Source organism: Culex pipiens, chromosome 2, assembly GCF_016801865.2.
Source record: "Culex pipiens pallens isolate TS chromosome 2, TS_CPP_V2, whole genome shotgun sequence".
In the NCBI taxonomy this organism is placed as follows: Eukaryota; Metazoa; Arthropoda; class Insecta; order Diptera; family Culicidae; genus Culex; species Culex pipiens.
The window spans coordinates 223,997,518-224,068,624 of NC_068938.1; the positions used below are offsets into that span (position 1 = coordinate 223,997,518).

Here is a 71,107-nt window from a genome sequence, read left to right on the forward strand (position 1 = left end):
AAAAACATGCGACCCGACGGACAGGCATCGCAAAACGGACTGGCTCAACTGTCATTTTTCAACCAGAGCCAGCCGCACCTTCACACACACACGCGCGCACTCACCCGACAAACTCACCGACGACGAACGACGCGAAAAAACATGCGACCCGACGGACAGGCATCGTAAAACGGACTGGCTCAACTGTCATTTTCAACCAGAGCCAGCCGCATCTTCACACACACACGCGCGCACTCACCCGACAAACTCACCGACGACGAACGACGCGAAAAAACATGCGACCCGACGGACAGGCATCGCAAAACGGACTGGCTCAACTGTCATTTTCAACCAGAGCCAGCCGCATCTTCACACACACACGCGCGCACTCACCCGACAAACTCACCGACGACGAACGACGCGAAAAAACATGCGACCCGACGGACAGGCATCGCAAAACGGACTGGCTCAACTGTCATTTTCAACCAGAGCCAGCCGCACCTTCACACACACACGCGCGCACTCACCCGACAAACTCACCGACGACGAACGACGCGAAAAAACATGCGACCCGACGGACAGGCATCGCAAAACGGACTGGCTCAACTGTCATTTTCAACCAGAGCCAGCCGCATCTTCACACACACACGCGCGCACTCACCCGACAAACTCACCGACGACGAACGACGCGAAAAAACATGCGACCCGACGGACAGGCATCGCAAAACGGACTGGCTCAACTGTCATTTTCAACCAGAGCCAGCCGCATCTTCACACACACACGCGCGCACTCACCCGACAAACTCACCGACGACGAACGACGCGAAAAAACATGCGACCCGACGGACAGGCATCGCAAAACGGACTGGCTCAACTGTCATTTTCAACCAGAGCCAGCCGCATCTTCACACACACACGCGCGCACTCACCCGACAAACTCACCGACGACGAACGACGCGAAAAAACATGCGACCCGACGGACAGGCATCGCAAAACGGACTCTGTGTTTTTTCCAAGATTTCTATTAACAAAATAGTGCGGGACCCAAAAATGGCCATTTTTGACCCTGTTTGACCCAGTGACCCACCGGAATTTCTCCGGCCACCGGAACATTTCCGGGTTCTGCGGGTCATTTTCGGAAAATAGACATTCTAACGAGTCCAACGAATAAAGAAGTATGCAAATTGGTTGAGTTTTCGCTGAGTTATGGCCATTTTAGTGATTCCAATTTCACTCAGGCCTATACGGGTTAAGTCATCAACCGATGTATTCGCAAGTGCGCAGGAACGGAATCTTTTTTTGCATTACTGTACAACGTGCACATGGGTGTGACAGGATACTCTGTTTCAACTAAGTTGTATTTATTTCCAAAATCGACTAACGTCACCTTTATTATTTTTCCTGTATTAAGAAAAATTTTGTATCGTAGAAAATGTTTCTCAATTTAAATAAAATAACAAAGCGTAGTCTAACACACGAAAGGGGAAATTGTATACCAGAAAAGTAGTTTTCCCACCTGGATTTTGGCTGTTTTTGCAAAAAAATTGCTAAATTCTGTTCACATTACTCACATTTACAAAGTAATAATGAAAATAAGTTTATGAAAAAAAATATATACCTGATACAGACTTTTCCAGAAAAAATGCAGACTCTCATTTGAAGCAATGTGGCAACCGGGCGTTTCGCATCTGGCGCGACTCTCGCACGTAAACAAAAAGCCCGGCCTTTTGAGGTTATGCAAAAAATCACCCTTTTTTGTAGATACAAAAATCTTTTTCTTAGCACAACTTTTTAAATACTTTACTAAACAAAATAAATTTTAATAGGGTTTTATGGGACCCCAAAACAATTCGAATAAGGCTGACCGGGCCAAATTTGGATCAGCAAGTTCTGAGAAAATCGTGTGGAAAAAAAATCATGTCTACACACATCCCCACAGACATTTGCTCAGAATATTCCGAGTCGATATGTATACGTAAAGGTATATCTAGAAGGTATATTTAAGAAGTTCAATTTTCGAGTGATTTTATAGCCTTGCCTCAGTGAGGTGAGGAAGGATCTTTTTTTTTTACCGGACGAAGATTATAGGATAATTAAAAAAAAAAAAGATTTTTGGGTCAATATGACCCATCAGGCCTATATACATGTTCCATATGCAAGAACAGTAAAGTAGAATGGGACAAAAGTACGCACGGAGCAAAGGTACGCACCAGCCATTGTGTTACTCAATTTTAAATTAAATAGCTCATATTCGGATTTTCGACTAGGGCGTTTTAGGCGTTTACAAAAATTAAATGAAAAAAAATGAAGTTTGTTTAAGTTACGACTAAACTCATTTTTGGCCGTTTTGATCCAATATTTGAAGATAAAAATAAGATAAAAAAAATGATCCTGAACGAAATGTTTGAAACCTTTTTACTAGTTTTTAATGAATTTTTAGTACGCATTGAAGAATTTTAGAAATTCCTCTTCTTGTTATTTTTTACCATCTGTTTTCACAAAAAGAAGGTACGCACTAAAATTTCCAAACGTTTTTGTATGAAAATAATTCAAACACATTGGATAACTTTTATTTCTGATAGCATTGATTCAAAATCACTGAAAAAATGTATTTCTTTCAAAATCGGACCAAGAAATATAACTTATGGAAAAATGGGATCGTTTTTAGCCCTAAAATAAAACTTTAGTCATATAAGTACTACTTTCAGTTAGTTTTCTTCAGTTAGTTTTAAATTAGTATAACTCGCCTTCACACAAAGTCGTCGTTCCTGGTTTGCAGCGGAAGCAGAGCAAGATCGCGCCCCAGCAGCTGGACACAGAGTTGCGGTTGAGGACAAAAGCAAAGGCCAACCAAGACATCTACACAATCCCCTTTCCCTTCCCACGTCATGTCTTTTAACATCAATCCCTCCCCTACTAATCCCGAGTAGGGCGCGGGTAACCGGCTCCCCCTCCCTCTAACATTTACACACTAGATCATCTGCCGACTTGGTCCTAACCAGGTCCCGGTACCTAATAAAAAAAATAATTTTATGAAAAAAATAATAGATTAGGATGCCAAGAACAATGTTTCCATACAACAACAAAATCCCAAAAATGGTTTACAACTCCCCGAGCAGGGGTAAATAACACGGGAATACCAAATTTTGGTATTACTTGGGCAAATAACAGGGACCAAAATGTGCCCTTGGTTGCCCAGTAATAGATGGTAAAATACCATGAAATCATACCAAAATCTTGTATGTGGAAGGGCACAACAATACCAAACCATGTTATTCCAAGGGTAAAATAATACCACAAAATAAAACCATTTCAATACCAAGTTGAGGTCTTCTGGGTTTTTGAAATTGCTTGAATACCAAAACTTGGTATTGCCATGGATTTATTTTTAGGTATTCCTGCGCCTTTGGAAAATTAGAATTTGGGTTTCCTGTGGTCTTCCACATACATGATTTTGGTATGATTTCATGGTATTTTACCATCTATTACTGGGCAACCAAGAGCACATTTTGGTCGCTGGTATTTGCACAAGTAATACCAAAATTTGGTATTTGGTAGTGCAGCAGTTGCAGTTAGTGAAAAAAACGGAAATAATCCATATGCAACAGCCAAATCTACTCAACTGATGATTCCATGTTATTCTTAGTGATATTTTTCACCACATCGAATGCATTTGTCATTGAATTTTGTGCTTGAAGTTCTTGAAGCTTCTAAAAAATAACTAGAGTGAAAAATAAGTGTTATTAAAATGAAACTGAATTGAAATTCACCAAAATTTAATAATCTGTCGATTGGCTCGTTATTCATCCCGACATAGAGAAATTTCAACGATTTAAAAAAAATCTTAGGTATATCAAAAAAATGAAAATAAGCTTTAACATTTTTGGGTTTCAAGTCATTTTAGCGCAAAATTATTTATCGCGTCAAAATTTATAAAAAATTTCCCATAGTTTCAGAGGAATTTGATGAAACACTTCAATAACAAAATAATACCAAAATGTGCCATCCTGACTTAGACATTTTTTCACAATTTCAAGTCATTTCTTTAGGGGGTATATAAAAAATGTTTGAAATTTAGTTTGAAATTTCCGGTTTTCAATGAAAGCATTCGCTTTGAGAGATCATTTTAGCGCAAAATTATTTTTTTTGTCAAAATTGGTCAAAATTTTCCCATAGTTTCAGAGGAATTTCATAAAATACTGTTATACCAAAAGAATACCAAAATGTGGTGTTCGACCATTGACAAATTCAGCAATTTTGCAATATCAAAACAATACCTTAAATTGGTATGATACCACATTTTGCTCTTGCATAATCCTTAAGACAAATTTTAAAAGGTCCAGGAATACCAAAATTTGGTATTGATACCAGAGAAAGGTATTATTACGCATTTCCCTTGTTATTTACCCATGCTCGGGTCGCGTGCTGAGCTTGAATGAAAAAAGTGGCTTTTTCGAGTATTTTCAGAAATGCGCGTAGCAAACATTCGAAAGTCATTCTAATTTGGTCGCCTTGGGCTTCAAGTTATAGTTTAATGTCCCCTGAACAAATTCCTGTAAATACATCGCCCATAAAAGCTTGTGTTGTGTGTAAATATCTTTTTTTTAATGTAACAAAGTTCAAATATAAAACACAATAAATAGCTTATAGGACCTTAAAAAAAACTCCTAGACTCCTAGATAATATCTGCGTATCGATTTTGAAAAAATATGCCTTAAATCAAGATTATGTTTAAAGAAGTATCTTTTCAAATATAAACACGTGTGCAGTTTGAAAACCGCGTGGAAAATACTGTCGACCCGGCGTGTCTGCTGAATTTTCCGGAAAATGCTATCCTGAACCAGAAGCGCTTGTATTTTCAGTAACCCAAAAAATAGCCAAGGCGTCGTCCTTTATGTGTCTGCAAAGCATCATCATCGGACGACAAGTCCTCATTGGCATGGGAGATAAGGATATATGGGAGGGTGAGTTGCAAATACGTCGTCAACCGTTTCCACATAACAGGGGGACGTGGAACAGAATTTTGAGCAGAACACATCACTTATGTGCAACATGGGAGCCTTCCAATGAACTCCAGGAAAGAGGAAACCAGGCGCTTTTCAGTCTATGCTACACACAGACACACGCACACGATGCCCCTGGATTGCAGCAGACTTCAGCCTATTTAATAATCACACTCTGCAGAGCAGACAGGCTTTTCCGACAACACACAGCACAATGTTTTCTCTACTTGGCCTGAACCACTAAGTGTTGAGGGGGGACGAGAAAATCGATAAATTAAAACAAAAACGTCGCACAAATACGGACAAAGTGCGCCATGGAAAACACGCCGCCGGTTGCCACGAATAATGAGAGCAGGAGAAAAGTCTATTGACCTTGGAAGGGCCAAGTTGGACTGTTGCGAGTGTGTGGGTTTTATGCTGTATACAAATACAACATAAGCACGTTCTGGGCAGAGAATTCGCAACCATAGAGGTGTAGATGTGTGAGTGAGTGAACCTGTTTTCCATGCGATTTCTCTGGAATTACGATGGGTTGCTCCATTCTGTAGAGTTATGATGGAGCCATCACTCTCTCTCTCCTCTCAAAATACTCTCTGTTATGTTGGTAGCACCTGAATTGCATGTTCAAATTATTTGTTCAATGAAATTACAATGAAAAGTATCAATTGAACAGAACTTTAAATTTATGTTGAATTCAGTCTCATTTTTATGATGCTTTCAAATAATTGAAAACCTGTGTCAAGAATCTTTCTGACGATAATGTTTTTTATTTTTTTTCCAGAACACACCACAGAAGATGCAGCATCTTCTGGTTACGTTGCTTTTCGAGGGCAGCAACTTCCCTATGTGCACGTCGCATGGATGTACAAAAACCAATAACATAAGATCTAAGGTTAACAAAACAGACAAAGTTGATTGGTATGTGCTGAGAGGTCAATGGATAGTTGAAAGTTTGCAACTCGGAACTAGATTTAGCTTTAGCTAGAAATTATTTGTTGTTGTAAAATTACCAAACACAGACATCACTATAATAGAAAAAATATTGATTTTTATGTTTAGTTGTTAGGACTGGTAAATCATATTGGTGGATACTGTAAAGTATTGGCATTAAAAAAATGTATATATTTTTTTGAATATGTAGTTGTTACTTTGTTCAATAAACTATTCCAATCAAAATACGAAAACTAGCGATTTTGCATTAAATATTACATGTTTAGTACCAAGTTCCAATATTAACAGTTGTGTCAATTCTTAATTATATGAGACTTTCCCAATAAGGTGCACGCAAAAAAATGAGTTCGCGTAAACGTAAACATGGTTCATGGTTCAAAATTGCACCATGAAAGTTGAACAGTTTCTCTCTGGTTCTCGCTGGCATGAACTCAAAACGAATCGAGTTTTCAGGACCTACGCTATATAATTCACGAACTATTTAATTAAACAATTTAGTATTAAGTAATCACTCGTCAATGGTAGCTTTTAAGTAATAAATTTTAATTTCGTGGAACCCTTAAAAGGAAGACTCTTCCACTGGGATACCATCCTTGTAGTTTAACTCACCGCACATCTAATTAGTCCTTGGCAAAATTAAATAACTCACAAAATATAGTTGAAACATCGAATGACATTTAGAAAGTAGTTAAGGACACAAGGCAAGTGCAAGCAAAAGTATACGTTTAACGAAAATCGACCCTTTCGCAAACAAAAAATCTCAGTCCATCAGCCGATTCTGGCTTTGACTTTTCTAGAGAATTGTGTACTGCCGTTGAAGGTAAAACCCTCTTATTCGATGGTTTGAAGCAGCGAAATGCGCCCGGTAGGATGGGTGCAGCAGACAGACCCCCACACTCCAAGGCTCTCCCTTTTATTTACACAATTTTCGCTGGTTTCTCCCTGAACAAAAAAAAAATCCTCCAACCACTTGCAGCAACGGCTTCCCTAACGATGGCAGTGGCAGTGAGAGTGCACCGCACCAAGTTCAGTCTACAAGGCAGCGAACGAGGGTGGTTTGTGTACATATTGTGTTGTTGGTTGGTTTAGGGTGGGTGGCAGAAGATAGGTCGATCGGGCACGGGAGTCCTTTCGCCGACAAGTATATTTCCGCAACATTTATGTTATATACTTGCGTTCGCCGACCTTGCAATTGGAAATATACAAACTGACGCCTGCGTAAACGAGACTGTCTGCAAAATTCCTAGCCCAGATTCGAAATAAAAGGAATTGTAGGGTTAGGGAAATGGTACGATTTTCGAGTCTATTTGGGGTGGTAGGGGAATTGCACTACTTTCTCATATTTTTAGGCGCTTCACACATGTGCGTTTGATGAGTGTTACGATAATATACATTTTTAAATTATTGATATAAATAACAATTTGTCACTTTGTACAACAAATTTCAAAAAGCATAAAGCAAATTAGTCAAAAAATATTTTCGTTTTTATATGTTTTATATCATTAGAAAACTTATTGAGTCGTTGAGTCATAGAACGTTTAAAATATTTATAGCAAGCATATATTGTATCAACATTGTTCGAACCTTCTGAAGGTAATGTGAAAATTGAGTGCCGATTTTTCTAGAGAATACTCATAATTATATAGGAAGTTGCAGACAGCATGGAATGGGTATGTGTCAAAAAAAAAAATTTCTTCCATCTATTGCAGTGACGATTAAGGTACAACTACAGTAAAATATGTCAAGCTATTTACCTTGTCGTTCTGGCTTGAGTTCAGTGACGGCACGGTTGGTTTGTACATGGAAGCTGAACCAGTAGCATAAAAACATTCTGTGGAACCGGGAAATCCTAGGGGAAGTGATGAACTTTTGCTTCACCATTTATATCCCCAGACCAACCAACCCGGGGAATATAGTTCATCAAACATACAGGTGCCCAGTCAGAACACTTGCGTTGAACCCTAGGTTCCAGACAGTTCGGAAGTTGATGTGGAGGGGGTTCTAGACATTGCAACGACAGGAAACGTTGTCGACCCACCCTTACTCACTAAATATAATCATTCTGAATTGTTTTTAAGCACATCAACGAAAAAAAATATAGCTGAAATTCAATGTTTAAAATGACTGCCGCATGCAGGCGTCATCCAGATTTATGGAGCAATTGATTTTAATTATTTTTTTGTCTGTTTACAAACTTTTTCTATTAATTTTCAACATTGATATTTTATTACTTTTTCAAGACAAAGTTATTATTAGTTTACTTTTTTTTTTTTCAAATGTTCCAAAACTATGGCAACAACTATGCAGAAGACTCTGAAAAAAAAAATCATTCACGCTGCGTGTCTTCTTCTAAAATTTGAATGGGGACCATCCATAAACCACGTGGACACTTTAGGGGGGGGGGGAGGGGTATGGCGATTGTCCACGCACCATACAAAAAAAGGGGGGGGGGGGGGTTCGAGATTCCCAAAAAAATGTCCACGTGGTTTATGGATGGTCCCATGGATTAAGTCAGATGATTTTTTTCATCTCATGTTTGACGTGAAAAATTAGCCAAAGGTATGTCGTTTTAAAATCGTTTCTCTTAATTGCTATCACTTCTGAAAATTTCATGAAGATACTTCATGACTCAATGCGCTTGATTTCCAACTAAAACTTGGAAAAAGTTTTTTAACGATGCAGAGATATTGTTTATCATATAAAACAATAGCCACAAATCAAATCATATTTATCAACACATGTGTTCTTATTAAAGAGCGAGACGTAATATTCATTATTTAAAAAAATGCTAATTATTCAATTGCTTTAAACTCGTTTCAGCACATATCACTAAAAGTTTTTTTTCTCATTCCCATTGGCGATTATGATGTCCTTAACAGTAAGTACTGAAATATTTTTTTCATGAAAACAGGAAAATACAGTTGTTAAAATATAACAACTTTCGTTTTCCCCATCTCCATTTTTAATTTTCGGCCAACTAATTTGTTCGATCGTTTTTTGATTATTTTTCATAATAAAAAACGTTGTCATTGTCATAATCAGCAAAAATTCTCTGCTCACCCCCTTTTTTGTGACGCTTCTCCTATAGCTTTTAACATGGCTGTCACACTCGCTCAAACCCCCACCCCCTGGAGCATAACGTATTTGAGAGCTGAGATTAAATTTCCTATTATGCATTGGTGAAAATACAAATGTTGTTAACATTGGAACATTTCCCCTATCTGAAGAAATGTAGTATATTCGATATGCCATAAAAAAAACTTTGACACGTTCAGGTAAGCTTTTTATCTCAGCTTTCTCACCATCTGCCATAATACACCACTTTGGAAACATTTCAAAGAAATATTTCGCACTTGCCCAGAAAAGCTTTTAAGCTAAGCTTTCTCAATATCTGCCATAATATAACAGTTTGGATACATTTCAGCTTGCTCTGCCAGAATCTTGCAAAAATGATCCGAAAATTCATGCTAGAATTTCCTATTGGAACTGGTGCAGTGACTGGGTGGTGATTGTCCATGGCCATTAAATGTTTGACTCTCCCGGCAAATGTTGAACCATTTGTACCTGCTCTGGGCAAACCATCCGAAGAAGGCCGTTCAGAAGAAATTTTCCGGGAATTCTTGTGAAAAATTCTATAATTCAGTGTTTGAATTGGTCGAAGATCGGCCATTCTCAAAGCGGCCATTTTTTTTTCTCACTTTTGCCAAGCCGAGGCCTTTTGCAAAAAGAGAAGTGTTTGTGTTGGTGCTGTTCCGTTATTACTCTCGATGATCGTCGGCGAGAGTGAAGTGATAAAAAGTGTGTCTGTATGTGTTTTTTTGGTTTGCCGATGACACCGCATACGCGCAAACTTACGGAGGCTCCCCGCGATCGAAACTGAGAAGTGAGTTTGGGACGGGGGAAAACCCATGATTTCAGTGGGTGGGAAAAGTAAGAAGCTAAAAAATATGGTGGGCTTCGATCAAAAAATTGTTGATCTTTAAAAAGCATTGGAAAGAAGAACTCTTAAAATTTGAGAAAATTTTAGGGTTAGAGGTTTGACTTGTTTTATGTGACTTTGACAATGTTTTTAAAAATGTAATTTTTTAAGGGGTCAACTTTGGCTGTTTTTTTATACTAAAATTTCCTATATTTGAGGTAAAAAGAAGTATGCAGTAATTTTTGTAGTGTCCCTGACTATGCCTCTACGCCTTCTTTACAATTTAAATATAATGATGCCATTTTATAGCAGAAAATGTGAAAAACTAGCAAAAAATTGAAAAAGTGACTGTAAAAACATGAAAAAATAGATAGGCAAAATGTAATGATATGAGGTGGTAGAATGGGTCAAATACTACAAAAAAAACAGACATAAAGTAAGCAAGATAAATGCAAATTAAAACACTAAAAATAAAACAAGAGAAACATGACACAAGAGAAGTAAAGTTTTTCGTAGAACAAAAATTGCCAAAAATGACCTCCTGAACACGGGAAAAATAAAAAAAAATCAACAAAAAAATTGGCCTGTAGAGGGTTAAGTATGTTTTATCTCATTTTAAAATACGACGAAATTGCCTATAATTTTTTATGTTTTAATAACAAATTAACATCAACAATAGCAAAAAAATCTCTTAGTAGCGCATTGGCTCATCGTCCGCCTGTGACAATAAAATAAAATATGGAAACGTCCCACATAACAAAGTCAGGACAATGGGCATATCACATGCTTATATTCAACCAAAACTGAATACCTATTTCATGGAAACTTGTTCAGAACATCAGTTTTATTTACAATGTGAATGATTCCTCCAATGTTATTAAAAAGTAAATGGGTTATTGGCAAGTGGATAGAAAAACATTAATTTTCGAGACCATTAGGTAATACACAGCTTATTACATAAATAAATTCATATTAATTACTAATGTTTTGCCACTTTTAAAATGCTCAAATTTGTATCCGGGCAATGTGTTGCTATTATTTCATGACAAATTGTACAAAGAAAAGATAAACTTTCGGTCGTATCGGAGTTTCCAGCTTTGATTTTGGGGTAATTTCAATGAAAGCTTGAAATCTGGTACATTTTGGTTCGATTTTTTTTTTATTTGGAGGTCCATAAAATTGGTCAAATAAAGTTGGTTAGGAGTCCCGAAGGAATATTCATAAGAAGTTTTAGTGATATCAACATGACTGCACCAAAACAAAACAACACCAAATGCAAATGCAACCGAATTTTATCTTGACTTTTTTGAACAAATAATCCCATAAAAACGAAAAAAAAATCTTCAAAAACAAAAGTTGCACTAGACCCCCCGACGAAATATTTCGGTATACCCCGCAAAATGTCGGGAAAGTGCCCTTCTTTCACTGTGCCAAATATCAGACATACCGAATTTTTTATCATTTGGTTGTTCTAAAAAATACACCGTGGATACCTTTCAATAGCAGTGCTGAAAAGTTTAACCTTGAACTTTCAGCACTGGTATCGAAAAGTCACAAATTGCAATGTTTGACATAAAATTCCATTCAAAAAGCATTTTTTCTGGAATTGCAAAAAATGTTGTAAGCTACTTTTTTGCAATTCCGTCGAGACTACTTACTTTTCCTGTCATTCTTGAACGACGAAATAGCCTACTTTTCTGTACCAAAAATAACAGAATCGAATAGCAACACTTTTCAAAATAAATGCTGAAAAGTTCTACTGAAATGTTTCGAAAAGTAACACTTTTAAACTTTTTTTGATTTAAACGATTTATTGACAAAATACATGAAAATTTGACTTAAAATTTCACTCAATGGGTGTTTTTCGGAATTCCAAAAAATGTTGTATGGAACTCGTTGCGAAACTTGATTTTTGCAGCACTCTTCGTATTTATCCAACGCGGTGAACCTCGTTGGATATATGTACGACTCGTGCTGAAAAAATCCTCTTTTTGCAACTTGTTGCATAAACTACTATTTGCAAAATCTTCTATTTGCAACTTGTTACATAAACTGCGTGATTACCTCTCACCCAGTCGGCCTAGGTTCGATCCCAGACGGTCCCGGTGGCATTTTTCGAGACGAGATTTGTCTGATCACGCCTTCCGTCGGACGGGAAGTAAATGTTGGCCCCGGACTAACCTAAAAGGTTAGGTCGTTAGCTCACTCCAGGTGTAGGAGTCGTCTCCCTGGGTCCTGCCTCGGTGGAGTCGCTGGTAGGCAGTTGGACTAACAATCCAAAGGTCGTCAGTTCGAATCCCGGGGTGGATGGAAGCTAAGGTGTAAAAAGAGGTTTGCAATTGCCTCAACAATCAAGCCTTCGGACACTTAGCTTCGAGTAGGAATCTCGCAATCGAGAACGCCAAGGCAATGCTGTAGAGCGAATAATTTTTTTGAATTTGATTTGATTTAAATAAACTACTAAATCACTTGCGAACAAAAGTCTAGAACATCCCAAGACTAGCAAACAGTTGCATCACCGTCAAAAATGCTGTTTTCCATCTCAGACCCCAGATTTCTCACTCGGTTTTCGAGACTATTTTGACTTTTCCCCCTCCAGGTAGGTCGTACTAAGGTCGAAAATTATCTCCTGAATCCGAATACGGACTCAGATCGGTCGTGCAACGCAACCCAAAAAAGTTCGTGGAACAAAACCTAACCTAAAAAAATCTATTTCCGGTGCAAAAAAATTTCGAGTTCCTCCATATATTCCCCCATTACTCAAACCAAATTCAAATCCAATTTGAATGTGGATGACAAGACAAAATTAATCACGATCACAGTGAGACTCTTCCCATTATGCCTGTGGATGGCCATTACTAATTATGATTATGGTATACTACAATCAGGACACCCATGGTGCAATAATTGCAGCTTAGTATATTTAGCTAATTCTCATTTGGTATATCATATGTGATTTGTGTTATGGAGATGGTTTTGTAGTTGAAATATGCAATGTATAATATGTTAAACAACAAAAAAGTAACTTTCACACCTTTAAAGACTGATAAATGGAAAGTACGAACGTGTCAACTGCTCAACTATGGAGATTGGCTGAAGAAATGAATGTTTGAGCTTTTGTGTCTTTTTCTTCTGGACACGCAAACACGTGCGAATCAAAGATGTACAATCGAAATAGTTTGATAAAAAAATACGTGTTTTACATACTTGTTTTCTTCATTTTTTGATTTTAAAAATTTTCCATTATCAGCACTCCAACTTACGAACTTATACATTTTGATTCAAGTAGGTTTTGTTTAATGTTTGCCAAATTTTCAAAATTATCTAAAATGTGGTGTTTTTAATGGACTTCAAATTGCCTTTAATCATCTTAACTGTTTCAGGACCAAGTATATTCACATTGTCTCTTATTTTAACAAACGAAATGGTATTCAAATTCTCAGAAAATTCAATATTTTTTCGCACCCCCTGAAGTGAAAAGCAAACACAAAGATGAGGTGATGATAAAAATGCCGTTTTAAAACTCAAGTGGATTGATGGAGCAAGTGCTACGCCGTATAACTACTTAATACAAAAGGGCTATCGCCGAAAAAAAAAAACAACACATGCTTTCAGGTCTTTATGACAATGGACGAATGTTAACAGTATGTTACCATATCATCACATTATAACGATCCCCCCTAATTGATATATTAATGACGCGGCCACTCCTAATGGCTATAATAGCTAAAATGTTTGATTTGATCCAGCCTACGCTGCAGTCTAATGAACACGGTGCAAAATAATTCAAATTATAAGAGGGGAGTTGTCTCGTTTGAGAAATAACTGATACTAATTATTAAAGAGAATAAAAGTCAAGCGGATAGCCGTTAGTGATTTTTTTTTCCTGATCTCAATTTTTTGATTTCTTTACTATATTTAGCACAATTGCATCACAGGAAAAACTTCTCATAAAGATTACGCAGGCAATCACACATTCAAATGAAACTTGTTTTGATCACTTTGATTTCAAGTCAAAGTCAAATCTTAGGAGTTCATATTAAATGTGTTGAAAAATGTTTGATCAAGTTTGCAGCAATTTTCTACAATTATATTATTGCTACTAAATCAGTGATAACAGCTATCGCTCAAATTAAATTATTATTCATGTACCTACTCATCACAGCAATTTCTCATTGATAAAAAAGCACACTGATGAGCTGCATTTTCTAGTTTTTTTTTATTATCCTTTCGGGTCAGGAGAAAGTGTTTTTGTTCTTATTTTCATTCCTGCTCAAAACTGCTTTGCTGATTTGCGCGTGCTTAGCAGTGGTGCCAGCTACTCAGCAATTAGGTTGGTAGGAAGAAACGGTGCTAACCACCTTCCACAATCATACGGCAACAGGCGGCTAGCATCTACCAGAGAGCAGTGTTATCTGGTGGCCTTTCGAGAGAGAACGTATAAAAAGGATCCTGCCAGGCTGATAGGCCAACAATCAAGATACATTCGTTGGCCGATAAACATCGGTATTCCTGTGTTAGGCAAGAGTGATTTTAAGCTTACAAAGAAAAAAAAAGCAATCCTACAAAGTGACATCATGTCTAAAATCTTCGTTGTCTGTGCTGTGGTTTTCTTGGCCAGCCTGAACTGGACCAGTGCACTTCCAGTTAAGGACCAGGATGTTGAGGATTTGATGTACAAACTGCAACAACTGAAACAGCTGAACGATGGTAAATTAAATATTTTTCATAATATGCAACGGTCGCACATCGCATATCACAAGTGTACGTCTTTGTGAAAGTTGTGAATGTCTCCTAAACATACTTTGTTCTAGTAAGAATTAGGTTTTGTGAAAAGGAAACGTGCAAAAAAAAAGTAACGACTTGAGTTTACGTAAGCAATCTTCCTGTGACCTACCAACTGTCAAGTGAACTCACGTGTAATCACGACTGCAAAATGACCACAGGCAACAGTGAAGAGCATAATCACCCACTTTCCCGAGACAACCGTCCGTATGTTTTCACAAAGGAATCTCAGAGACCGACAAAAAATGTGCCTTTTTTAATTTCCGCCCCATTGGCTGACACGGCGGTTTCTGTTTGAGATGATGGGACATTCAGTAGAAGAGCCAAATCCTGTTGAAATTTGTTTCCGGATCAATGTCTTTTGCAGATATTTCATGTTGGATTTCTTTTTAAAATTCGGTCGTGTTGAACTTGGTCGAAATTACTAAATAAAGGCTTGACCATACCGACAAAAGCAATAAGGAGCCTGTGACATCATTTGATTAACTGGAAATACATGCAGCACAGTCATTTAGCAGGCGACACGTTCCATCATTAAGTGTGCAAGGGGTCGTTCAAAAATTACACCAATCGTGTGTTTCAAGAAGAAGAAGGAGATAGAGAGAGAGAGGGAGAGTTTCGATAGTTTGTTATAGCCTTAAAACATGAATTCAGAAATCAAAGAACATTATTTGCGAACGATCCATAAAACCTGGCTGCACTGAGGAAACATCCATCTGAAAGTTCATCTGTGACTGAATGTATCTCGGACAAATGTTTGAATTTATAGTCTTTATGAGTTATTTAATTGATCTTCACGAAAAAATAAAAATAGTTTATTTCGCAGCTGTATTAATTTTATTTATAAAAAAAGTATGTTGTTTAAATATTTTATAACTGACAAAAATTTTACATATATTTATAAAAGTTTATTTAATTAAATTAATTAAATACAAAATTTACTCAAAATCTAATATATTTCTTAATATTGAAGTGTATATAATCCTATGATGTGATCATTAATGTCCTGAGAACATTCTACATATTTTTAAATGAGTATGATATTTTGACAACAGAATTGTCACAAAAGTAGTACACCTTGGTAGATTACTATGTCAGTGAAGCAAATTTATATTTTCGATCATGATTTTAGTTATGGAAATCGTCACGTTAACAGTTTCTAAATTGTAGGAAATCGAACTTATTTTTTATGAGGAAACCAAATTTCATTGAAATTCTTAATTAAAAAAAAAAAACAATTTTATCCTGAAGCGGCATGCAGATCCATCTATTGATATTATTTTAAATTCTTGAGTTTTGAACAATTCTCTACGAAATCTGTATTTTTTCTTAAATTTTCATTTTTGTATTTTTTAATCCGACTGAAACTGGATTCAATATTATGCCCTTTTAAAATGTTAGTCATTGTTTAAAAGTTTTGAAAATATTTTTCTCGAAAAGATCGAAAAATTTCACGAATGTTTCATATTTTAACATTGAAAATCGGACCATTTGTTGCTGAGATATCGACATTAGAAAATGGTGTGTTGTTTGGGTGAGATTTAGAAAACATCAATTTTCCTGTTTTTAAACCTTTGCATGGCAATATCTCAGCAACTAAGGAACGTATCAACAAAGTTTAAAAAAAGCAAAATATAGAGAATTTTCTCAGCTTTTCAAAAATATTTATTTCAAAAACGGGCAAACATGTGCATTAATTGAAAAAAAAAATGAAAAACTGCGACTATTTTCAAAAAAGTCACCTAAGAAAGGATTGACTTGAAAACGGTGCACTTTATCAAAATTTCACTTGAGTACTTTTTGATTGCAAATTTGATTGAAAAAGTTGAAAAATTTTTGCGACCAACTTTTCGATTTTTTGTAAAAATCAGTATTGATTTAAAAATTCAGAACTCGCTCAAAGATGTTTTGCACAACCTGGAAATTTCTGAAAAGTTGGCATTTGATGTCCTTTAAAACATATAAAAAAATAAAAATAGTGTTTTTTTGCAAATCAAGTTTTAGTGACAAAAAGTTAAATAAAAAATCACCAAATTTTTTATTACCTTGCATCATTTTTTCCAGTGTTGTCCGTATCCATACCAACAACTTTGCCGAAGACACCAAATCGATCAAAAAATTCCTTCAAAAGATACAGATTTTTGAATTTTCATACATAATTTTTGTATGGACAGCTGCCAAATTTGTATGGAAAATATATGGACAAACTAATGATGCAAAATGGCTTCTTTGGGCATACCGAAGGCACCAAAAAAGTTTCAGTCGGATTAAATAAAAATAAAAAATCGAATGACCGAAATCTGTGAGAACTGCTCTTTTTTTAAAGGTCCAATACATCATTTTTTTTATTTTTGGGTGAAGGATTCAATTCTGACTCAGGACGGAAAATTTGGTGTATTTGATCTTTCCACAAAAAACCTCCACAAGTCCATTTTAATCTTGAATTTCTAATGGATAAAGTAGGACAGAAGCAGAAAAACATTCAAAACCCCACTGATACATTTTCTCAACATGCATTATTTGATGAATTATTAACATCTTGGAAAATTACAGTACAGAACAGCATGAATAATTGTGCTTGAATATTAAAATAAAACCACTTTCAAAAGCAGTACTATCTTCTTGAGATATTACACGCCAAAAGCAGCGTGCTTGTTAGGGATTGGGTTAGAAATGTAAATGCAAACATAGAAAAACATTATAATTGCGAATTTGCCCTCCAGAGGTAAGCAGAAGAAAAGCTGAGAAAAGCAGTCTTGAAACTGAGATGATTGATCTTCCTGATGTTTGTCAAGCTTCCAACATAGGTACAAAGAAAATAAAAGTATTTTGTATCTTGTTACAAATGAAGCAGAACAACATTGAGCGGATTTTTGTTGTTATGTTTGACAAATTAGCGAATGCTTTGTTTTAGTGAGATCTTCTTACATTTAAATGTTGTTGAACAAGTGGCACAGTGTTCTTAAAAATAATATAGCACAGTAAGCATGCAAATGAATTCACTCAGTTTAACAACAGTTACAGTCATTTGATAAAGGCGTTTTTGCCTTTTTTAACAGCCTCAGTGTCACTTATATAAATTAATGTTATATAATTAATGTTGTTAATTAATATTTTCGGAGATTCATCTCAAAGTATAATGATTGCCAAAGTAAAATCATCTTAAAAAATTTCAATTCTTTGTGGCTTTTGCTACTGAGTATAAATTTGCAACATTATCAAAATAAATATTAAACCGTAAGAAGTAGGGGGTAGCGGTTGGGCGGGTACTTATCACCCTATCTTGCATACACCAGGAACTAATAACTAGATTTGCTCACCACTTTCTTTGGCTACTAACCACATAAATTGTGGCTCGTTTTACTCTTGATACCATAAAATAAAAATTGTAATCTATTAAGTGCCGCATAATCTCGAGGATGAGTATTTTACGATGGCTCAACTTAACGGCAGGTCTAAAAGCGTGCGAAAACATTTTTTTTACCTTAGCGAAGGTATTTGTGATAAAAAGTCAAAAAGTTGCTTAAGAAATTACGACACCATCTGTTGCAGATGCTGTGTGTGTCTTTGTACAGCTGCGCAAGGTTTAGGGTAAAACTTTTTCTTTTCACAACGGACATTGTATCTGTTAGCATCATTATGTTCATCAGCTCCTTTTTAACAGGGAGATGTTTCGAGACTTGATGTCAAAATTGACTGATTAAAGTAGAAACGGTAGAATGTCTGGCATGTTGCGGAATTTCCCAGCACCTTCCCAGGACCAAATATTTTTTCATGCTAATTAAGGATACAGCCAGCATTGTTCGTGTGAACGATACGTAAAAGGGATCAATTAAGGACATTTGGTGCAGATCGGCTAGTTGTTATTTCTTCAATTTCTTTCCTCGTTCACGTATATCAACCTATGGCAGGTTTCAATGCTAGAAAGAATCAAGCTGTGCTGTTTGATGTTGTTTTCATGTACATACATATTTTCTTGGCAGCCGCTTACTTATGCACTTTCAGTTTCAACTGCATAAACATATGCACGAAACACGCAAAGTGCAGTGCCTTCAAAGAAACTCTTGTACTTTAAAATTAAACAATTTGAATGTTTTGAATTTTAAATATAAAACAATAGGAAATTATAAGGTAAACAATTTGATAGTGATTGAATTTGCATTTTATTGGCATGATTTTTTGAAGACATCAGAAAAATTTATGTACCAAAATTACTGTTTCGTGTTATGTGATTGTCTCATCATGTTTTGTGATATCTGTGTCATTGAATCATTCACTTGGAGATCAACATGCTTTAAATACCTCAAGGATTAATTTCTACTTTGAATTCTACTCTACGACGATTCTCCAGAGTACCTGTACTTCAACCGAGTGTTGCTCAATGAAGGAGTACCACTGAGTCTGGCTGAAGTAATTCGTCCAAACACGTTCGGCCGAAACCAACGCTCGCTGGATTCAATTGGGGGAGGAAATTTACTGAAACGGTCGCTGGACTCTATTGGAGGCGGAAACTTATTGAAAAAATAATTTTAATCGGATTTTGAGAACTGGAATGCGTGTCAATTCTAAGCTGCTATCATTCATAATTATTTTGTCTGCTATTTTTCAGTGAGTCCAAAGGTTGTGAATGAGTTTCTATTATAAACATACAGAGTAAATCATCCTTTTCGGGATGACATAAGTGAAATAAAACGTACACGGTGTAGTGTAAGAGGAGACAAAAGAACGTTATGAATTATTATCATACAATCCATATATTTCGTACCCTCAATGAATAAAAATCAAAAATCTTACATTTTTTGTTTCATTCAGTTATGTGAGAAATAGCATTAATCTATTTTATTAATTTAGCTTTTCCAAATACTCAATCAAATCTGAAGAATCGATATGGTGAAAAAGAAGTAAGGTAAATAGATATAATGATAATAAAATTCAATTTATTGTTTTTTTTATTGTTAATATTGATTTGAAAAAAAAGTAATAAAACTTAATATTTTATTTTTTTTCTGAGTTCAAACGAAAATTTTGATACTAAAAATGTAATCAAAGTTCTCTGTTGAAAAATTAGAAACGACTTATTTTGTAATTTTTTCTCAAAAAGTATTGAAATATTTTAAAGTATTGCTATAAATATGGTTTTATCCTTTGCTGTTTTCAAAATTATTTATTATCATTAGACCTTGTTTCGATTGATTACTGTTGAAATAAGACTAACTAAATTGTGATTTTTTTTCTTTCTAATTGTAAAGCTCGCCAAAACCTAAACGCTCATTGAATAACTCAGACCGTCGCACATTGCTATACAACTATTATGCACGTGGATTGGCTCCGATGTATGATAAGCGTAATTTCGATGAAATCGATAGATACTCCAAGTTTAGTGGTAAAAGAAACATTGACTTTATGGATCAATTTGATAAAGTAAGTCAAGTTAAGCGTAACTTTGATGAAATTGATCGATGGGCTGGTAAGTTATGATGCATTAGTACAAATATATACATTTAACATATTTTATTACTTAGGCTTCAATTCACGGCTGAATCATGACAGAAATATGGTGGACTACGTGAAACGAAACTTCGACGAGATTGATCGGTATGGAAAATTTAACAAACGTCCTTTTCGAGAAGTGGAAGAATTAGGGGGATCTGTTAAGCAAGCTAGCAGCCTTGGTGATGAAATGGCCGTTATCAATGAATATTCGCAATAAAAGATAATTTTGTTGTGTTGATCAAAAAGTAAAAAAAAAAAAAGAAATGGCAAGAAATACATTCATAGACGCAAATACGTCTTTGTAAGGAGAGACGTAATACAATCAATTAGGCTACTGGTTCAAGTAACATCAGCTAGGACTCCATTTCAGAAGTAAATTACGTGCAATACTATTGTACTTTACAGGTGAATTATATCCACTGGATGAATTAAACAAAATAGTTTAGAGATTGTTTATGCTAGAAATCAAAGAAGGTTACTTCTTCTGTAAACTAAACAAATTAATAAAATGAATAAATTAAACACAAGCAAAGGTTTTTTTTCCGTCTAAAATGTTTTGAAGAATTGCGTATTTAAATATTAAAAAAAATGACGGGGTTATTTCTTTTTGCTTGGGTCCGGTTTAGGATAAGTCAGCTTTCTAGTATGGAATGAGCACAAAGTTGGGGGTTCGAAAAAAGAGAGAAAATAAAATATTTTTCTAAATTGTGTTCTTTATTAGGTGTTTCAGAAATTAAATATATTTTTTCGATCCTATAATGTTTTTTTACTGTTTATTAACTTATATTTTTAAGCATTTTTTTAATCTCAATTATGAATTACGTTTGCTGAATTGAAAAAAATGTAACAATCAATTTTCGACAAAAATTATATTTATTGTTTTGCTTCGCTAATTTATAAACATGTTTGTTGCTGAGAAGAATAAAAGAAGACGCTTTCAGACTTTTTTTGTTTTGAATAGACGCGCAAACTGCAAAAATGGTGATTTAAATTGATTGTACCGTTTTTTTTTAACAGATTTTCCATTTAATTCTTCGAAGAATAATGCAGCTTTCATTTTCTTACATTTCATCGCCGCCTTGACAAGCAAAAACTGAAAACTGAAGTATAAATCACTTTATTTTTTCTGACATGGTATGTCAAAATTATGCAAAACTTTGAATTTGCTGTTTGCAGCCAGGATATACATTATTCAAAATGGCCTGTATTAAAATTATGTATATTAACTATTAAAAATTAGAACTAAGCCAAACCGATTGATACCTATATTTACAAACATAAACGTAGACAGAGAAGCTATATTGTCATTTTCCTCCAATTTGAACTAGCGTATCGTCCATTAGATCATCGTCAACGCTATTTCCAGGCATTCCTAGTGGGCTCGGAGCAGGAGATTTCATGATGTGCACAGATACCGATGTTGGAGAGGTAACAGATCCAGATCCCGAAGAACTACATGCGGCGGCTGCAGCAGCATTGCTCAATGCGTTTAAATGATGATTTTTCAATGCCGCCACAAGTTGTTGAGTATTATCAAGCTTGTTGATGAATTGAGCAGCGGCGGCTGCTATAGCTTGTGCTGAAGGTGAGCTCGAAAAGCTGTCCATGGAGTTGTTACCTCCGGTAGCATCGATGAGTTTGTCAGATGAGCTATGGTTCGACATGGTGCTGCTTGGTCTTGTTGGTGGAAGCATAAGATTACTATTGTCTATAGAATCGCTGCTGTTGGAAAAATCCATTGCATGACTCTGAAGTCCCACCGGTGACGGAAAAGGTGGTGGAATAGATATTGTTGGAGTAGGTGGCGTCGATCCTTTACCGTGTTGGGATGGGAATCCATCGTTGCTAGCTTGGTGATCTAAATTTGGTGATCTTCGAAGTAACATCGCATTGTCGTGTCCGGCAAACATTTTTTGCATGACATTTGGAAGCATTGCAGAATGTAATGGAGAAACATCTCCTGGTAGTTTATTGAAAGGCAATGAAAAGTCGTTGATTCCAGTTGGTGACTGACTCATATTCTGCAGTGGAGTAGTTGGAGCAGATACTGCTCTCAATTCTTTAATTTTATCCAAGTCATTTCCGCTCGATGCTGACCTTGCCGATAGTTTGGGAATTTGAAATTTGGTATCCAAAGTTTTCACGAACCCCTCCATATTTTGAATGGACGAAGTTATACCGAGCATTTTCATAACGTTCAATGCATTTGCATTAACAGCTGCATTGGCAGCTGCTTGCGATGCGAGGGTCATAGCATTAGATGAAATCAAAGAAGAAGATTTGGAACTATTTCTTGCTTTATCCTTGCTGCTACTACCACTCGAAGAAGAACCTGACCCAGACTTCGATGATGATTTTAGCGATCCACTCGAATTTGACAGTGAACTGGAGGAGTTTGACTTTTGAAATGATGATTTTGTGGATGATCCTGATTTGCTGCTACTGCTTGAAACAGAGGAAAAACTTCCACTGAAACTTTGAGAGCTCTGTAATTTTTTGGAGCCTGGTCCACTGGATACTCCTGGCTTTAGACCAGACTTTGAGCTACTTTTTGAGTTTGTAGATGATGAAGAAAGACTGCTTTTTGATCCTTTTTTGTTTTGGATTGTTAACTTCATTCCATCTGAACTTGGCTTTACCAAATATTCGGAGCTTTTTCCATGGACAGGAGAGGTCGTTGAAGACAACTGAGTACCCAATGCAGCAACTGTGTTAGTTAATGAGGATGCTCCTGTTGCTGACGCTGATGAGGAAGTATGGCCATGGATGTCTGTGGAAGCACAACATAAAATTATATTCATTAGGGAGTCAAAAAATGTTAATCTGAAGCGAACACCCTCGAAGAATATCGAATCCAGAGGGGAAACGGTCTGAGCAGAGGATTGAACTCCCGATCTATCACTTGCGATAATAATGGGTCAACTCACTTGAAACCATAGTTGTTGGGCTGGCGCTTGATGATGAGGCAACTTTGTTTGAGCCAGATGATTCCTTTAACGTGAAACCTGCTTGCTGAGCTAGTTCGGGCAATAACATCAATGAGCTTTCATCGCCACTTTGTGCTGATTTGAGCTTATCAATCACAGCGCTGAGAGAGCTTTTTCGGTTCTTCATTGCCTGCTGTAACAGGAGCATGCCGGCCGTTGAAGCAGCTGCCACTGATGAATTTTTGGACATGTCTGATGACGCAAATAAACTGTTGTCAGTATAATCTATGCTGCTGCTTCCAGTACTGCTTCCTCCGCTACTGTTACTATTTATGAGCTCAAGTTGCACGCCAGCACTTAGTGAAGCCCCGCAAGTTGCCAAGTCTAACTGTTTCAATTTAACCGCTGGTGTTTTAAGTTTTGGATTAGAAACGGATTTTTTATCACTTCGTTCGCGGTCACGATCTCGATCCCTAGATGAAGAGGAACCACTGCTACTGCTGCTTTTGTTCGTGTTTCCCGTGGAAAATACTCCAGAACCTTCATCTTTGCCTGTACTACTTCCTGAGGATGATTTAGAATTTGGAGATCCACCACTAGCAGCAGATTTTAGAGCCGACATGCTTGGCTTTCCACCACCAGAACTACCACCGGAAATATGTTTTGGCGACGAAGTTCCATAGCTTCCCTGATGTTTGGGGCTGCTGTGATGTACTGGTGAATGCCTCGGACTTGATGAGCTACCAGTTTTTGGTGGTACTGGAGAGATTGAAATTTTTCGGCTTCCTCCAGATGGCGATGTTGGCCCATCGGTAGACACATTTTTGGATAGAATTTTATGCGGCGGCCCCATTTGCAGTTGAGATTGATGCTCTTCATGCTTTCGTTTTTTCTTCTTTTCGAGCTTGGCTCTATCCGATTCAGTTTTGCTATCGCTATTCTTGCGGTTTGAACTGCTACTAGAGCTGCTGCTTCCACTAAGCTTTTTATCACTACTGCTACTTTTAGAAGGCCCCGCACAGTTTTCTACTGGAATAGGTGTTATAGTGATTGAAGATGGTATACTGGTGGCTGAAGTCGATAATGGTATAATTTCTATACCAGGTCGTTTATCTAAATTTATGTTGCTGAGAACGGAGCTCGAAGACATGTTCTGCTTTCCCACTTCTATCGTCGTAATACTCACAGTCAAATTACTGTCTTCTGGGTTTGAAGCCGACGTCTGATTGATTGGTTTAGTGGGTTCTAAACAATCAGTTGCCTCGGAATTTTTGCGAATCGTATCGGGACTTGAGTTAAGACTGTTCATTTTTCCTGTATACTTGTTTCGAAATCCGTCTTCTCCAATACCCAATGCAAACGGTGATGTGGGAGTATGTTTTCCCGATGACGATATTGATGCTGACGATGATGATACATGTTGTGTTGTTGTTGTTGTTTGATTTCCACCCAAAGAGTTATTCGAGTCACTGTTGTTCGACTCGTCACAATCATCATCATCTGCTACATTCACTTCGCTCTTGAGCGATTTTTCCATATTATTACTCTTTGGGCTGTTTCGAAAATCCTCTCCAACACGTCGTTTTTTGGATAGATCTTGGGTTTCATACTTGATCTTCTTAGCATCTACAAACTCTTGATGGCTGGATCCACTTCCGTTCATGCCGGTAGTGTGTTGACCATTCATTCCAAGACCATTGCCACCGCCTCCTCCACCTGGCCCACTCCCACCACCATCATCTGGGCCCATAGGCAAACTAAAATTTACTTCATCGATGCATCCATTTCCTCCAGCATTCGAACTAAGCTTGCCTTTGAATTTGGCTTCAAAGTCCTCTTCCCAAATCTTGATCAATGCTCTCAGTGTAACCGGAATTGACATCGTACGTTGCACGACAATTGATACATGTTTCGAGATGCGCTCATCACTTTCATAACCGTTGCAGAACACACGTACTTGTATTGCCATTGAATTTCTCAGGTCAAACTCTACCATGGCCAAAGATTCGTCGAAAGGATGCTCAAGTGATATCGTGATGTACTGACAGGATAATGCCGTGACTTCAAACACTAACAGCTGGTCATGGTCAGTTGTTCGAGTGTTGGTTGAGCTATTATTTCGAATGCAACTGGAAAGCAGCTGGTTGAACAATGCTTGTTGTCGCAAAAACACTAATATTTTAGAAACGTGCTGTGGCTCGGTGAATGGAATGCTGCTTACAACGATACCCTGAAATAATTGAACGAAATTAGTTTATGATCTTGTATGCATGAAGATTGTACATTACTTCGAGATTTTTGTTTTCATTCATGTAGTAACAATGGTGTTGGTCAGGCAGTGTAACGAAAAGTCCCTTAGCGATGTTATTAGCTGCACCGGTTGATGCATATTCAACAATCAATCGTATTAGACTTGATGAATTTTCTAAATCAATAAATCCACTTGAGCTCTCGCCCGTTATGATTTTAATTTGCTTGAACATCTTAACATTCAGGGCCATCGGTTTGTTGAGTTTTAAAACAAACGTGGCCGGTAACGAAGTGGAGTTGTGCTTTTCTATTGGGCTGTAAACTGGAGAATTTCCTTGTTGAACTAGAAGTGGTTGAATCTGCAGCTTATTAGCAGTTGATGCTTCCAAATTGACTGCAACACTGCATCCAATTTTTTCCGACAGTATTAGATCAACATTAAGGGGTTTCATCATTCTTGTTTCTAGGTCGAGCAGGTCGTAAGGTGTCACGAAATAAGATAGTTTCATTGCATGACCACCTCTTCGCTTTTGAACAACACCAAGGGGCGACTTCAGCAGTAATGAATGAATGTCATTGAAATGCTGTGTTGACAGTGAGTAAAGATTATATAAATCAGTCTCCAAAGCCTGAAGAGCAACGAAAGCATTCAGTTTGATCTTCTTTTCAGCATTCAATTGGTATATCGAAGCAAGACCTTCCAGCTGTGTAGTAAAATCCACAAAATCTCCTCGTTGTAGACAAGAAACGAGTTCACTGCAACTCTGCTGCTTCATTTTACACTCATGATGCACCTTTACATCTTGCACCTTTCCGTTTTGGTCAAGAATGATTTCCAGATAGAACATATCGGAAGAAATAAAAAGACCTGACGTATCCTCGCTCAGCTTCAGTCTACAATAAATATTTTTTTCCATAATTAGTTGTCATTTTTGATTTTTAATATGCAAGGTGCACTAACCCGAGTTGCCTTGTCAAACAGTCTAATCGTTCAACTAATCCTTGACGTGAAGTTACTTTAATACAATACTGCATGCTGTCCAATGTTTTTTGCAGGTTCGATTTTTCCACGACATCCAATGCATATCGTTTCTCCTATAAGACAAATATATACATATATATTTTTAGAAATGCAATTTCCTTACACAAAACTTTTTAAGCTTACTTACCAGCAAAGACATTCGAACCGTTTTGGACATTTCTGGAAATGACTTGTAATGCGATGATTTGGCCTTACTCCGTAGCCGCTCCATTAAAAGTTCCATCTGCCACGATTCATGTTTATCTCCGATACCAGCGACAGTGCCTGGACCAGCTGTTCCTGCCGAGTTCGGCATCTTTGTGGGTCCTCCAACTTTTTGTTCTACTTTTTGTTGCTTCCCGTTAGCAGAGTGCATCATGACACCGCTTGAAGTAGTTGACATTATGATGATGTTTTCTGCGAGTAGACACCTTGAAAAATCAATTCAGATTTTATAATGAAATTCTTGCTTCTCAAAATAAAATAATAAAAAAACTAAAATTGAGAACACCCGTTTTTAATCTTCACATTTGTCTGGGATTTGAATTCGAACATAAAGTAATGGTATAACAATAGCCAGGACATGGCATCAAATAGCAGATAAAACTTAATGTCTCTTCAGAAAGGATAAATATGTGAATTTTTTTTTCACTTCGCTTGCCATTTGATTGGCACCACATTCGATCGAACTTACACTGTAACTGTACTTTAGAGCTTCAAATTATCGAGATAATTTTCAAGAATTAACTAAGCCACATCTTGAAGTGTTAAGCTAATCACATCGTTATTCGAAAGCGGATATTCAACTGAATAGAAGACAACAAACTAAAATCACCTTTCCGTTCGCCATTCATGACATGATGGTTGACGACTCTCACTTCTTTTTTTAGGTAGCTCTTATTCAAGAAAATAGAGGTAGCGGTGGTTATGTTATGTTTCGTACAGTTGGTAACACTAAATGCGTTGCAGACTGCATCGGTTTGCCTGTCATAAATGGCTGCTTAGTTATAGACTGGCTTCGAAAGAGCTTTTTTTTAATTGCAACTTATATTTTTTAACCGGCATATTTATGGAATATTCTTTATTATTTTTAGGATTCACATTGATTACCAAAACATAAATCATATTATTCTCTGCCAACGCAAAGAAATCAGAGAAAAGTGTCTTTTGGGATCACGAATAATTTGCATGATGATTTGGAAATTTGATGCCAAAGAAACTTTTGAGTAAAATAGTTATAAAACCTCTGCAATTTTTTTTATTCAGGTGTAAAAATCGTGGGACATGTCATTATTAGGGAAATTTAATGTACTTTTCAAATCTACTATAACCCAAGAGGGTATTTTTATTAATTTTTTTATCTTTAAAAAGTTTTTTTTACAGTTAACACTCTTCTACAAAATTGTAAAGCAGTCGATTCCAAAAAATAACATTTATTATTTAATGGATTTAAAAGTTTTTTTTTAGGTTGATATACTTTTTTGGGTACAAAAAAATTCGTATTTTAATTACCGGTGCCGTCAAAACGCCTTTTTTAGTTTTCATACGACTTTATCAAATTATATGCTAGATTCTTTAAGCTCCAAACTATTTTTTTCTGAATGTCCAACTTATCACCATTCATTTGCGAGAAAACAAAAATCGGTTGAAACGGCGCAAAGTAGAGCGTCCAATTTCCCGTCCCGGGAAAAAAAATCCCGGGATTTCTCGGAAAAAATATTTCCCGTTTCCCGGGAAATTTGTAAAATTCCCGGGAATTCCTGAAATACGAGCGGAAGTATACATTTTCCTACCTTTTTGGCACCAATGTTTTGATATCATACAAAAATAAAAAATAAAAAATTAGAGAACCTTATTTGATTTCAATCATTTCAATCTACTGTTCATATTGAACAGTAGATCGTCTTGTCAAAAAATGCTGCTTTCTGCAAAAATGGCATGTAATTTTCATGTCAAGGTTTAATTCAGATAATATTTATTTCAGAAGCATTCACAACTAGGAATATTGTTTGCTTATACATGTATGTTGGGCAACAAAAATTACGCTATTATGGAATGAATTTTACCTATTTTAATTTCGACAACCTATTTTAACGATTTTTTCCATTTTTGATTACCTTGACCCAATTGGATGAAAATTGAAAAAAACAACTTTGTTAAAAATACTTCTCAACAAAAAATAATAATAATATATTTTTTTAAATTGGAACGATTTGAAAGACAGCAACAAAAAAATAAGAAAATTTATAATATTTTCTCAACGTTGCATGATTTTTTACAAGCATTCCATTAATTGATCCTCACACTCATTTTGACAAAGTTGCTGTTCTATACAATTCTGTTGCAAAATATTAATCAGAAACAGTATCAGAATAATTTTCGGGATTTCCCGGGAAATTTGTTGTAAATTTCCCGTTTCCTGGGAATTTTGTAACCACGGGAAATTGGACGCTCTAGGCCGCAAAGTTATGATTTAAAAAAAAAATTGTGTTATTTTTTTTGCGAAAATCGTCGTAAATTGCCATTTTTTGACCATTATAACATCGCGTAGGTCACCCTAATGGCCAAAAAAATAAAAATATATATACACAGGTATAATTATTACGGCTTAAGAACCTCCAGTCCAAATTCGAGCCCGATACGAGCACTTTTTTTTTTGTTTGTGCTCTTTTCAAATGGAACTGCTGTATATGCAGGGTTCGTATCGTCTTATATGGACCATACATTATAATATCTTTCAACATCCCTTTATTTTCTCCTAGACTAGTGTCACATTGAAAGGCAAATATGTCAAAATGACAGTTCTCTTTTGAAGAATAAGGCTGAAAAAGACATAAAAAATGAAAGCTGTATCGCAATTACTCTTCATCCGTAATTTTGATCGTGTGAAACGTAACGCAGATCGTGTAATAATCGACAGACACCTTTGCTAAATATCCACGGAATAAAAGGAAATAATCGTGAATGTCGTTCAGATGTAGACCGTTGTAAATGTGAATGTGAGCTCATTTGTGTTCAACGATGAATGAGAGGTTTTAGAGTGCTTATGTTTGGGTGGCGATCAGAAAAAAAAATCCAAGGCGAGACAAAAAAAGAAACATAACGGAGGTCAAGGAATTAACAAAGCATATTTGTGTGCACACTTTCGAGGAAAATCGTGGAACTGATGATTAAGACCATGAGTGGCCAAAAATAAAGCGATATTTAGAAAATCAGCAAGTGTGCGATAATTTTTGTTGTAGTCTGCTGGCAAAAAGTTTTTTTTGTGGAAAATACCCTTTGGTTTATTTTCTCGCAGGGTTAATACAGATAAGTAGCACACAAATAATGACATCAGCAGTCAAACATTTTGATGCAAAAAATATCCACTGCTTGCTCTTGTGATAATTATCAGCTAGTTTTGTATTGTTATCATGGATCCAATCGAAGATATGGAGTGCAATATAGCTCAAGATCTCAACACTAAATCAGTTCCAAAGGAGCCTGAAATGGAACCTGAAAAAGTGGATCTTAGCCCAGAAAATTCGAAAAAGAGTGATAATTCACCTACTGACGATCAGATATCCAAGCAAAAGACGTCTGACGAAGCGGACGGAGGTGAAGAAAAAGTGCAATATAGTAACTGTAATCTGCACAGCGGAATCAACGAATGTGTAAATAAAAGTATGTCATTGCGAGAAGTTAAAGAAAAAAAGCGCTGTGCAAGCGAAGATCCGGAAGTAAGAAATGCGTTAGCTTTCACAATTGATTTTGGCGAAGGCCGAAAATCAGTGGATGTTCAACGCCACGAAAAAATGCTCGAACGTTTTCAAAATCGACATAAACGAGGAGTTTCATTATCAAAATTAGAAACCAATCCACTTCCATCAGTGGGTAAAATAAGTTCTCCCCAAAGTGTGAACCTACCTAGAAAACTAAAAAATAACTCATCGGAAACGCCAACTGCAGAAGTAAAACTGCGTGATAAAAACAGATCATTGAAGGATTCGTCTAAAAATCGACACAGTTGGAGTCCGAGGACCAGTATGTCAGAAGCAGCAGCTAGTGAAACATCAAAACAATGTAAACCAAGCAAATTTACCCCAAAATCCAACACTCTACAAATGGCATTTGAAAATCCGATTGCAGTGAAAGACTATTGCTCAAGTTCAGAGATCAATGCAGAAAGTTTAGATTCCTCAATTGGTTTACCATGTATCGAACCCCCATTGAAAAACTTTAAATCTGACGATAATGATGATAGTATAAGTGAAGCTGGAACATACACTCTAGATGGAGACAATTATACAGAAGAGCAAAAAGAGCGCATGAATATTGACAAGATACCAGCAATAAGTGAAGCTGGTTCGAAGCATTATCAAAAATCAGAGTATAGAGATAAAACTCCTCAGCGGCCAACTAACTTTCAAGATGACTTAGAAGTAATAGATCTAACAGAACAACCTAGCTCATACAAGCCTGCCGATGACAAGAAGATGAATAATGTTTTGGAAGTAAGTTACTTCCATGATCAATCGGCAGTTCATCCTATAAAACAAAAACAGTCGTATTTAGAGAAGTTGAAATCTCGGGTGAAGAACATAACACACAAGGCTAGATCACCTGAAAAGCAAATTCAGCAACATCAAATGAATTCACCAGATCAAGGAACGTTTACTTCGGTGACTACAAGTGGGATACTGAGTGTGAAACCATGTCTGGAAGATCACCCACGGATGCATAGACGAAACAGCTTAACCAAGTCGTATGTTGACAGTTCTGAATACGTACAAGGAGTGGCAAAGCTAAATATCCTGTCGAAGGGTGAAGCCAAGATATTAAACTGCTACACTGACACTGAAAAGGCATCTGGAATTCAAGAATTGAGTGGTACTTATGATAGTTCAAGGCGAAAAACTGGATCTGATGCTTCTGTCATTAGTTCCGCTGTTAGCAAAAAAGACTGGATTCAAGAATGGGCCAAAACAGCACGCGAATATTCGAAAAGTCCTGCAGTTGGTACCAGTACTGCTTCAAGCTCTCAAATGACAAGAAGCTACGATTTTGAGAACAGAAACCAGTTTGGCTATGATTTCGATATCGATATGACGAAAAGTGATTATTATGATGCTAAAAAGTACGAAGAATTTGGCGATAATTTGGATCGGCATAAATTTCATCGCAAGCAGTTAGACCATATTATTAACAACAACAGCAGCAGCAGTGATCCCACTATGAGACCAAACTTTGGTAACGAAAATAACAGCTATAATGAGTTTACACGCCAAGGAAGTATTCGTCAGAATTCGAGGTCTAATGCGTCAAAACCACCTATGAGTCCAAGTAAAATTCCTTCCCCTATTGGATCAGTTGGTAGAGCTAGAAGTGTCAGCAGAAATCGTAGTCTTCAAGGAAGTAACTCGGTAAATATCAATTTGGTTTTGACATAAGTTTAGATGTAAGTTTCCAACAAAAGAATTCATATAGGTAATGTACTTAATTTCAATAAAACGTTGGTGAACTTGAAACTCTTTTTTCAAAGGTCGTTTAACTATAACGTCAGCTTTTTTTCGCTTTCTTCCATGCGACGAGTGTACGCTGTACTTGCACTACTCATCACTGCTAGTTTTTACTTTCTTTTGGTATCTTCTTCGCTGTTTCTCTATTTGATGCGATGTATATTTTCACAGCTGAGTGCGTTTTTTGCCAGACAATACAAACAAAGTGTTAAACCATCAAGCACACGAAAAAAGATAAAACAGTATGTTTTTTATCAAAATATGCAAACCTGCCTGTATCCGGCTTAAATAATTCAAATTATTGATCATAATATTCCATTCATTCTAGTGTAGCAAAATAATATACATAATTTGCTGAATATTTCGTATTGCCTGGTTTTTGACTGGATTTTTCGTGGTTTTTCACTCAAAAGGATATTAAAAATTGAAAAAATAGTTTTTTTTCTGATGAATAACAGTTTGTCAATTTTGCTTTCTAACCACATCAGGTGGCAATTTTTATTTTTTAACTTAGTATTATGAGAGGTAATGCTGGAAACCTATAATCATTTAATCTTTATTATTTTAGGATTTGTCAACGAATGAGACTGAAATGTATTTGCAAAAAACTGCAGCTGCTATATCCACGTTACAAAACATTCACAGACGGAATTCTATACGAAGCACAACGCAGCACAATTCGTCTCACTCTAGTCCTTTAAGTCCTGCATCTCGTCGAATGTCGCCGAAGATATCTCCAATGAATTCGTTCCAAGCACCAGTCCATAATCTTTACAACGACAAGTCACATTGCATGGAAGGTGCACTACTCTCACCTCAACATCAACAAATACGAAACATTAAACAGCAGCAGCAAATTCATCAGCAAAGTTCGTTAAACCACAAAAGAAACTTATCACTAGATGATTCCGACTCATATATAAACGTACTATCGTCCTTAGAATATGGTAATCAAATGTCAAATAGTCTCAACACTGACAACGCGAATGCAATATTAGATTTTAAAAAGCAACATACCAGACACAATTCGTTTGAAGGAATGTCTACGCTTCCACCGAAACCGGTGAAATGTTTCCAAAACTTTGATCAAGCAACAGCTTATTATAGTGTAAGATCGAATAATGAGTCCATCATGTGTGATGACGATGAAAACGAGCAAAATGACGAGAATTTACTGACTCTAACAACACGTGTTAAAGGATTGTCCTTGAGCACAATGAAACCAAACGAACAACGAGTAACTGGAAATCAGAAAATGATCACACCGACAGTTGGAAAACCCTCAGTAAATACGATAAAACCGACAGCAGCGTCGACGAGCAGAACTTCCATGGCTAAAACATCATCAGCTCAAATGTCTTCTCCGATTAAAAGGTCAAGTTCATTCTCTGTAAAAGCGATGAAACCAACTACTCCCACAATGACTCCAAAGCTAGGATCAAGACCTTCGATGTCAAACACAAAGATTCAAAAATCCGCTAGCAGTACTAGTTTCAAAAAGATTGTGGCAAATTTCAAAGATGATGAAGACGATTTTTACATCAACAATGATGATGATTTGGAATTAAATCCAGAATATTCATCAAACTCTGAGTTTAGCGACAGAGATGATGATACTGAGGAAACGGAGAAAGAGCCTATTACAAATACTCGCTACAATAAAACTTTCCTAATGCGGATGGAACAAAACAAAAAGCTCAGTGCCGGAGGGAAACAAGGGGTAGCAGCATGTCCAAATACTCCAGAGTTGCCACGGCGGACACTTCAAATCAAAGGGGCAACGCGCGATCGTGCGTCTATGCCACGAGACTCCAGTCTCAACCGCATGAAACAAGATTTGAACATTTCGCGAAAATCAGTGAGTAAGGAGTTAGCGTCATTCAAAGAACCAACATCGGCTGGTAAACAAAAAGTGCAACCGAAATACTTGGATATTTCAAAATACAAGACGCCGGCTGCAAGTAATTTTCTCAAGAAGGATGAATCTAAAAGCTATTTAGCTAAAACAGAAGTCAAGAAAAGCCCTAGTAGTGCTTCTATTGCGTTGGGCCGTACAGAGCACAATAGAATGAGTACGAGAAGTGTAAAATCAGCTGGAGCTAAGCTTCCAAATGCGAAAAAAGAAGGTAGGAAATATGTTTCGCTTCGTTACATGTATTCTATTAGGAAGGTATTCAAAAACTGAACAATGTTACTGACCCCGTGGTGCGGTGGTTAGCGGCTTCGGCTGCCGATCCCTGATGCGTGCTACGGGGCCCGGGTGGGACTCCCGCCCATCTCCTCTGGGTGTTCTGTGTTTGTCCCGTTTAGTTAGTAAATTCAGTTTGAAAAGACGGTGTGATGTCTATTATTAATTTCCGAGCGCTGGGAAGACATCACGAGTTGGCTTATAATATTTTTCTCTGAAACGGATACAGAGAAACTTCTTTTTAAGCGATGCGTTACTTTTTTCGAATTTGTTGATTTCTCTGGAACGACGCAACATTTTTGCCATCACTTAAAAGTTGATCTCCTAAACGCTTTTTGAATCATGCAAAAATGTTGTATGGTTTAAGATATTAAAAATAAAAAAGTATAACGCCACCACGTAAAACAAAAAGTGTGTTGGCAAAATTCTTGCGAAAATGTTAGCATATATAAAGCAAAATAATGTAAATGGGCCAGTGTGATTTTGGTAACAAAGAGTGTATTCTGCTTACTCCTAATGTATACATCCACTGCCGTGAGCAGGATTCACACTTTGTTCACAAACTCACATTGTACCTTTGTGTTTTTTACTGGGAACAATTAAAAAAAAACATTAAAAGTAAAAAAACAGTTAACAGTAAAACATAAATGTTATTTATACCAAAATTTAAGCATCTTGCCTACCTGCTGTTGAAAATGATTGCATTAGTGGCCAAATAGCCTGAAAAGTTGAAAATAATCTTTCACTGATGAAATTCAACTTAAAATTCAAATGCGGAAATTACGTTGGTATTCCATTTTAAATTCTATACAATTACATTTTAATAGCGATGCAATGTTTAAAGTTTTAATCTTAAAACAATTCCAGCCCAACGTAATTCAAAAGAACAAGAGTTGGAAATGTGGCGACGACGAGCAAGTTATGATCCTATGAAGGCCGCTCAAGAAGGAAAACGAAAACAGGAGGAGGCAAAACGGACAAGTCGCCAGCCTCAACCACAAGCTGAACGTCCAAGTAATTTCAACGAAAGGTTTGCGTGGTTTTTGTGCATAATTTATTTAGAACTAAGTGCTTTGTATAAAATGTTTATAAATTGTAGGTTTTGTGTTTGTTTTTTTTTCTGCTTATTTTATTATTATTTTTTGCTTATTTTCTGGATATATTGATGTGATTAAAAAATAAAGAAATAATATTTCACTCTCATTTTTCAGCTCCGTTTTAAGATCAAAATCGTACCACTGTGGCGTGGGAATGGCCCACTCGCAAGCTGAAAATATTGGAGGCAGTAACGCTAAAAATAGAGGTGCTATTGATCATGCAGATATGTCCTACCGCAACAACCAACCGAATAATCGTTGGACGTTCACTTCTACGGAGTCAAGTGAAGAATATGACGATGAATATGTTAACTAAAAAAAGTAGCTGTTGTTGTTTTGAGAATGTGTTTGTTTTTATACATTATTTGTAAAGTACAACAATTTTGCTAAAAGATGTGGGCTGAAAAGCTTTGTAACTTTGTAAAAAACATCTATTTTTGTTATTTAGGCTCAATTTCAGAGTTCATAACAATTGTTAAAAAGGGATTTTTATGAGTTGAAACAATTGTTTAAATAAATGTGATAATTTGAATAATTTGAACAATTGAACAATGTTGCGATAAGCACATATTTGGCTACGAAAAGGTCACTTCATGAAATACAAAAAAAAAAACATTGTCATAACATATGCAACAGTCATATTTCTCCCCAGTTTTCCATACAAAGGATGATTATCTGTTTGTTCTAATCGCAAAGGTGTTCGATGCCTCAATTTTTTGCAAATCTGTTGTACATTTATTCTTAGTTAATAGTTTAATTTAGTTATAAGTGGCATATAATGCAAAAGATACACATTTTCTGAATTCGTTTCTGTTTATGTATTATTAAAATAACTTTATTTAATAAAGGTTGATTAATTATTAGTAAAAGAAAATCAATATTGTCAAAAGTTTATAGATACAATGCAAATTTGTAGTACTCAAAATCAAAATGATTGTTTTTTTCAAGACACGTATAACAAATCGATACTTTATTGTTTTGTCATATATTTCATCTCAGAGCACGGTGTTAATTGAAATGATTTTTTTTTCGGAATAATTTGCTGCATACGTTAGACTAGTGCATAAAATATTACAAAAAGGAGAAAAAACAACCAATGACCCATGAACCTACACAAACACACATATAGAAAAACTTCAATGCAATTTTTATTTACTCTTTGTTTTGATTGTAATAAATAATAATATGCAGTAAAATTGGGAATTTGGATTAAAAAATCCTTGGTCAAAATAACTCTTTGCAATGGGGGAAAAAGACGAGTCACGTGTTTTTTTTTCAATAAAATTGGGCTAGGTCGGGCAGCATGATACAGAAGTTCACATTAAGAAGTATTGTGGTTAAACACCCTCTTCGTACAAAGTGTTCACAAAAATGTCCTATACGCAACAGCAAGCTGAGGATAACACAAGGTAAATTTTTCCCATCCAAATGGTCACTTGTTAGGATTTTTACGTAAAAGTGGGATTGTAACAAGTTTTCTAGTACTAACTTTATTTTCTGATAGTTCGCATGTAGAATCATATTGAATCATCAACTCAAAGGTGATAAAAATACTTATTGAACATTTATGTGAACAGGGACAATTTTATCCTTATCAATTTACTTTTGATTCTAATTATTTTTAGAAGCTCTCTTTTTTCTCCTTATGATACTTACGTAAAATCGTAAAAAAGTTAGTATCTCGTCTCAAAAATCTCCGTTATAATTTTCATACAATCAGCCGAAAGAAAATTGCACTGTCCATCATATTCGAAGAAATGAAAAAATACCGTCAATTTAACATAGTTTATTACAAAAAAAAATCAATCCTGTAACAAACTGCTTTTTTATTTTTTTATTAGTTTGCGCCAATGTTTCGTTAAAATTTGTATCGTTATCATAAATAATATAAAAATAAGAATAATTGTATTTTATATTGAAAGGACAATTCAAAACCTGGATGTGTTTGTAATAAAACAAAACAAATATTAAGTTGTGCAATAAAAAGCTATTTTTATTTCAAAAACACACAATCCTGTCCAACATTGTTCAAAAACATCAATTCTTTCGAAGTTCCAATCATTAGAATATCTTGCTACATAATATTCTTACAGTTCCACAAGCAATGCTGATATAAATTTATACTTTTTTGTGAATCGAGAAATTTTAAATAATTTTCTCAGATTTTATTAATTTTAACAAATAAACTAACGCATAATTGTCCCACCTGTCCCCACCTACTCTACATGTCCCTATTCACCCCAGTTAGCACTTTATCTTATCATTATAGTTTTCTCGAACAAAGGTTTCAATCTTTTTGATACATCGTTAGCTTAGGTAGAAATTCATAAAGCAAAGCAACGCTTACACAAAACAGTAAGAGAGGCTTCTTCTAGGCATATTTAATAGTTCCAGACTCCATCTATGTGTAAGTGAGTTAAGTAATGCTTTCAGAATCTCTGATTTCAATTTATGTGGTTTACTAACCATTCGGAATAGTCAAAAAATCCATAGAGTCTCGATTAATCAATAATGAAATGATATCGGACAAAATTCGTTAATCTGTTGAACTAACGGTTTTCGGATTATGGTTGTACCGACCATTGTTGCGAGTCGAGGATCTACCGGATTTTTGACGATCAAATGGAGCCTAACATTTCAAAGGGACACATGGGTTTTGTGAACAGGAATGTATCTCTTTCACTCAAATAACAGTTTAAATAAGGTATGATAGGGATACACTCTTCTCTGCCCCTGATCGCATAAATGTCCCATATGCATTTTCATCGATTTTTAGTTATTGAGGCAGTTTGGTTCAAAATTGTGTGCTCTTTCAAAAGAGCCTATAACATCTAGTACTTTGTTCTAGAAATCAGGAGGAAATCCAGTTTTTTCGCGAAAACTTAACACGTAGCCTTATGTATGGGACAAACTTCAAAAGCGTTTTTCTCAGCTTACTGTTTTTGCATCTGTGCCCTAATGAAATGGAAGGCACGAGTTAGTCTTCTTAACAATAAGTGTTCAACGTGTAAAGTATGAACTGTTCATTTATGTGTATTGGCTTAAAAACAAGGTAAAGGAATGTTTGGCTTTAAAATTAAAAATTCGGGAATTTGAGATTTAAGTTACTTTCTAAACAGTTTAGTTTAGGTTGTTGATAAATGTTAGTTTTCCGTAAATGATTGATTGGACTTTAATTATTGGTTGAACTGGTCGAAGTGTACTATTTCATTGGCAGATCTGCTTCCAGTTGTAATGTACGACAAGACTACTGACGGACGCGACAGGACGGGGCCCAGAAAAAAATGCCTCAAGATTTATTCATAAATGAAATTTCCATAGACAAGTTAGTTTTCAACTTTCGATTTCCAGTATTTTTTAAAATTTACTTTAAATTTGAAATACATCATAGGTTTCCTTTGTAAAAATCTCCGAATAGTTACATTTTCTTATTTAATTTCTTCCGGGCCTTTTAACTTTGAATCATAATTTCAAATTTTCTTTATTCAGTGTTAAACTTAGATTACCGTAACTGCTTAAGTCATCGAAGTTCTTACTACCCACACCTACACTAATTTTCTTTCACCTTCCCCCTCCTGATCCCCTATATCTTCCGGTGGTGTTCTTTTTGTATGCAATACTTGTTCGGCCACTAACCTTTTTTCCACAAGAAACCGGACCAGGACTGACTTGAGGCCGCGTCCCCCACCTTGCTCCGTAAAACGAAAACGAAAACGAAACCTGTCTTCACCCGCTCTTCATGTCCCTATTCACCCCAGTTAGCACTTTATCTTATCATTATAGTTTTTTCGAACAAAGTATACTTTTTTGAGAAAGTTTTTGAAAATATATACACTGCCGCTCGAAGCAAGTCCGTCCCATATGTATATTTGTCGATTTTGAGATAAACCCGACAAAAGCCTTGTTTTAACATCTACTTCAAGCCTATTTAATAAAAAAGTCATGTTTGTTCTAGAAATTCCAAAATAAAAATGACTTGTGTGCTGTCCCATATGCAAATTAAGGCAAGTCAGTTCTTGGTTAGAAATGGCTCACAAATCGATCAAATAAATGTGTATTTTTTTAAATAACCCGCAGACTATGTCTCATAGAGCCTGTTGAACTTAAAAAAAAAATACTTAAGTTGTTGATATTTAATTATTTTTTATATATTTTGAAGCGTTGTACTCGATACGTATTCTGCCTTTTTTCCTCATGCAAGGGACAACCACGGTCAAATAAGAAACTACATACCATTGTAACTATTATTTTTAAAAAGACAGTTCTGTTCCTTATTGAATGAAAACTCATGGTCCTGGGTCTGGATGAGGTTCCATTTCCAACGCAGATTGCGGTCAATTCAATGGTCCATATGCTGAGACGTGTATTCAAATATCTCCTCTCTCTGCAGCAAAAGAAATTGACTGTCTCGTCGCCGGTTAAAGTTTCATACTCAGGAATAATACTAAAACTTAGATTAACCTGAAACAAACATACTTTTATAAATTTATTAAAAAATGCTTCAAAAACTACCAAAACAAACCAACATTTGACAGGTAAATTTCTGTTGTAAATGTTTAAGCCTACCTTGATAACCTGACAGACTTGCCTTTATTGATGGACAAATAAAGTCAGGTCAGTCCCAGCACGAAAATTTACCAAATTAACCTATAAATTTTAACTTTTTCAAGTCAAAATTGGAGTAGGGGTATTATTTAAATAAATATTGAAAAAAATGTTGAAAAAAATATTTCTCGATTAAATTTTCAAAAGGCCCTATCTGCATAGGAAACCCATGAGGGATAGGTTGTTTTGAAAATTTAATCTAGATTTAAAAATTGTTGATTAAAAATGTAAAAAATTTTTCGAGCTTCTCATGGCGTTATCGCAGCACTCACTTTTTACATATGGGACGGACTAGATTCGAGCGGCAGTACAGTCCAGACTCGATTATCCGAGGGCCTCGGAAAAATTTCACTTCGGATAATCAAATCACGAAAAAAACATTGTTTTAGCTGTCTTATTTTTGATTGTCGAGTTTAAGTATGACCCCTTAACTACGCTTAAGTGATTTACATTTTTTTAATCCAAGATGGCGGCCAATGTGGCGGTGACGAAATATTGAAAAAATGCATTTTATTATTTAACAAGCCTTACCCGACAAACTTCGTTCTGCCTATTTTCGTTTGTTGACGTTTTGAACTTTTTTGCTTATTCAGCCTCCTGTGATCAAAATTTGATTTTACGCAACTTTTCCCATACAATCTGCAGATTTTCCGGAATCGGTTCCAGAGTGGCCAAAGTTGTAACTTTTTGACGTAAGAACCATCCTTGGGCTTATACGAACCCAACGCAACAAAGAGCACCTCGATCCGACGCTCCGTATTGAACTGATTCGCGTTCGAACAAAACCATCGAAATTTTTTATATATATAGATAAGCAATCAACTATTCAAATCTGCTGAACAGTAAAAACAAACATGGTAATACTACATCTGGAAAAGAGTACATCTTTTATGTCAGAAAAAAGGTTTAAAATTACCACTGATAAGGTGAAAATTTACCTCTGGCATTTGCAGATAAACTTGCAAATCCTAACATAACATCAAACTAGGTATAACCATATCCAGCTTACTAAGTCCACACCCCAGCTCGCATGGCCATCTCGACGCTGTGAAAATCGGTCGATGAACGCCGATGTAGTTCTTGGTGTATTTACTGCATAGGTATACGGTACATAACGATGCACGAAAGTTTTAGTTAGGGCTAATACACTCATTTTATAAATTTTCAAAAGTTGGGCTGGATTTTTAAACTTAGAAAATGGTTTTAAGGATGGGGGCAGAAAATTTTCCGAAGCAACAATTTCCGAGATATTGGGAATTCAAAAATGAGGGATTAGATGACGCATTTTTTACATAACTTCCAAAGGTTATATCTCAGCAGTGATCAAAAATGAAAATTGCTGCAAATTTTCTCGGCTTTTCGAAAGTATGTTTTGCAGGGGAGTTTTTCTTTTATCATGTATTTTTAATTGCTAAAAGTTGAACTGTTAAGACAAATTTCACCTTATAATTGAAATCCATACACTTCAGCAAAAATGTGTAACGTAATTTTCGACTGCAATTCGATTTTGCATCTTAAAATGATTGCAATATTTTAGATTTTTCAAAAACAACATAATTTTCAAACAATCATATCTACGGTACCACATTGGCACCATCCTCAAATTTAGCACAAAAGGTTCCTAAGTCTCTTAAACATATTATTATTTTGGAAATTCAATTTCTAGTGATAAAAAGACAAAAAAAAGTCTTAATTATAACCTGCAAGTTTGATTTTTTTTTGAATGGCATTCTTATACTTCGTCGTCATTCTTTTTGTAATTTTATTCGAAACGCACTTGATATCTGAAAATTTAATTAGATGTATTTAGACGATATCAAGGTTGTTGATTAGTCGGGTTGTCGGGTATTATCATATTTAAATAAAACACATTTTATCCTAAATAAAAAAAAACGCTCAAATCGTACAAATCTAGGATACCAAAATTGCCAACAACAGATTCAAATATTTCTCTATCTGACATTTCTAAGTGCCAGTGCGCAGGATTCTCTTCTGAATGATATCGATGAAGGATATAGCACAACTACTAGTACGCATTCGTATCTGGACGAGGTAGGAAAATTTTCATTCACGGATCTTGTTCTCAGGTGACTACAGCTATTTAAGCGAATTCATGTATCCAGCCTCGGATTAACATATTCTGCGTCCGAATTAGCAATAAAGATGAATAAATCATTTGAATTATTCTTTTTTACGCTACTGTTATTAGGTAAGGATACAAATATTTAATAAATCTATGATTAAAAAGCTTAATTCCGTTTTTTCACATAAAGGCGTTTTCCTCAATGTGGCATTTTCCCTACAGCTAGAGGGACTTTCCACTAAGAAGCCTCGAATCACTAAATATACATTAAAACCAACAGTAAGTTCAGTAAGTATAGCAAGTTAGTTTGAAATCAAAGCTAAGTTATGAATGAACACATGAAATAAACTATTGATTTTTCTTTCCTCCCTTCTAACGCAATCTCATTGCTTTTCTTTTCTTATAACGATTTTTCACGTTATGGCATCTACACACAGGCGACAGCTGTGCCATCATCTCTTTCTCTCTACCGCCTAAACGGAACTAGTGGTGCAACGTGCATACTCATTCAAACTGATGGACTCCTCAGTATTCAATATCGTGATAAGTATGGTGAAGACAAGGTACGTTTTTTATTTTTGATATTATTTTTATCCTAATATAAAAATGATGACGTTTTATCTACAGGAGGCAGATACTTTCATGCCCGATCAAATGGATATATCCGGCGAATGTTGGGAAGATGAATCAAAAGTTTCCTTGGGTTGGAAAGGGTTCATTTTAAATATTTACTTTTCAAAGGTAATAGAAGTAGTTAATTTGAATAACCCTTACATTTAATATGACTATTCTTTCAAGACTCCGGGTGGAGAAAGGTGGTACGTTAACAGCGTTGATTTATACTATTCATCTTCGAATAAAATATTCGAGCACATTGATCGACCCGGATTGGACGTTAAACTATCGACTCCTCCTGGAACACTATTGTTCCCAACACCAGTTGGAAAATCTTATACGTGTGACCAAGAAGTAGTCATAACAATGTTTTCGCAGGTGAGTTAAACGCGTCCCTGCAAATGCTCTGATTGTCTTTTGTCGTCTTAAAATTTGTCTATAAATCGGGAATTCGTATTTTTGTCTAACTCTAGGATGAAAACGATAAGGCAGGTCACTTAGCAAAGCTGTACCTTCGTGAGCTGAGAATGCAAAGTTTTATGTATAAATCTTCAAATACATGGGGCCCAACTTTTCAATGTAGTGCAACTGGAACATATCGGGATGAAACAGCCCCAATTGCTGTTGGTTCTACGCTAGCTGTAGCAACTGTATGCACTGTTGTTGGCTATGGTTTATGGAGGTATGATAATTTAAAACAAACTTGTATTTTTTTTGTAAACTTAAATTTTATTGCAATTTTGCAGATATTTCAAAGTAAAAAAGTTCCAGTATGGAACAATGGCTTAAGATGTTGTCAATTTTTGCTGAGTATCAAAAAGATACAGACGTATGCGGCCAAATAGTTCTGTTAATACCCAGTGAAGATAAATAATTTGCTAACAACATATCAAACAAATGTGTATCAAACTGGAGTATCATAAACGTAAACGGATACGAATCGCAGAAACAATTATCTAGTCGTATAGTACCAAATGCTATTACATAAATGACAAACAATTTAAAAAAATAAGTATTTACCAGTTCAGCAAACAAAAAAAAAAACAATGCAGTAACAATATGATGAAACATTAGGATGAGCAACATGATTGCAAAATATAAAAGTCTTCCATTTTAATTTAATTAATGTTATAGTAAGCGACGATGAAATTGCAGTTAGTTCGTGTGAATAAGCTATAGTGTAAAATTTAAAACCGTTATATATAAATGTTCGCGTACAGAAAAGTTTCCATTCAAGTTGTTTAAAAAATGTGTACATAATTTAAGTATAAGGTGTCTTGCAAACGGTTGAAAAAGCCATCTCAAATCGAAAATCCATATTCCTACCGTATCGCACCTATAAAAGCACAGAACATATTCTATAGCAATGGTTTTAGATTTTCTGGATACTTTTGCTCTTTCGATTTTATGTGTAATAACGATATTTAAAATAAAGTTCAATGATGTTAGATTAGAATCAGTACAATGCCTAAATTAATTGATTTATTACCGTCTCATTAAAAAAAAAAAAACAATATCAGCAGCATTAGCAGAGCTGTTCAAGTTATTCTTCAAAATAAAAATCATTGAAAGCTGGAAAATAATGCTTACCAAGATGTTTACACTTTGAAGGTATAGTTTTTAATGTTTCGATGAGTGATGGGGAACACAATATAACAAACATTTTGTATTTCGAATGTATCAAATCCTCTTCTTATTCCATAGTTTCGAGCAAAAATGGTCAGATATGTAGATTGGCTTCGATTCATTTATTTTGACTTAACCCCCTAACGCCCATGGTTGCACCAGAGCACCACTAATTTTTCACTTCAAATTGACATTTCTCGAAAACTATTGAGTGAAATGAACTCATTCTTCTTGTACAGTGTTTATTAAGATGTTTACTGCAAAAAATAGAGACTTGCATCGTCCGACACTGACATTCAATTCAGCCTGGGTTTCGATGGCGAAGAGTCGAATTTTCACCACTATTATAGCAGCCTCGCTCGATACATGCCGATTATTTTGATAAAAGTTGAACAGATTTCCAAGATATTCAGATTAGTGATATACCCTCCCATGGAAATCAATAATTTGTGCGAAAATTTTCAGTGGGTCCATAACTCAATTTGTTATTATTTTTTGTTACCATGGTTAGTACTATGGGAAAACTTTGACCAATTTTGTCAAGGAAATTACTTTGACCATAAAATGCTGATTTAAAAAAAAGATTGATTCAAGGAAATCAATAATTTGTTCAATAATATTAAAATTTTCTATTTAAGTAAATATGACTAGAACCACGGTAAAATTTGTTTGGCCAAAACATGTGATCCCGAAAATGTTATAAATAATTTAAAACGTGAATGTTTTTTTTTATTATTGATGTGCTCAGGGTAATCCAGCGTCCATAATTAAATATGTTTTTATTTTTATATTGCTAGAAATTTTGGAAAATTCAAATATTTTTCAAGTTTAGCTTTAGAAATTTTTAAATATTGAATTGGAATCGGGCAAATTTGAAAATTTTATAAGGAGCTAAACATTTCAAAACAACATCAAAATCAGTTATTTACCGTTTAAAAAAACCTATACTACTCACCAATACTAAATTGCGTTATTGGGAAAATACAGTTATCTACGTGCGCATGTAATGCGTGTACGTTAGGGTGCCCAGAAAAAATGACCCCCTGCTCCACAAGCGGATAACGGTTTTTTGGGTTATTTTAGGCATCTGTGTAAATTTTGAGCGAATTTGGATGAGATTAACCCATTGATACCCGAGCCTAAAGTTGGCGAAAAAAATGATTTTCATACAAAAATGACTTTTTTAAATTGCTAATAACTTTTCACGATCAAGTTTTACAGCTTTGGTATGTTCTACAAAGTTGTAGAGCATTAAATTTTCAATGGGAATATTTGGATGGAAGTAGCGCACCGTGCAGACCAAACCGTAAGAAACTTGGGTTTTCCATACATTTTTTCGATTTTTTCCATACAAACTTCACCTCCGAGTATCAATGGGTAAATGATGACCGATTTTGCTCATATTTGGCCCAGAGTCCTAAAATAGGTCAAGAAACAATATTCAGCTTGTGGAGCGAGGTTTTGAAAAAAAGTCCCATATTCTGGGCACCCTAGTGTACGTACACGAAAAAGATTGAGGATACATTTTGTACCGGCCAGCAAAACAAATGGTGTGCTAGTGTGCGTGAGAGCAGGCTTAGATAACTCTATTTATTGAGTTTTTGGCCTAATTTTGATCCGCACACTGGAAAGGTGTGAAATGCTGAATATGTATGTGTGTGTGCAACCAACCAAACGGGACCACGCGGCCGCTTCTTACAAATTGAGTTGTTTTCATGTATTTTTAGATTTTTAACATTCTATACATGCAAATAACTCGCAAAGGCATTTGGATGGTGTTAGCTCTGCCGAGCTTCGGTGACCCATTTCTACGCTGGCTAACCGAGCGCGAGGTACTTCAGCTTGAATCGTCAAGCCCCGCCCTAAAGAACGCTTGCCTCAATCGGATTCAAACGTTATTTAGAATTTCCGGACCCTTGTCAAATGGACAAAGACCCAGCGCGTATTTAGTTGGTAGTAATTCCAGTCAAAGCTCACCAAGCCAACCAAAAGTGATGGCGTACTGGTTAGCATTTTTGCTTACCAATCTAACGAAAGGGGGATCGAACCCCACCTGCTCGGACTTTGATTTTTCGTTCATATTCAGTATTTCAAGTATTTCTAAGTGTTAAACTTTCTCGTTGGGAGCAGATGGGCATCAAACCCAGGACCATTCGCTTACAAAGCGAACACCGTAACCAGTCAGCCACGGCCACTCTCAGGGTGTGAAATGCTGAATATGAACGAAAAATCAGAGTCGCAAATCAGCTTATGGCATAGGACGTTTAAGTCGATTTAGTTTTATCTCCTGTGAATTTGTTGGTTTGGATGGCGTTTTTGTTCAATGATTTGCTGTAGTACTACGACTGTCACATACATAGTATTTTTACAATTCGATGTGTCATGAAACATTTGCACAGCTAATGTACAACATACTTCAATGCTTTGAACTGCCGCTCTAATCGTGTCCGTCCTATATGTAAAAACAGCAAGCCGAGAAAAACGCGTGTCAAAGTTGTCCCGCTCATAAGGCTACGTGTTAGAATTTCACGAAAAAGTGGATTTTCTCCGGCTTTCTAGAACAAAGTACTACATTTTATTGGTTTTTCTGATAGTTTACATGATTTTGAACCAAACTGCATCATTACCTCAAAATTGACGAAATTACATATGGGAAGGACTAGCTTCGAGCGGCAGTGAAGTGCTGATGTATATTTATTGATCACACCTACCAACAAAATTTCTGCGAAGGTTCAACTCGAGGGGAAGCATGAAGTTTAGGGTCCCCAGAACCACGTGTACTTTGATTTTTTCAAAAATATTTAGACAGGGCCGAATGGTTTTTCTCCAAAGTTTGTATGGAGAATTAGGGCGGTTCGGCGCTATTGCATACAATCCAAAAATTGCATGCAATATGTAGGAGAACCGAACAGCACTAATTCTCCATACAAACTTTAGAGAAAAACCATTCGGCCCAGTCTAAATATTTGAAAAATTCAAAGTACACGTAGTTCTGGGGACCCAAAACATCATGCTTCCCCTCGAGTTGAACCTGCGCAGTCATTTTTCTCAATTTTTGTAGGTCAGTGCTATTTTATTTAATGCAGGGTAACTACTGTTTCGTCCAATCACGCTTAAATTTGGTATTTAAGGTTAGTGTCGGTATTGGGCCCACGTAAAGTTTAGCCCAAATATTTAAATGAAAATGTATAGGTTAAGCAACTTTACAAAGATCCAAAAAAGTGGACTCTATATGAATAGGATCTGAGCCATACTTATTTTCCATAGAAACATCTGTTCAATGATTCTCGGGTCCTGTCATTATTTTTAGCAAGGAAAGATGCTTCACCACGCTCTGGATTTTTGACCACGGTCCAATCCCCATGATTGTGAGAACAGGTGAGTGAGTCTATATTCCACATTTTTTTAGCCTTTTTGAGATTTTTTATTACGATGAATTTAGATACGCATAACTAATATAATTGAGTCTCTTGAGAATATATTAGCAAAGAATCCCCTCCAAGTTTATCAACATGTCCTCAACGGCTGGATCTGTTCTGATATCGCATCGAAATATCTTATAAACCACCCAATTAAATCAATTAGGAGCCGTTGTTCCAGCAGTGCTTCAAACATTGTAACAGAGGGTGGTACTCTGGTGTTAATCTCATTAGCTGCACACGCTATAATAAGTGATGTTCAACATATCTGGTAGAGTACGTGGCAGGTTTACCTTGCAATTGCCCTGTTAAAAAATAACAATTAATGGACAGAAAGAGTGGGAAAAGCCAATTTCCTGATTCGTTCCAGACGGTGTCAGGTATATTCCAATGAAATAGGACCTTTCCCATAAATCTCCGTTGTGAGTTTTCCTTCCGCAGTTTGAAACTCTAATTTGATGAATCTGGTATCATCGTCGCAGCCGCACCCCAAACAGGCAGCATTTACTAGTGTAAAGAGTTTAGCCGTTGCATAGAGACGTTTTTGTTCACCCCAGCAAAATACACAGATTACGAGTTTCGCTCTTTGCGTTTTCCATCGTTCACACTCTCTTTGATGTGTTCGCCCCAGCGTTGGTGCACAATCGAGTATTTCAGGATTGGTTTGTAATGTGAGAAGGAAGAAAGAAATTGTTTAATTAAAATTTGCTGGTAGTTACGAATCATCGTACTTCAACACTTCGTTTTAACTTGTTTAAGATTTAAAAATACAAATGAAAACTTTGAATGTCTTTTTTACTCTTTTTGGGGCTTAAAAATAAAAAAAACTTGTGTTTACGTAGTAATGTCTTATTTTAACAAAAAAGCTGAATTTTATGGTTTTTTTAAATACACATATCGTAGTTCAGTGTATAGCTGCAGTGTTTTCATTTGTACCCAAGATAAAAACAGTAGCAAGTCCTTTTTTAGAAAACAATAAAAACATATCCAGCTGAAAAATACCAATCACAAGCGATTTGATGTGCATTTTCAGCACTTTTTGTTGCGGTGTTTGTTGATTCATGCTGAGTGCATGCTGAGCTATACCTACTTACAATTTGTTCAGGGCAATTGAAAACAGGACAGAAACCGGCCGATTAGGGAGCGATAATCTGAACATTACGACACTTAGGTAGGCAAACGTTTGGCATGGTGATTATGCGATTTTGGAAATAGGTCCAAGTTTGCAGTTTTCACACGTCTGTCTGTCAAATGGTACAAAAAACAGGATGCTCTAGTTTATTATAAACTGTGAAAGAGCTCACCTCTCGTAATACCCTACTCAAATATTGGTTTTAACGATTTGAAATGCAATTCTTTTTTCATACAACCTATAGGAAATCTATGCAAAAGGAAACTAGAAAAGGGCCCTTGAAATGACATAAATGAAAGGTGTCAACATGTTTTTGCTCTAAATACCACTCGATCCTAGATTTATGTTCTGCTGAAGAGGCTGTAAAGAGGATTATCGGCATTTTGCCTTTTGTTGTCATTTGAGTAAAAATAACATGACCTGTGATTTGGAAGCAGTAAATGTGGTTTGCTTCATTTACTTCCGAGCAAAAATGATTCATCTGATAAGTTTAGGCTTGAGTTCTTTGGAAGTATATCGTTATCATTAAATCCATCTGAGTATTAAGAAAAATTTCTGCTTAAATTGACCATTTATTTTTCTTAGAATCTAATAGACTCGACCTTGTGTATATAGATTTATCGTTTGAAATGTGTGGGTTTTTTTGCTATCCTTTTTGATTTTGATTTCTGTCAAGACATGTTTATTTACTCACAAAAATAAAGTCCAGCTATGAACTTGTCCCGCCCGTGTGGATCAATCGGACCGCGCACTGGACTCTCAATCCAGAGGTCGCCGGTTCGAATCCCGCGGCGGGCGCTCTAAAATTCTAAGTGTAAATATGGGTATCCGGCGCCGTCGCTCCGTGCCGTACTCAAACACTTAGGAGCGCAGGGCGGCGAAGTCCTTGTAGTTAAAAGGAAGACACAAGTGGTTGGTACTAGCAATGGTGGCCGACAGCTATAAAGTCAACTTAGTTTTTTTTATGAACTTAAATGACCGAACCACCTAGCCCAGTGGTAACGCTTCGCCTCATAAGCGGTAGATCGGGGTTCAAATCCCGGCTTGGACCAACACAACTTGCGATCTTTTCCCTTCTGGATTCGATTGCTTAGTAAAGGGAAGGTAGTGTATCGTCACAAACTGGACCTTATCAAGACACCTTCGAAAGACAACCTATGGAATGTTAACATTAATCTTAACATGTTAACATTAAGTTGATCAATGAACTGTCACTGAACCCGCTTTGTGAATGCCGGCCCCGATACTCTTCACGGGTGTTCCCCTCAGGAACAGGGAAAGATTTACTTTTTTTACTTTATGAACTTAAATCAAAGTTAAATGATCGTCACGCTGCATTTTGGGATAGAATGATTTCGTGCAGCAAACAATGTCTCGCCTTTGATAATTACAGATCCACAAAATCACAAAGCTCAGTTGGTAAAGGTTTAGTTAACTTACCCTTGACCTAATGTTGTAATGGATTTCCATTTAAACCCCTCAAAGATTGTTTCGTGAACGTTTTGTGACTTGTGTGCATGGGGGAGGTGATTAGCCTCACAACGTGCAGCATTTTTTTTTCTTCAAGTGGTGAATGAGCAGTGAGACCACGTGGTCGTTAAGTTATTATTAGTACCCAAGTAGCATTTGGTAACATGATAAATTTGGCTAAGTCCAGTTTTTGTTTTGTTTTGCTGCAGAAACATATAAATGACATTTTAGCAATTCGCAGCAAAAAATCCGATGGTAAAATCGCACGCAAAAGCATGCACATCACCTTTGTGAGAAAAAGCATGTAATATTGTATGAGAAAACGTGTACACAAAAAGCATGTACCGAAGAAAAAAAAACCAGGTCTGCTCACCCCAAAAAATAGCATCAATCCGGCGAGAGTCATATTCAGATTACAAAGTCCGCGCCCCAACCTACTCGGCTATTTCACCGCTATGAATATAGATGGATCTTCACCGATGTAGCTGTAGGTTCCCCATACATCGTTTGCAGTTAACACAGTATACGACGTACGGAAAACCTACTGTTACATTGGCATTGATCCAACTATTTTCATAGCGGCGTGATAGCCGAGTGGGTTGGGGCGCGGACTTGGTAATCTAAATATGACTCTCGCCGGATTGATGTTATTTTTGGGGTGAGCAGACCTGATTTTTTTTTCTTCGGTACATGCTTTTTGTGTACACGTTTTCTCATACAATATTACATGCTTTTTCTCACAAAGGTGATGTGCATGCTTTTGCGTGCGATTTTACCATCGGATTTTTTGCTGTGAACAATACGTTGCAATGTTGCAAACGTTACGAATTGAAAACAACTTTGCAACAATCCATTTCGTTTTGTAATCGAAACATATTGAAAACTTATTGGTTCCATTGTTGCAACATGTGACTTAGCCCGATTTGTGTGCTAAGAATAATATTGAAATCAAGAATCCTAAGATACAGTTCAGCCCAACCATTTGCCCTTTCATCAATTCATCCGTGGCTCAGTGGTAGAGGCAAGGTGTGAAGATCTGAAGGTACCAGTCCAGAATCCCGACAGGGGCACTTCAGTTTTTTTTTTGTTTAAAAAGTTTTTTTTTGTTTCGCCCAAATTAAACGACAACATAATGGCAACATCATGACAACACAACAAACTACTTTACCGACATATTTAGACAAACAAATTGTTTCTAGAACTTCGTCGTAACAAAGTTGAAACAAGCGGCTAAATGTTGCCAACACAACATTTTCGTGCGCTTTTTTGGGCACCACGAGTGTTCTAACTATGTTGTGATAGCACATTTTGGGTGTTACAAAATAGTTGCATTTAAGGATCCGGAACAAAAAATGTTACTTGGGTATTGTTATGGGAAAAATCATCTTTTTATAAGTGCGTTTGTTGTGCGTATATTTTGGAGCTTGGGTGGCATCGAAAACCCAATAGCTTATCCTACTTCCATAAAGAAAAGAAGCATATCATTCGCGTGATGATTGGATAAGATGCTATGGATTCAACGGTCTCATGCGGTGTCGTCAGGAATGGAGCTACAAACTCCATGTCTGAAGAGTCTGCAAATTCAAGTATTGAACTAACATTCCCACCCTTGTTGAACTGCAGGCTTCTCGGGAGGGCGCCGGCATTGTCTAATAAAATAGGGATTATCATTTTTGATCCATTGTTTAACTTCAGCTGATCTGTCAATAATGGAGTAGTAACTCCTCATGCTCATGCTCTTGCTCATTTCCATTTTATTCCCTTGAAAAAATCACAATTTTACCAAAAAAAAAACAATTGTTAGCGTTTTGTGTTATTCTACAGAGTTGTTCCCTAATAGAGTGAGATTGTTTGGTTGAGTTTTCTGTTTTTGCCCTAACAAGCGTAAATTTGTCGTCAGAAGTGAACCCACTAATTCTAATTGATGCGCTAGAAAATAACAATTTTTGTCTTGTTCATAATTAACCCATTGTCATATAATTGGTTGTTCCGATCAGATTTGCTATATATTTTTAATTCAAAGATTATTATATGACCTTTAATAGGAGTTTCGACCAGAACCGGTGGTGTAGTGGTAAGCTTGGTTGCCTCTCACCACAGTTAGACTGGGTTCGATACCAGGTTCGGATGGCATTTTTCGAGGCGAGATTCGGCGAAGTAGGCAGTTGGACTCACAATCCAAAGGTCGTCAGTTCGAATCCCGGGGTGGATTGAAGCTTAGGTGTAAAAAGAGGTTTGGAATTGCCTCAACAATCATGCCTTTCGGACTCCTAGTTTCGAGTAGGAATTTCGCTATCGAGAACGCCAAGGCAATGCTGTAGAGCGAACAATTTGGTTTGATTTTTGTTTGTTTGTTAAGGTGCTGCGATGAGAACGATGTATAGCCTTAGCCCATTGGGATAAATCTTGCTTATACTACCAACTATGGGAAGATAAGTGAGAAGGAGAGGTTGAATGAAAAAAAAAGAAAAAAAGTAAAAAAGATCATAAACCGAAATGCAAGGAAAATTTCCAGCCAATCCAAAATTTGCGTAGAACTTGGTCTTTAAAGTAACACAATTTTTGAAAAGTTGTTAGTAAATTATTTACCTAACTCGTACTTATAAATAACTCATACATTGAATAAACAGTTTTAGCTAACCGTCAACAAAACTCACATTAACTGATTTGCTTGAGGAAATTCAGTACCGCTGACTCTACCTAATCTCAACAAAGGATTAAAAAAACTTTAATTGACACAGATACATAAAAGTTAATGTGACGACAATCATTATACTGCTAGTAGACAAACAACATTCTGAAAGAAGTGGTTTAATTTGAATCAAAATATTAATTTTGCACAGTCATTTTTGATTTTCGAGCTCGGCAGAATTCTGCCGAAAACAGAACAACTGATTTTTTCGGCAGAAAAATGCCGAACTACGGCATATCAACTGTCATTTTTCGCCGAGAATTCGGTAGAATGTCTTCCATTTTGCCGAGATTCGGCATAAATTTCTGCCGAGAGATAAGTCGGAATAAAAATCTAAGTGTGTGACTAGCATTACAATGCCACTGTGCTCATAAATGTTTCATTTTATCACTTCGATCACACTGTTTCAATGCAACTTATCTCTCTTGCCTTTAAATATTAATATCAATAGGGAAATCACGCCTATGAGATTTTATAATTTCAAAGCCCACGATTTTTCTTCGTTCAAAATTTTTACTCAAGAACAGCAAATTAGGAGCCTCTGTCGATCAAAAATAGATCAGCAGGTCTACAATAGATCAAATAAATGGTCGCAGTGGACTCATGAATCGAAATCGAAAAAAATAACTCACGAAATCTTTGAATCCTCTTAACTAGTGTTTAGTTTAACCAAATATCTTGCTAACCAACAAAGATTTTTTGGAATTATTCTTTGCCTTATTTTTTAACATTTGTTTTCCCAAAAAGAAATTTTCGGGGCAACGATTGAACCGAAAATATAATTTTATGATACTTCATTTATACTAGTGCTACTTAGTGCAATAAGCTTAATTCATTTGGGGTAAAAAAACATTCCCCAATTTGTATCCCCCAAACTGAATGCAAAATTACTTTTATTCATAAAATAACTGAAAATAAAAACCCTCGCCCCGCATAAGTGCACCTTAACGTGGTAAAGGTGCGCACTTAGTTTTTTAGAGCAATTCTCTGGTTCGCGAGATACAAGCAATTGATAAATAATAAAACTACGTTTTAGAGGCCAGGGACAAGCGTATCTTTTGGTACATAGAACGAATCTGAAATGGTATATAGAACGAATCAACAATGACAGAACGATGTTCATTAGTTGCGCAACTTTGCTCTACCATAAGAGTTAAAAAAGTTAGTAAAATTTGTTAAATAAAAATAATTATGTTTTTTATTTCTGCTTTTGTGGTAAATCTCGTTCCTGAAAGAAACATTTTTTGAGAATATCGGGGAAGACAGATCCAAAGCAAAGTAGACAAACCACACCGTGGCTGTTTAAAAGTTAGAGGTTTTGCCTTGTCAGCGGATGATCAAGAAGCAGATGAATTATTCTATCATGCAATAAATTGATTTTTTAACTCATTTCCGATTTTTAATACGTTATGCTTGTTCTATGAACTCCATGCAGAATATTTTGCGTAGGGTATGGCCATTAGTGTGTAATATGATTGTATGAAAAAAAAAAGTGATTCAAAACAAGTGGGCAAAGCAGTTTTCCAGTTCCTTTTGAGGTCCTAAACAAATCCCCAAAGTTTGGGAGCGATTGGTTTAGTTCCCACTTTGCGCAAAGTGATTCAGTTTTCTATGGAAATTGGTATGGGAATACCAATTTTTTTGGATTTTGATGTCTAAAAATCCACGTTTCACGCTGTATCAAAACCGAACTGGTATTCAGATGCTCTGGAAGTTGTTCTTGAAAATTTCTAGGTAAACTATCAAATATGTAAAAAATCGATATTTTTGATAGCTGATTTTGTTCGTTCAAAAGTGAAATTTCTGAATTGTCCTACCAAAAACACCAATGATTAGAAATTCCGGGGCCCAATCAATGCTGCAAAAGCATTTCTTGTAAATAAAAAAATATTATAAATAAAATTTTCAAAAAGGCATATTTTAGGCAATAGGAGAACTGCTACTCTGCAATGGATTCATATTTTTAAATCAGCGATTCCACGTCAAACCATCAGGATTCAGATCAAAAGAGCTCCGATTTGGCTAAAATTTGGTACCAATTTTAGCTCACCACGTTACAAAAGAATGTTGATGTTTTAATGAAAAATACTGAGATATTTTGTTAATATGGCTCTTAAAGACTCTTAAAGATCAAATGAAAACTTTGTTTGCTGTTTTGATGATCTCGTGACACAAGATCTCATTTTCACATAACACATCCAAACATGGTAAACATCCATTAACATGATTATTCTGAGGCAAAAAAAATATCGGATTCCGGTATATCAACTGAACTGCAACTATTTTCAGCCGAGCTGCAAGATTTTCTTGTCTTATGTTTCTAAGAGAATAAATGTTAAACAATCTGTCTCATCAAAAATATATGCGCCGTTCCTTTCAATGCCCCGAACTCTTATTGTTTCCCTGTTTCCCTGGTTTACGTTTCCCTGGTTTTACGACTCATAACATAATTTACAAGCTAATGAATAAGAATAAATCAACAAAACACATGTTTTCCTTTGCTTAAATTAATGTGTCATTTTAGTAAAGATTTTGCATTTAATGGAAAAGCAAATTCAAAAATCGATGTTGGCAATGAATTGAATTTTCTGACGAACATCGTGCATCGTTTCCGTGGCTCCATTTCTCATAACAACGTCAAAGGCATTTTGGTGGTGTAAGCAGTTGAAAATATCATTCCAATAACGGTAAAATAAGTAGCTCCGGTTTCATTTTATACTGACATTTTTCGCTGACGTGTGTCAGCAATTTAAGTTTTCAAGATAGAAAAGAAGTAGTCGCCAATGTTGTTGAATGATTAAATATTTATTCCTTACTGGGCTCAAGCTGTGGTAACTGTGAACACAAATTTCGATGAGATTCTTAGTATTGCTTTTTTTCAGTTTCGCCTTTAAAGCTGACATTCCAAGTTCAAACTTACCACTTGCCACAGTGAAGAACAAAGGAATCCTTCCAAAGGACTTCAAGCCACGCCTACTTTTTTTTTGTATCACACCAATCAGGGCTTGACAAAACTTAATGCAACAGCTTCACATAATTTTTCAAATGAACTATTTTTGTGAAGTTCAGTAAAGTTTGCCCAATTTAAACACATTTTCCTGGATTAGATTACAAATAGTTCTATAATTTTCATCTTCATTTATCGCGAGATACAAGCAATTGATAAATAATAAAACTACGTTTTAGAGGCCAGGGACAAGCGTATCTTTTGGTACATAGAACGAATCTGAAATGGTATATAGAACGAATCAACAATGACAGAACGATGTTCATTAGTTGCGCAACTTTGCTCTACCATAAGAGTTAAAAAAGTTAGTAAAATTTGTTAAATAAAAATAATTATGTTTTTTATTTCTGCTTTTGTGGTAAATCTCGTTCCTGAAAGAAACATTTTTTGAGAATATCGGGGAAGACAGATCCAAAGCAAAGTAGACAAACCACACCGTGGCTGTTTAAAAGTTAGAGGTTTTGCCTTGTCAGCGGATGATCAAGAAGCAGATGAATTATTCTATCATGCAATAAATTGATTTTTTAACTCATTTCCGATTTTTAATACGTTATGCTTGTTCTATGAACTCCATGCAGAATATTTTGCGTAGGGTATGGCCATTAGTGTGTAATATGATTGTATGAAAAAAAAAAGTGATTCAAAACAAGTGGGCAAAGCAGTTTTCCAGTTCCTTTTGAGGTCCTAAACAAATCCCCAAAGTTTGGGAGCGATTGGTTTAGTTCCCACTTTGCGCAAAGTGATTCAGTTTTCTATGGAAATTGGTATGGGAATACCAATTTTTTTGGATTTTGATGTCTAAAAATCCACGTTTCACGCTGTATCAAAACCGAACTGGTATTCAGATGCTCTGGAAGTTGTTCTTGAAAATTTCTAGGTAAACTATCAAATATGTAAAAAATCGATATTTTTGATAGCTGATTTTGTTCGTTCAAAAGTGAAATTTCTGAATTGTCCTACCAAAAACACCAATGATTAGAAATTCCGGGGCCCAATCAATGCTGCAAAAGCATTTCTTGTAAATAAAAAAATATTATAAATAAAATTTTCAAAAAGGCATATTTTAGGCAATAGGAGAACTGCTACTCTGCAATGGATTCATATTTTTAAATCAGCGATTCCACGTCAAACCATCAGGATTCAGATCAAAAGAGCTCCGATTTGGCTAAAATTTGGTACCAATTTTAGCTCACCACGTTACAAAAGAATGTTGATGTTTTAATGAAAAATACTGAGATATTTTGTTAATATGGCTCTTAAAGACTCTTAAAGATCAAATGAAAACTTTGTTTGCTGTTTTGATGATCTCGTGACACAAGATCTCATTTTCACATAACACATCCAAACATGGTAAACATCCATTAACATGATTATTCTGAGGCAAAAAAAATATCGGATTCCGGTATATCAACTGAACTGCAACTATTTTCAGCCGAGCTGCAAGATTTTCTTGTCTTATGTTTCTAAGAGAATAAATGTTAAACAATCTGTCTCATCAAAAATATATGCGCCGTTCCTTTCAATGCCCCGAACTCTTATTGTTTCCCTGTTTCCCTGGTTTACGTTTCCCTGGTTTTACGACTCATAACATAATTTACAAGCTAATGAATAAGAATAAATCAACAAAACACATGTTTTCCTTTGCTTAAATTAATGTGTCATTTTAGTAAAGATTTTGCATTTAATGGAAAAGCAAATTCAAAAATCGATGTTGGCAATGAATTGAATTTTCTGACGAACATCGTGCATCGTTTCCGTGGCTCCATTTCTCATAACAACGTCAAAGGCATTTTGGTGGTGTAAGCAGTTGAAAATATCATTCCAATAACGGTAAAATAAGTAGCTCCGGTTTCATTTTATACTGACATTTTTCGCTGACGTGTGTCAGCAATTTAAGTTTTCAAGATAGAAAAGAAGTAGTCGCCAATGTTGTTGAATGATTAAATATTTATTCCTTACTGGGCTCAAGCTGTGGTAACTGTGAACACAAATTTCGATGAGATTCTTAGTATTGCTTTTTTTCAGTTTCGCCTTTAAAGCTGACATTCCAAGTTCAAACTTACCACTTGCCACAGTGAAGAACAAAGGAATCCTTCCAAAGGACTTCAAGCCACGCCTACTTTTTTTTTGTATCACACCAATCAGGGCTTGACAAAACTTAATGCAACAGCTTCACATAATTTTTCAAATGAACTATTTTTGTGAAGTTCAGTAAAGTTTGCCCAATTTAAACACATTTTCCTGGATTAGATTACAAATAGTTCTATAATTTTCAATTTTGTTCATAGTAATAAAATAAATCAATGAGCTTATAATGTAATGCGTCTAAACAGATTTCATATTTTTTATCACTCCTAAAAATGTTACGTACTATATGAATGCCCCCAAATCCAAACGGTAGGAGGAGCATAACTCTCTCTTGCTGTACAAATTCAATGTTGCCCTTGGCAACAAATTTCAAATATGCAATGCGCAGCAAAACCAACCGATTTCTCGTCTTTTTCTCTCGTTTATGTGTATTTTGTTTTGGCGTCGTTTTGTATCCTGTATTTTAAAATTTTGTTATTGTTAGTTTGTCATACAACGCAACATGCATAGATTTTCAGTAAAACCAGTTTTCATCGATTGAAGACATCGCAACAAAAAATAACTTTTATTAGATTCAGAAGAAAATTTCCGATCATTTTTTTCTGAATACGTTAGAAGATTATTTGAAAAAATAACAGAGCAGATAAAAATGCATTGAAAACATAATGGGCGTGTTTTGTCTCCCTTCGCAAAATGTACGGAAAACACAGTCCTGTTAGATTTTTTGTTTTTGGAATTGTCGCGCTTGCTTACATTGGTTCTATAGAAAATAATGTACAAGGGGAAGCGAAGAAGAACAAAAACCATGAATGAAATTTCTGCCAGCCTTGATTTAGTTAGGGTCTGGCACTTGAGTGAGACAGATGCAAGTGGGTGTCGGTGAAAGAAGTGAAAATTGAGCATAAAATCGTTCCACTAGATTATTCTTAAGGGCTAAGAAGTGTTAAGTGATAAAAATTAAATTTTATATTTGAGAGTGCAGATATTTCGCCAAATTGTTGTGCCATAACAAATGGATACCACTGGATTATCACCATTAGCCGATTTGGATTCTAACTCTGGAGGATCAGACGGCATAAGTTTTGGACCCAATCAAAACTTGTTTAATACTCAAAACGGTTAGTATTGCAGCAACTGATTATAATAATAGCTCAAGCTCAAGAACCAATTTTTTTGTCAGTTTTGAACATTTATTCAAATATCTGGAGTTTGTTTAAGTTATACTGCATATTGATTTCATGTTCGACTCTTAAAAAAAAAAAACAATTAAAATTTAATTTAAGGTTGCCTTTTAATTAAACATGGGTTATAAAGGAACGGTTTTTTTGCGGCGCAAAAAAAAAATCTGGCTGCCAAAAGTTATATACCTGCACAGAAAAATAATGATGGTTAAATTCATCAGGAAATGGTGACATATTTTGTGTCAAAAAAAAGTGTAATATTACATCAGGAATTGGTGAATTTTCATCAGTTCTTATGAATATTCATCAGGTTCACATTTGTACTCATTATTTGAGTAATATGAATGAAAATGAGGTAATATTCAACCAACCAAATTTTCAACATTTAAAAATTTAACTTTTTTTTTTGCTGTAGCGTAAAGATTTTGAAGTTTTCGTGATTTTTTAAGAGATTTTTGTAAATTTATATAATATGTGTTATAAAATTGATTTTTTTTGTATCTTAACAAAAATACAAAAAATGACGTTACAATTAAATGGCGTCGGAGATTTGTTTTTTTCTGTTGCAATGATATTTTTTGGACTCTGAATCACGATTTGATAAAATACCTGTCTACACACAGTCATCTTTTAGCCCAAGTTGGAAATCTTTTTCAGCTGGATAAAAAAAAAGATTTTTTATTGTATTTATTAATTTTCCATTTTTTGCAACACGATTTTTTCAAACATTTCTTCTTGCCGAAAATGTCAATAAACGTCAATTTTAAAATTATTTATTATTGTGTAAAGTTTTAGAAAGGTTTTTGATCAACAATTTATAAGATAAATGAAACTAGTTTCATTCATCAATAATTTTTGACGAGCAGAAATGTGTCGAAAAGTCGTGTTGCCAAAAACGGGTTGGCACTACCTGAAAAGTTATTTTTTCGCTCATTTTTTTCTGAAAAACTTAACTTTTTGGAAATAATTGATTACAACAAAAATACTACTTGGGAATAATGCATTTAACAACATCTCTTTTATTGGAATTTTGAAATCGTTGCCTTTTATTTGAAATTTGACAAATAATTGACAAAAAAGTAGCAGAAATCTCGGGTGAGTTTTCAAAAAGCCGTAAGAGCCACCATGACCTTCGGCACTAATATTCGTTTTTCTCCGAATAGTAACAAAATTTAATTTGTTTTTAAGTTCGGGGCACTTGAAAGACGTGTAGATATTATGAATGTATATGTTTCTTTTATCTAAAATTTGTAATATTTTTTGGCACTAGTGCTATCGATTTAAAACAATTTTAATGAATAAACAAAGCCTTTTTTGCATCGGTATTCGACCCACTTAAGAAAACAAATTTCAAAATTTAGGATTGTTCATCTACACGTTTTTCAAGTGCCCCGAACTTAAAACAAATTAAATTTTGTTACTATTTGGAGAAAAACGAATATTAGTGCCAAAGGTCATGGTGGCTCTTACGGCTTTTTGAAAACTCACCCGAGATTTCTGCTATTTTTTTGTCAATTATTTGTCAAATTTCAAATAAAAGGCAACGCTTTCAAAATTCCAATAAAAGAGATGTTGTTAAATGCATTATTCCCTAGTAGTATTTTTGTTGTAATCAATTATTTTCAAAAAGTTAAGTTTTTCAGAAAAAAATAGACGAAAAAAATAACTTTTTAGGTAGTGCCAACCCGTTTTTGGCAACACGACTTTTCGACACATTTCTGCTCGTCAAAAATTATTGATGAATGAAACTAGTTTCATTTATCTTATAAATTGTTGATCAAAAACCTTTCTAAAACTTTACACAATAATAAATAATTTTAAAATTGACGTTTATTGACATTTTCGGCAAGAAGAAATGTTTGAAAAAATCGTGTTGCAAAAAATGGGAAATCTTTTTTTTTTATCCAACTGAAGAAGACTTCCAACTTGGGCTAAAAGATGAGTGTGTGTTTACTATTTTTTAAGTATGTTTTTTTTTTATTTGGATGAATTTAAATGCAAAGGGTACATATATACAAGCAAAAAAGGCAGTCTAGAATCAGTCGATTATTTCATACATTTTTTATTAGAGCTCAAGATTGTCATAACATCTTTCGTCATAATTTTAATTGACCTCGGAATTCAAGCAAATTGGATTAAAACTCATTTGAGGAGAAATATATTGATTTTTTTATGTCAAATTGATTTTTATTTTTATTTTTTTGCAAAGACGCACTTCGAACATAGCCATTTTTATTTGCAAGATATAGTTGATTAGCTTTACACCAGGGCTATGGAGTTGGAGTCGAATTCGTTTAAACTCGAAACGGTTTACTCTCCATTGCTTGTTAGCCCAATTGCATAAAATAGTGTTTGCGAAACTGATTTAAAAAGAATGATGCTACAATGATCATCAGGCTGGAAGTCAATCACTTAAATTGAAAATATAAAAAAAAAATCCGTCATAATTACAGTTTTAATTTTGAAATTAAGGCTAAATTTGAGTTATTAGGGGAAATTCTCGTACGTTTAGCAGGTTAAGCACTCGCTCCTTAGTCCATCCAATTTGCTGATTTTTAACAACTACTAATTTTGTAAAACTGTTGATAGAAACTTGCTTGTTCACTTCCTATTGAGCTATTTAAAACTAGATTTCAGTGGAAAACGCATTTTATGAACTGTAATTGAAAGTCAATGTACTGATATGGCAACATTAGAAGCATGGTGAAATAAGATGACCCTATGACGAAACATTTTCTTCGATTTAAGAAATTTTGAATAGACTTTCGTGAAGTCAAGCAACTTTTAAATGAATTGTTTTTTTTTGTATATACAGAAATTCCCCACGAAAACAGTATGATTCGAAAAAAATGTCCGCTTGGCCTCAAAATTAGGTACCTTGGACCCGTAATTTATCCTTTGGGCAATAGGATAACCTACGCTATGTTAGATGTTAGGGTAGTTAAAAAATGGCAATTTTCGTCGATTTTCGCAAAAATCGATTTAAAAAAAAAAACTTAATTCCACGCCATTTTAACCGGTTTTAGCTCTCTTGGACGCAAATGAAATGTAATTGATTGGGATTTTAGGTAAATATATGAGTTTCAAAAATCTAGCGTTATATTTGAAAAGGTCGTATGAAAACTTAAAATGCGGTTTTGGAGGTCTCGGGACCAAACAGTCTATATTTGAAAATATTTCTATGGAATTCCTTAGACATATTAGAGATATGATTTATTGAAAAAATACTGGGGTTTTAGGCCCGCCGCGCGCTGAAACGGAAAGATGACGAAAACGGGAAAAATCAACCTTTTTCACTAAAACTGCGATAACATCAAAATTTTAGCGATGACGATGACGATGATTTTTAGGATGCAGTCATCAGGAGTGACATTGGGTCTGGGGGGTGAGATTGGGTCATACAAATTTCAGCATTTTTGTAGAACCCAATCTCACCCCCAGACTCAATTTCACCTCTGATGACGGTACCAGAAGTTGCGTCTTTCATTTTAGGAAAATTTTCATATGTTTGGCAGGTTAAGATTTCGGTCCTATTTCTATCCAATTCGCCAATTTCCACTCATTGTTCTCCTATTCAAACATGGATACAAAACGGAAACATGTTTTTTTGTAAAAAGTTTGCATTTTGTGGAAAGAGAAATTTTCCAATGCTACTTGTCATTGTTTATATAGCAAACGTTATCAATTCCTACGCAGAGTTTCATTCATGATGGATATTTATTACAGGTTATCGAGACACAGGAAATTCCATCAAAACTCTATTTTTTTCTGACAAACTACAAGAGTTCACCGACAAAGAATATGAACGTAAATGTAATGAAAATACTTACCCAATAAAAGTTCAAACTCAGTCTGAGGGTTCTTATTACTTGAGTAAGTGTGTTATGTTTTAAGATATTTCGAAAATGATAACGTTTTTTTTACAGATAAGACTATAGGTGCACAAGAAAACAGTTCAAGTTCATTTCTTAATAATTTTCAACCGCAAACCAACAGTGAGGATGTAGATAGAAAGTTTCTGAATTTTAATCCTGAACAAATTCAATGCATGTGTGAAGCTCTGCAGCAACAAGGTGATGTCGAAAAGCTTACATCTTTTTTGTGGAGTATTCCACAGAATGAGATCATCAGCAACAATGAAAGTTTGCTCAGAGCCCGATGTCTCGTGGCTTATCATCGAGGATCATTTCATGAGCTCTATGCGTTATTAGAATCTCATTTTTATTCCCCCAAACACCACTCGGATCTGCAAAACTTATGGTTTAAAGCTCATTACCGTGAGGCTGAGAAAGTCAGAGGAAGGCCCTTGGGTGCTGTAGATAAATATAGATTACGAAAAAAGTACCCCTTACCAAAAACTATTTGGGACGGCGAAGAAACAGTTTACTGCTTCAAAGAAAAAAGTCGCAACGCGTTGAAAGACTGCTACACACGGAATCGATACCCAACACCAGATGAGAAGAAAACCCTAGCCAAAAAAACAGGACTCACACTGACCCAAGTGTCCAACTGGTTTAAGAATCGAAGACAACGCGACAGGACGCCACAAGCAAGGCCGTAAGTATTCTAGAGCTACATAATACACACGTGTTTATAATTAGGCCTGTAACTAACAACACAAGCGTGTCAAAATGAATGTGAAGGTTGCACAAAAATCTTACAAGTGCTGTGAAAAATGCACTGTCCTCCTAATTTATTCAATCCTGACTTCACACATATGGCATGTGGCAACCACCATTCTTTAAGTTGTGTAAGTTTCTTTACCAGATTTTTTTTTCTGTTGAACATGATTTGAGTAAAGCATTTTCCATAATAGATCTTGCAAGCTGTTAAAGCGCAACAGTCTGTCAAAGACTTTTCTTTTGGTTTATTCAGGGTGGTTCATTCTTTATGATGACAGTGCTTGACAATTGAAAATAATTAAAGCTTTAAAAAACATTTTCTTTTCATTTTATTTTGCAGTGATATGATGCTGCCGGTTCTACCAGTTGCTCCAACGCAGGATTATCAAAGACTATTCAACGTTGCTAATTACGGTGGACACGCGTATCACACAAATGACATGTATGCGGTCCAGTAAAAATAGCTGTCAGATTCAAACGAATTATGAAAACCAGTTTGTTAATACCAGAGAACTTAAAACGTATAAATTATCGTCGTCAGTGTTTAAACCCATTTATAGAAATCAATTTTAAGTATGGGTAAATAAAAACTAAATACAAAGAAACATGTGATAGGTTAGCTTTAAGGCTAATTACTTAACGACAAACTATTGTCCTTACATAAGTTAATAAATGTATTAAAGGGAAATCTTTTGTTTTATTATTTATCTGTTTTTTAATATTTGAGATTTTTTTTAAGATAACAAAAGTTGCTTGCTTTTTTTGCCATAAAGGCCTTTATTTTGTAAAAGACTGCAATTGATCGCCAAAGTACTGATATGCCACCATAAGGTGCTCAATGGAACGTTAAGCTGTTCTCGTAGCTTTATTTATTTTTTGCTCGAATAAACTTAAGCATTTATAGACTTAATCGATAAAATCAGAATGTAGAAAAGAGTTCGCAGAATAATTTCTCCAAATAAAATATCGGCACCAAATCAAACATCGGAACAGTTGTTCAATTTTGGCAGAAATAAACGCAATTTCGTATAATTAATAGCAGTTTTCTCCAAAAAATAAAAAGATTTGAGTTTAGTTTCGAGTAGAAATTTTGACTTAGAGACATCTTCTCGTTTTTAGGTTTTTTAAATAATTTTCAAAAGTCCAGTAAAAAAACTTTAAAAATCACACCATTCCTAAAAATAGACTTTTCATATTTTTTTTTAAAAGCGAAAGAGTTGTTCAAAAGAGCCGTTCTTTTTAATAAGTGAACGAAAATGAGCGGCTCCTTAAAAAGATCGGTTTTGCACACCTCTACTTCTAAGTGATTTAAGATGTTTAAATCAAGATGGTGGCCGGTGTTAAAATACTGAAAAAATAAATGTATTTGGTATGCTAACAGGCACTCAACAACTCAAATTTGACTAAAATGGGGTCGCAGAACTCGAATTTGATGTTAAAAGTGAGAAAATAAAATATACGAAAATATATTTTCTTTATCATGATTCGATTAGGCTGGTACAAATTTTATTTAAATTTTTTGTCTCCCCCCTTTCAAAGTTGGCCCGAAAAATCAGGGGGGCAAAAAAATATTTTTTTCAAAAAACTTTTAAAATTTCAATGGAAATTGAAATGCAATCAGCTGAAATCAATTTAAAATGCATTCCCCTGCGTTTAGAATCATTTTTAGTATGTTTGGGTTGATTTAAAAATCTTTTGAATTATTTAAAACTGTCGATGTTTAGTATCGCAAAATGTTTTTTTTTTTGCTAAAATTTTGTTTTCGTTTTTTAAAAACTAATGATTGCAAAACAACTGAACTAGCGTAAAATGCATTTTAAAACACTTTTTCTATGCAAATGTTGAAACTGTAGCTGGCATATATGGCTTGTTATTATTTTTTTCCACTGAGATCTTTCCCAACACGCACGAAGCAAAATGTTCATCGTTCGGTCAAAACGTTCATTGTTCGTGCTTTACGAGAGAGAATTGAGAGAAAAATTACCATTTCCGGTCTCTTTTCGCTCAATTCTCTCCCAGTTATCGTCGAATTCCTTCATTTTCTTGACATTCGCGCCCTACTTCCTACTCCTTGATTCCAGCGGATAGCAAACGAAAACAACGACGACGACAAAAGTCCAAGCAGAGAAACAGCGCGTGCTTGTTGGTAAGCAGGCAGGTAGGCAGGCGAGCAAGCTCGTGAGAGAGTTTGAACCTGAGAGAGAGCACGTGCGTGTACGAATTGGAAATAAACATCGTTGTTAGGTAGCCCCTTACAGCTGGCCACGCAAAAAGGGTCAGTTTTGGGCGCTAATAACTTCGCGGGAAAAAATCCTAAAAATATGTTGTTTTCGGAAAAGTTGATCTAAATTTAATGAAGGTTCTACATTTGAGAAATGGTAAGAATCGGATAATTATGGCGCCTTCCACAGGTAAAAAAGTAAAACAGATGCTTTTCTCCATACATTATGACGATTTTTCCCATACAAACTTTAAGCGATTGGAGGGAGGGGTTCCCGTGGTACGAATGAGCTCAAATTTGGAATTTAGCCTAGTGATGGGTCAATCTTTGATTTCAGGGGGTAGCCCCAAAAAAGTCCGGATTTGGACCACCCTAATGTGAAACTATACTTACCATTTCTCCTTTTATTTTCGTGAAGATTCTATACGATTTGAAACAACAATCGTGCGCTCAATTATACTCAATTTGGCCATACAAACCACTTCGTTCGATTTTAATATCAGACTTATGGGAAAATTGAATCATATCACAAACACTCGATGCCCATTGTTTTTTATTTATTTATTTATTTATTTACAGTCTATGTTGTATTACGATGTCGCTAGTTGATTTTACTGCATGCACATATATTTTGCGTAGTTATTAATTTTGTCGCATAAAACATGATAAACATTCGACTCTTTTGTAGCAGCTTTTTTTAATATTTTGCTTTGCTTTATGCTTTATGAGACATTATTACAAATCCTTGTTACAATTGAATGCAATGCCGTATTTTTTGAAAATAATTATTATTTGCCCGGAAATAGTATTGGTTTTATTGAGAAGAATAGATTTATTTTACTTGATCATTGTTCACATGAATATAGTTCATTTCTTATTTGTTACAACTCAAAATATTTAATATCCTTTGATTTATATGTGTCAAGCGAGGCGTGAGAAGGTTGATATGTCTATAGTTAGTCATTTTTGTAATCAAATTAATTGTTGAAACATTCAATCGCAATAGCAGACATTTATTGCTGAACAATCAGATAGTAGACACGATACATTAGACTGCTTAATACATTGGAATATAATAATTTGGATCAATAGGAAAAGCCATAGTTTGCAGACAATGTACAACAAAAGCAACTGCTATCAGTATTCATAAAATTTAAATTTTATTTTGATTTCAGTGGGATTGCTTTGCTTTCGTTATTTTTTATTCTTGGGATTTTAAAATCATTCATTCAGAATTATTGATTTCTGCATTTGATTTTCAACAATTATGGTAATATTCATGTTTCTTTGTTTTGCATTTAGCAATCTCAACGGTTTTTACAAAGTTAACAAAACAATAATAAATAATACTTTTCATTATTTAAATAAAGTACGACTAAAAAATCTAAAACTATCGGCGGTAATTGATTACAAACATCGATTTTCGTTTTTTATTACAATCGTGATAATTTTGTTTTTATATTATCAGTTGTGCTTTGTTCAATTGTTTAACAAAATACTTTTAACTAAATATACTTTATTTTTATGTAAAACAGTCTGACTTTAACAAAATGAACTTTTTTTTATCTAGTACACATAACTTAAGACATATGTAAATAACTATCGCAAATATACCAGCATCTATGCCAACGATAACAGTATGGTAAACAGTTTTCATTTTAAAAACTTATTGATTGCATGTTTATGTCTTTTATATACAATTTATCACAATATTCAAAACTTATTTTGATTGATAGTAATCATTGATGTATTATAACAATAGTTGCTACTCAGTAATAGTTATTACTTTTTATTACAGACCCACATTTTTCTTCATCATGTTCGGAAGACATTTTCCTTGACTTTTTCGTGCTATTCAGACTCCAGGTTTAAGAATTTCGAAAATATGTTTCTTTTTATCATTAACAATATAATTATTGACAACAATCTTAGGGAAGCAGAACATATCATATCATGATAATAATAAAGATAATAATTATTTCAGTGCCTTATAACACCACGTTATAATTTGTTCAATTATATGTATGATGACTTTATATAAAGCTCACGCTACTTGAACTGTACTATACTTGGCGCTTTTACGAAAATGACAACACCATACTATAAGAAGTATCAATACTAGAACAGCTACGAGATTAGTCAGCACCAGGATCCAGAACTGGATTGTACTAAATGGGTTGCTGTTTGATTTATGAGTATGTTGCTGATGTGGTTTTTCAATAGTATTGTCTTTGCTAATGTTATGATTTGAAATTGAAAAATTTCGTTCAGTTTTGCTGATATCTGTTTCGACTATTGGATGATGTTTGGATATCCGAATACATTCACAGAGATCGCAGTCTCCTTGTCGGGCATATCCATATTTACAATGAATGTCACAATTCCCCACATGTTTACAAAAATTCGAAGCGTCGCTATCACAAACAGGACAGCATTCACCCGGTATAAGCTTATATGCGACACAATTTGGTGCCTTACAAGATGATTGCTGACATTTTACTTCACCATACAGACACACACAGGTGGTGCAATCGTCACTGTGCCATGTTGCACCATGTCTTCGGAAAGTGGGATGAAGACAGTAATTTTCCTTGCAGGGAAAACAGCAATTACCAGGAACTCCGTACTGTATGTCCTTGTAATCGGTGGGACTAGTTAAATTCAACGGTGTTTGTTTAGGAGAACATTTCTGGTCGCAGTAGTTTGGTTTGCAGGCACATTCGTAGCGAGGACAACAATACTGGATTAGCAATTCATCTTCAATAACACTACGTCTATGTCTAGTTCGATCCTCAGTGTTTGAACTAACGTTTGTGGATCCACGGTGTAATCCGTTGTATTCGATAGCACGCTCATTGCGGACTGCATTTCCAGCACCTTTCAAAACATCAGGATAGAAGCCCGTAAAATGACTGTTTACTGCCTTTGGGTAACTGTCTACTGGACATGGTTCCGGCGATGGACATGCTACGCCTCTGCATGCATTTTTTTCTGAAAAAAAATGAAAAAAAAATAATGAATTAAAAAAGCTAATCTGTAAATTTAAAATGGCCCTAATTCTAAAGTTACATAAAAATCGTAAAAAAAAGAAGAATGTACCTTGGGCATGTTGAAGCTACATTTTAATGCATGTATTTCTAACAAAATGATAACCGTGGAACATAAGTTCGGAACATTCTGCACACATTTGTACTTATACATCATTATACATAGACAATGAAAAAATCAAATCAAACGTACTGCCTTTATCAGTTCATTATCACTTGAAGAGATATACTATAAAATTTCTTCCGTATATTGCATGTTGCTCAGTGCCTTAGAAGACTCGATACTGTCATATCGTTCGAAATGGTTGGAATACGGTTGTTGTTTGCTGTAACAATGCTTGTTATAAATTCAACTTGTGTCCAGATAGACGAGATTGATTGCAGTCAAACTAACGCAGTCGTTTTTTATCCCCATCCAACATCTTGCCAGGGGTACCTTACGTGTTTCCTTGGTCAAGTGATAGAGGGCCAGTGTAGTTTTGGACTATATTTTGATCTAGAACGACAAATTTGTGAAGCTCAATCACGTGTGCGTTGTGAAATGCCCTATCAGAAGTGAACATCCCATTGGAATCCAGGAGATATAGTTAGTTTGTAGATCATGATTATTGAAAACTGAACATGAATAAAATCTTGCTAGTAATTTAATTTAGCCTTTTTTCCTTATCTAGACTAAATTTCATAAAAACACCACCTGTGCATTGGACATTTAAAATAGTAATTCCAAAAGTATTCTCAGATTAGTGCAGTCATGCAATTTTAACGGAACCCGTTCTGCGTTCGTTCTCTTTCTTCAAAACGAACTGAAACCACCGCGCAGGAGCCATTGCTTTTCGTTCAAAAAACAGAACGTCACTTTTTCGTGCCGTTCTCTTCAAAGTTTGGAACGCGTTCTGTGAACCGCCTGTAGCCAGAGGCTCTCTATGGCAACTGTTAAACTTAAATAAACATTCAGTAGAATGATTTATACAGAGCTTAGTTAGCTTGGTGGTTACATGCAAAAACAGAATACAAAGCAAGTGAGTTCGAATCTCAATTTTTTGAAATATTTTTTTTGATTGGTTGGATACCAACTTTTCGACGACGACTGAAATTACATTTTATACAAATCAAGGGACACTCCAGCTTGGAGACTAAATGAAACGGTTAAAAAGCAAAAAGTACCCCAACTAAAATGGAGACGAAAACTTATTGCCACCGTGATTTAAAAAAAATCAATGCTTTTTTAGTTCAGGAAAAAACTCTGAATACTAAACCTAATTGTAACAACTAAGCTAGTACTGCTTTGTGAACAGATGATTAAAAGTCAATGAAGTTCAGCTAGTCTACTGAGGTCTTATCAAAGGAAAATGTTGAAGTTCTGAACTGGGTTCTCGGTTCGTTTCAAAAAGGCCTACTGAACGAACGTTTCTTAGAGACGAGCGTTCGTTCTCAGAGCTGTTATTTTTCGTGTTGCTTTGTGAACTTGAACGAACGGAGAACCCGTTCAAAAGCATGACTGGATTAGTGTGGATGCTTAATTTCTTTTGTTCATTTCTAAAGGGGGAACAATTCAACTGTTCAAGTAAATCAATTCATGCCATTTCAATACCAAATACTACCAAAATAACAGAAAGTGTTATGTAATCTTCTTGAAACATCCCAAATTTGTTATTAGTCTTATATTGGTTGAAAGCCAAAACAACTTTGGAATAATTTTGTTTGTTATGCAAGAATACCTCCAACTGTTAATGGAATGATCGGATTATTAGTAGTTAAAATAACAAAAAATAATAACAAAGATTTGTTCGAATAATAACTAAAAATGTTATTAGTCTATTATTACAATAACAATCCAATGTATGTATGTATGTATGTATGATCTCCATACTCGCAGGCAACTTGGTCCTGGAATCGATTGTGAGCGTTAGTTGAACAATTCGATCTTCTTTTACTCCGAAATCTGTTTACCCACGTGCATAAGTTTTTTGCACGAATTTTAGTGCTACAAATACCGGCGCTAAGAATAAAAATAATCCCGTCTTCCCTCCCCAAGCACCAGAAATTTGTAGCGGGTGTAGGGACACTTCGTATAGACGCCCTTGCCCCCATCACGTCACTAAAGGTATGGAGCGACGAGAAATTAATAAGCATGCCCCTTAGTCGAACACCCTTAGTTTTGCTTCAAACTTTGAAAAAATTAAAAAAC

General features: G+C 35.4%; 6 protein-coding genes across 21 annotated transcripts in view; 4 read left to right on the top strand and 2 right to left on the bottom strand.

The window, feature by feature from the left end:
* Nucleotides 1-14,308: 14,308 nt before the first annotated feature.
* Nucleotides 14,309-20,459, top strand: LOC120429116 (orcokinin peptides type B-like). Its single transcript, XM_052707104.1, has 5 exons — nt 14,309-14,562; nt 18,989-19,156; nt 19,489-19,543; nt 19,887-20,104; nt 20,160-20,459. The coding sequence occupies exons 1-5, from the start codon at nt 14,430-14,432 to the stop codon at nt 20,345-20,347; spliced, it is 762 nt and encodes a 253-aa protein (XP_052563064.1). The 5' UTR covers nt 14,309-14,429; the 3' UTR covers nt 20,348-20,459.
* Nucleotides 20,460-21,231: 772 nt separating this feature from the next.
* On the bottom strand, nt 21,232-27,271 carry LOC120429115 (mediator of RNA polymerase II transcription subunit 1). Of its 4 annotated transcripts, none has more exons than XM_039594291.2 (6): nt 27,164-27,271; nt 26,477-26,759; nt 26,269-26,402; nt 25,346-26,201; nt 23,058-25,287; nt 21,232-22,900 (listed from the first exon to the last, which is right to left on the bottom strand). In XM_039594291.2, the coding sequence occupies exons 2-6, from the start codon at nt 26,729-26,731 to the stop codon at nt 21,435-21,437; spliced, it is 4,941 nt and encodes a 1,646-aa protein (XP_039450225.1). In that variant the 5' UTR covers nt 26,732-26,759; nt 27,164-27,271; the 3' UTR covers nt 21,232-21,434. The 4 variants fall into 4 exon arrangements, with proteins under 4 accessions (XP_039450225.1, XP_052563310.1, XP_039450224.1 ...); XM_052707350.1 differs by having other exon boundaries at nt 26,477-26,745; nt 27,023-27,218; XM_039594290.2 differs by having other exon boundaries at nt 27,023-27,218.
* Nucleotides 27,272-29,130: 1,859 nt separating this feature from the next.
* LOC120429119 (uncharacterized) lies at nt 29,131-37,121 on the top strand. Of its 2 annotated transcripts, none has more exons than XM_039594309.2 (4): nt 29,131-31,730; nt 32,395-33,952; nt 34,882-35,028; nt 35,226-35,369. In XM_039594309.2, the coding sequence occupies exons 1-4, from the start codon at nt 29,742-29,744 to the stop codon at nt 35,234-35,236; spliced, it is 3,705 nt and encodes a 1,234-aa protein (XP_039450243.1). In that variant the 5' UTR covers nt 29,131-29,741; the 3' UTR covers nt 35,237-35,369. The 2 variants fall into 2 exon arrangements, with proteins under 2 accessions (XP_039450243.1, XP_039450242.1); XM_039594308.2 differs by having other exon boundaries at nt 29,132-31,730; nt 34,882-35,044; nt 35,226-37,121.
* Nucleotides 37,122-41,756: 4,635 nt separating this feature from the next.
* LOC120429124 (uncharacterized) lies at nt 41,757-43,870 on the top strand. The gene is made up of 7 exons (XM_039594313.2): nt 41,757-41,925; nt 41,990-42,087; nt 42,237-42,362; nt 42,427-42,540; nt 42,598-42,792; nt 42,888-43,096; nt 43,161-43,870. Exons 1-7 carry the CDS (start codon nt 41,880-41,882, stop codon nt 43,201-43,203), a joined length of 831 nt encoding a protein of 276 aa, XP_039450247.1. The 5' UTR covers nt 41,757-41,879; the 3' UTR covers nt 43,204-43,870.
* Nucleotides 43,871-58,668: 14,798 nt separating this feature from the next.
* Nucleotides 58,669-64,339, top strand: LOC120429125 (homeobox protein six1b). 2 transcript variants are annotated; one of them, XM_039594316.1, is made up of 4 exons: nt 58,669-58,966; nt 62,756-62,902; nt 62,956-63,586; nt 63,992-64,339. In XM_039594316.1, the coding sequence occupies exons 1-4, from the start codon at nt 58,861-58,863 to the stop codon at nt 64,107-64,109; spliced, it is 1,002 nt and encodes a 333-aa protein (XP_039450250.1). In that variant the 5' UTR covers nt 58,669-58,860; the 3' UTR covers nt 64,110-64,339. The 2 variants fall into 2 exon arrangements, with proteins under 2 accessions (XP_039450250.1, XP_039450251.1); XM_039594317.2 differs by lacking the exon at nt 58,669-58,966 and having other exon boundaries at nt 62,767-63,586.
* Nucleotides 64,340-66,414: 2,075 nt separating this feature from the next.
* Nucleotides 66,415-71,107, bottom strand: part of LOC120429118 (cysteine-rich motor neuron 1 protein) — an 11,297-nt gene continuing 6,604 nt past the window's right edge. For 9 of the 11 annotated variants that reach the window (XM_039594297.2, XM_039594298.2, XM_039594303.2 and 6 more), the window contains one exon: nt 66,415-68,863. In XM_039594297.2, the coding sequence (XP_039450231.1) occupies nt 67,917-68,863 (947 nt within the window). In that variant the 3' untranslated portion in view covers nt 66,415-67,916. Of the gene's footprint in view, nt 68,864-68,971; nt 69,416-71,107 lie in introns of those variants that run through there. The other 2 variants (XM_039594306.2, XM_039594307.2) reach the window with 2 other exon arrangements.

Bases quoted from the DNA above. Each gene is read 5' to 3' on its own strand.
- LOC120429119 (XM_039594308.2), top strand. From the start codon at position 29,742: ATGGATCCAATCGAAGATATGGAGTGCAATATAGCTCAAGATCTCAAC. The intron at 31,731-32,394 runs GTAAATATCAAT...TTATTATTTTAG, and splicing joins GTCTTCAAGGAAGTAACTCG to GATTTGTCAACGAATGAGAC. The intron at 35,045-35,225 runs GTTTGCGTGGTT...CTCATTTTTCAG, and splicing joins CCAAGTAATTTCAACGAAAG to CTCCGTTTTAAGATCAAAAT.
- LOC120429116 (XM_052707104.1), top strand. From the start codon at position 14,430: ATGTCTAAAATCTTCGTTGTCTGTGCTGTGGTTTTCTTGGCCAGCCTG. The intron at 19,157-19,488 runs AAAAATAATTTT...TTATTAATTTAG, and splicing joins TGGAGGCGGAAACTTATTGA to CTTTTCCAAATACTCAATCA. The intron at 20,105-20,159 runs GTAAGTTATGAT...TTTATTACTTAG, and splicing joins TGAAATTGATCGATGGGCTG to GCTTCAATTCACGGCTGAAT.
- LOC120429124 (XM_039594313.2), top strand. From the start codon at position 41,880: ATGAATAAATCATTTGAATTATTCTTTTTTACGCTACTGTTATTAG. The intron at 41,926-41,989 runs GTAAGGATACAA...TTTCACATAAAG, and splicing joins TTTTACGCTACTGTTATTAG to GCGTTTTCCTCAATGTGGCA. The intron at 42,363-42,426 runs GTACGTTTTTTA...TTTTATCTACAG, and splicing joins ATAAGTATGGTGAAGACAAG to GAGGCAGATACTTTCATGCC.
- LOC120429125 (XM_039594316.1), top strand. From the start codon at position 58,861: ATGGATACCACTGGATTATCACCATTAGCCGATTTGGATTCTAACTCT. The intron at 58,967-62,755 runs GTTAGTATTGCA...TATTTATTACAG, and splicing joins CTTGTTTAATACTCAAAACG to GTTATCGAGACACAGGAAAT. The intron at 62,903-62,955 runs GTAAGTGTGTTA...TTTTTTTTACAG, and splicing joins TGAGGGTTCTTATTACTTGA to ATAAGACTATAGGTGCACAA.
- LOC120429115 (XM_039594291.2), bottom strand. From the start codon at position 26,731: ATGTCAACTACTTCAAGCGGTGTCATGATGCACTCTGCTAACGGGAAG. The intron at 26,403-26,476 runs GTAAGTAAGCTT...TTTGTCTTATAG, and splicing joins CGGTTCGAATGTCTTTGCTG to GAGAAACGATATGCATTGGA. The intron at 26,202-26,268 runs GTTAGTGCACCT...TATTTATTGTAG, and splicing joins TGTTTGACAAGGCAACTCGG to ACTGAAGCTGAGCGAGGATA.